General features: G+C 41.1%; 1 protein-coding gene across 2 annotated transcripts; it reads left to right on the forward strand.

Annotated features, from left to right (window-relative positions):
* The first annotated feature begins 8,904 nt into the window (after nucleotides 1-8,904).
* On the forward strand, nucleotides 8,905-53,119 carry LOC132869583 (G1/S-specific cyclin-D2-like). Of its 2 annotated transcripts, XM_060902833.1 has the most exons (5): nucleotides 8,905-9,404; nucleotides 14,013-14,228; nucleotides 33,590-33,749; nucleotides 47,989-48,137; nucleotides 49,702-53,119. In XM_060902833.1, the coding sequence occupies exons 1-5, from the start codon at nucleotides 9,210-9,212 to the stop codon at nucleotides 49,861-49,863; spliced, it is 882 nt and encodes a 293-aa protein (XP_060758816.1). In that variant the 5' UTR covers nucleotides 8,905-9,209; the 3' UTR covers nucleotides 49,864-53,119. The 2 variants fall into 2 exon arrangements, with proteins under 2 accessions (XP_060758816.1, XP_060758817.1); XM_060902834.1 differs by lacking the exons at nucleotides 47,989-48,137; nucleotides 49,702-53,119 and adding an exon at nucleotides 38,430-38,730.
* The last annotated feature ends 12,984 nt before the right edge of the window (nucleotides 53,120-66,103 follow it).

Consider the following 66,103-nt stretch of genomic DNA (forward strand, 5'->3'; position numbering starts at 1 on the left):
AAGGATGTTGTCAAAATTCTCTCAGGAATTTGGATGCCAAGATTTTCAAATTCTCTCAAGAATGAGTGACTTAAGCTGCTTTTGTACTGGCACTTGCGCCGGAACAAGTTTCCCCAGTGCAACTGCCCATCTAAACATGATTTGTTCTGGAATAATTGAACACTTGCTCCTCTTTTCGAGGTAGCACATCTTGTTCCAGGTGCAACTTGTTTCCACTTACCGTCTAAACACGATCAGTGGCAAGTAGGAGGGCTTATGTGTGCGTGGTAGCATTCATCCAGGTAATTTATCATTTGGATAAGATTGCTTTGCTGCAAATTCAATGGTCAGTCCTTTACGAGTGATTTGCTTATCAAACTTCTGCTTTAGACAATGGAGTCAAGCGATTCCCAAGCCAATTGCAGTGATAACTGGACTAAAGAAGAAGTTCTTACCCTTATCCAGTTGTGGGGAAATGCAGATAGACAGCTGGATTTCTCATCTCATCTCATTATCTCTAGCTGCTTTATCCTGTTCTACAGGGTTGCAGGCAAGCTGGAGCCTATCCCAACTGACTATGGGCGAAAGGCAGGGTACACCCTGGACAAGTTGCCAGGTCATCACAGGGCTGACACATAGAAACAGACAACCATTCACACTCACATTCACACCTATGGTCAATTTAGAGTCACCAGTTAACCTAACCTGCATGTCTTTGGACTGTGGGGGAAACCGGAGCACCCGGAGGAAACCCATGCGGACACAGGGAGAACATGCAAACTCCGCACAGAAAGGCCCTCGCCGGCCACAGGGCTTGAACCCGGACCTTCTTGCTGTGAGGCGACAGCGCTAACCACTACACCACCATGCCGCCCCCAGCTGGATTTGGAGAAATCAAATCAGGCCACAATGAGCTGATTTCCTGCCAAATCACTGAGCATTTAAACAGAAACGGGCAGCAAAAGGACAATAAAGCAAGTCAAAATCAAGCTAGGGCGGCATGGTGGTGTAGTGGTTAGCGCTGTCGCCTCACAGCAAGAAGGTCCTGGGTTCGAGCCCCAGGGCCCGCGAGGGCCTTTCTGTGTGGAGTTTGCATGTTCTCCCCGTGTCTGCGTGGGTTTCCTCCGGGTGCTCCGGTTTCCCCCACAGTCCAAAGACATGCAGGTTAGGTTAACTGGTGACTCTAAATTGACCATAGGTGTGAGTGTGAATGGTTGTCTGTGTCTATGTGTCAGCCCTGTGATGACCTGGCGACTTGTCCAGGGTGTACCCCGCCTTTCGCCCGTAGTCAGCTGGGATAGGCTCCAGCTTGCCTGCGACCCTGTAGAAGGATAAAGCGGCTAGAGATAATGAGATGAGATGAGAAAATCAAGCTAAAAGACTTGAGGAGAAATTACAAAATACATAAAGACAATAACAAGTAAATATACCTGCCATTTTGCTTCTGATCACTGATTTGCACGTGTGCACTTTTGTGTTGTTAAAAAAAAAATCAATGCTCACTTCTCAGCCTAGGAAGCCCTAGCTAGATTAGCTTTTAAGTTACTCTAGGGCTTCCTGCACCTCTTTCCAAATTACATTTACATATATTTTTTTTCTCTACAGAATTCATAGTTTTAGTTTTTAACTTAAAGTTTATTGATTATTTTTAGTTATATTATATTTTAGTGTTATTCTTGTGCTTAGAGGTGTAAATAAAAAAAAATGCTTGCTTGTACATGTGACAAAAAATAAAGGCTTCTTCTTCACTTGTCAAACCTCTGGTCTGCCACCAACAGAGATTCAGTGTGTAAACATGAAGGAAAGTGGGCGCAACTTGTTCCGGGCTCAACTTGTTTCTGCTGCCTGTGTAAAAGCAGCTTTATTGAATATTGCTTATGTTTAATATACATGATTCCAACTTCTGAGTCTTTTCGAACTGCTGCTCATGTTGCATCACAGGGCAGCGTAACACTAATGGAAGAAAGTGGTACTGTATCTACCCTCTTCTGCATACATGAGCTCACAGCCACCCGCGATTGGCTCGTGTCACTGCGACTGATGGGGGAGATAGTGTATGCCATCCCTCCTATGCAGAGAACACGGACAAATCTTATTTTTTAAAGTTTTGACCACTCATAACGTTGCCAGCCAGATCATTAGTTGATTGATTTATGCTACAAGCTCTTTTGAGTTGGCTATAAATACTTAATATTAGTTTAGTTTTAAATGTACTCTGAGCATTATAAAGGACATTTTAACTGTGGCATTGATAGCATGATATTAAATTCAACAGGTAACTTTGGATTTGTAAACCAAAATTTTTAATTAAAGAAAACTAAAAGGTCTAAGTAAGATGGATTAGATATCAAATTAAAAATGAGCTATCGTTGTAGGGCAGCACAGTGGTGTAGTGGTTAGCACCGTTACCTCACAGCAAGAAGGTCCTGGGTTCAAGCCCAGTGGCCAACGGGGGCCTTTCTGTGTGGAGTTTGCATGTTCTCCCTATGCCTGTGTGGGTTTCCTCTGGGTGCTCCGCTTTCCCCCACAGTCCAAAGACATGCAGGTTAGGTTAGGTTAGGTTAGGTTAGGTGGGTGTGAATGGTTGTTTGTCTCTATGTGTCAACCCTGCAGTGATCTGGCAACGTGTCCAGGGTGTACCCTGTCTTTCGCCCATAGTCAGCTGGGATAGGCTCCAGCTTGCCTGCGACCCTGCACAGGATGAGTGACAACAGATGATGGACGGATGGTTATTGTTGTAATCAGGAGCGGCTCATGACCATATATTTTAGTGTGGCAGGACAACAGTATGTAAGGACACGACCTCAAGTGAAAAGAGGTTATCACACTACTATTTAGTGAATTTTCTCAGAGTAACACCATAACACGCAGTTCAGAGACTTGAATAAACTTGAACAAAGTACACCAATTTTTAACAAGAGAGCAAAATAGATTACTGGCACAGCTAATTCGTGTAAAAAAAAAGTCAAACTGAACATTTCTGACATAATAACATCACCTCGCTGTTGAATTTGCTTTAGCTGTTATATTTAGCTCCTCAAACTTTCAGATGTGCAATCTTTGAATTTTTTGACCATGGCTTTAAATCAGATTACAATTTTATAATTGGTGTAATTATGATGGCTTCTGGTTGCTTGTAATTGATATTAAAAACCTATTTCGCTAGTGTAGATTAAACTTGCTAATCATATCCTTTTGAATCAGGAAATGGACTGAAAACTCCTAAAAATCTCCTAAATATAGTCGGAGTTCATTTTGATAACTAAAGAAGGGAAAGGAGGGTGGGCTGCTCTGTGCATATAGTAGCTGTAAGCCCACGCAGTCCAAATGGCAGAGTTGAGATTACTGGAAGAGTAAACACATGCTGTGCATAGGAAGGAACATTTAGACAATGGTTTATTTCACTTTATCATATTCAACAGTGGGCGGCACAGTGGTGGTTAGCACTGTCGCCTCACAGCAAGAAGGTTCTGGGTTCGAGCCCAGTGGCCAACGGGGGCCTTTCTGTGTGGAGTTTGCATGTTCTCCCCGTGTCTGCGTGGGTTTCTTCCGGGTGCTCCAGTTTCCCCCACAATCCAAAGACATCCAGGTTAGGTTAATTGGTGGCTCTAAATTGACTGTAGGTGTGAATATGAGTGTGAATGGTTGTGTGTCTCTGTGTGTCAGCCCTGTGATGATCTTGCAACTTGTCTAGGGTAGGCCTATACCCCACCTCTCACCTATAGTCAGCTGGGATAGGCTCCAGCTTGCCCGTGACCCTGTACAGGATAAGCGGTTATGGATGCATGGATATTTAGCAGTGCTTGGCATATTTGCTTTCAACTTGAACCCATGTCTCTTACCGATGCTGCACTGTCCTCCACCTCTGTGGGTACAGCTTCCTCAAGCTTTTTCAAAATAGCATCAGTGAGGACTCTTGGTTTCTGTGATACCGCTAAATTGCTAAATAATATTTTTTATTCTCATGGGTGTGAGTGAAATGTACTTCCACTTTTGCATCTAAAAAAATTCTTCTTCTCTGTCTATTACTAGTTGTTTCATGGGCAGCACAGTGGTGTAGTGGTTAGCAGTGTTGCCTCACAGCAAGAAGGTTCTGGATTTGAATACGAAGTGAATACAAAGAAAATTAGCATTTCCAAATCTTTTGTAAATATGGCAGAAATTTTAAGTTCGCTTTGGCTTATGCAAACATTTACACACAAATTTACTAAATGATTGAGAAATAAGGCCCATTGATAGCGTGAGCGTGGGGCAGAATGAGTCCTGTCCCGGTGTTGTAGTTCCCATTTTTTAACACTATACGCAGTAATAACTGTATGGAGCGAAATGGGTCCCTGAGCACCCTGCTCACAATTTTATCATCTACAAAGGTGATTAAATTGACTTATCTCTAATAGCAATAATTGTTTAAATCATTAGTCTACTCCAAAGAGGTCATTAGTATTTCAGAGGAATTTAAAATATTTGGGGTTGTGAATGAGGACTTTATGAAGCATAACATTTGTTGAATGGCTGATCGATACTTGATGTCCACTTTATTAGGAACACCTCTACACCTGCACTTTTATGCTTTTATCTAATCTGCTAATTATGTAGCTGCAGTGCAATGCAAAACATCATGCAGATACAGATCAAGAGCTGCAGTTAATGTTCACATCAAGCATCAGAATGAAGAAAAAGTCTGATCTCTGTTATGTTGATCATGGCATGGATATTGATACAAAATGGGTTGGGTGACTATTTCAGAAACTGCTGATCTCCTGGGGTTTTCACACACAACAGTCTCTAGAGTTTACACAGAATGGTGCAAAAAACACAAAACAATGAGTGAGCGACAGTTCTGTGGATGGAAACAAACACTTTGTTGAGAAGAGAGGTCAGAGGAAAATGGCCAGATTGGGTCGAGCTGCCAAGAAGGATATAATAATTCGTATAATCACTCTTTACAACTGTGGTGAGCAGAAAAGCATCTCAGCATGCATAAAACATGCACAAAACAAAACTTGAGGTGGATGGGCTACAACAGCAGAAGACCACATCAGGTTTCACTCCTGTCAGGCAAGAATGGGAATCTGAGGCTAACATGGGCACAGACTCACCAAAACTGGACAGATGAAGATTAGGAAAAATAACACCTGGTCTTTTTCCAGTCTTCAAGTGTCCAGAGAAAATCCCAAGAGATCAGCAGTTTCTGAAATACTTAAACCAGCTCATCTGGCATGAATAACCATGCAACCAAAACAATTTCTCTTCATTCTGATGTGTGACGTTAACCATAAATGAAGCTCTTGACCTGTATCTGGTACCACATTTGATCGTGACTGTGTCTGTTCAGCAACATTGTGGACAGCATGCATAGAGAAACTTTTTTTTTCTTTGCAAAGTGGAGAGGAGAAAAGTACAGAGCCCCCTAAGGGTCATGGAAGGGATTTTTTAAACTATTTTTGCATTCCCTCACAATAATTGTGTGTGGCCTCGAAATAAGTGTTAGAGTTTGGGTTAAGGTTAGGGTTAATGCAAAAGTATTATGATGTAATCCAAAGGAATTGTGAGGGAACCTACAAGTATTGAGTGGTAATGCAAAAAAGTATTGCGATGTAATGCAAAAGTATCGAGTGGTAATGCAAAAGTATTACAATGTAATGCAAAAGTATTGAGTGGTAATGCAAAAGTATCGCGATGTAATGCAAAAGTATTGAGTGGTATTGTAAAAGTATTGAGTGGTATTGTAAAAATATTGAGTGGTAATGCAAAAGTATTGAGTGGTAATACAAAAGCATCGTGATGTAATGCAAAAGTATTGAGTGGTAATGCAAAAGTATTATGATATAATGCAAAAGTATCGAAATGTAATGCAAAAGTATCGCAATGTAATGCAAAAGTATTGAGTGGTAATGCAAAAGTATCGCGATGTAATGCAAAAGTATCGCAATGTGATGCAAAAGTATTGTGTAATCCAAAAGTATTGAGTGGTAATGCAAAAGTATCATGATGTAATGCGAAAGTATTGAGTGTTAATGCAAAACTATTGAGTGGTAATGCAAAAGTATCGTGATGTAATGCGAAAGTATTGAGTGGTAATGCAAAAGTATCGCGATGTAATGCAAAAGTATTACAATGTAATGCAAAAGTATTGTGATGTAATCCACAAGTATTGAGTGGTAATGCAAAAGTATCGCGATGTAATGTGAAAGTATTGTGATGTAATGCGAAAATATTGAGTGGTAATGCAAAAGTATTGCGATGTAATGCAAAAGTATTACGATGTAATGTGAAAGTATTGAGTGGTAATGCAAAAGTATAGTGATGTAATGCAAAAGTATTGAGTGGTAATGCAAAAGTATTACAATATAATGCAAAAGTATCACAATGTAATGCAAAAGTATTGAGTGATAATGCAAAAGTATCGCGATGTAATGCGAAAGTATTGCGATGTAATGCAAAAGTATTGAGTGGTAATGCAAAAGTATTGCGATGTAATGCAAAAGTATTACGATGTAATGCGAAGGTATCGCGATGTAATGCAAAAGTATTACGATGTAATGCAAAAGTATTATGATGTAATGCAAAAGTATTGAGTGGTAATGCAAAATTATTACAATATAATGCAAAAGTATCGCAATGTAATGCAAAAGTATTGAGTGGTAATGCAAAAGTATCGCAATGTAATGCAAAAGTATTATGATGTAATGCAAAAGTATTGAGTGGTAATGCAAAAGTATTACAATATAATGCAAAAGTATCGCAATGTAATGCAAAAGTATTGGGTGGTAATGCAAAAGTATCACAATGGAATGCGAAAGTATTGCGATGTAATGCAAAAGTATTACGATGTAATGCAAAAGTATTGTGTAATCCAAAAGTATTGAGTTGTAATGCAAAAGTATTACAATGTAATGCAAAAGTATTGTGTAATGCAAAAGTATTGAGTGGTAATGCAAAAGTATTGTGATGTAATGCAAAAGTATTGCGATATAATGCAAAAGTATTGAGTGGTAATGCAATACTTTTTTTTAAAGTATTTTAAAAAACTATTGTGTGATCCAAGTATAATGCAAAACTATTGTGTGATCCAAAAGTATTGTGATGCAATGCAAAAGTATCACAATGTAATGCAAAATTATTGAGTGGTAATGCAAAAGTATCGCGATGTGATGCAAAAGGATTACAATGTAATGCAAAAGTATTGCGATGTAATGCACAAGTATTGAGTGGTAATGCAAAAGTATCGCGATGTAATGCAGAAGTATTGTGTCATCCAAAAGTATTGAGTGGTAATGCAAAAGTATTGAGTGGTAATGCAAAAGTATTATGATATAATGCAAAAGTATCGCAATGTAATGCAAAAGTATCGCAATGTAATGCAAAAGTATTGAGTGGTAATGCAAAAGTATTGCGATGTAATGCAAAAGTATCGCAATGTGATGCAAAAGTATTGTGTAATCCAAAAGTATTGAGTGGTGATGCAAAAGTATTGAGTGGTAATGCAAAAGTATCGCAATGTGATGCAAAAGTATTGTGTAATCCAAAAGTATTGAGTGGTAATGCACAAGTATTGAGTGGTAATGCAAAAGTATCGTGATGTAATGCAAAAGTATTATGATGTAATGCAAAAGTATTGTGTAATCCAAAAGTATTGAGTGGTAATGCAAAAGTATTGAGTGGTATTGCAAAAGTATCGTGATGTAATGCAAAAGTATCGTGATGTAATGCAAAAGTATTACGATGTAATGCAAAAGTATTGCGATGTAATGCAAAAGTATTGAGTGGTAATGCAAAAGTATCATGATGTAATGCAAAAGTATCGTGATGTAATGCAAAAGTATTGTGTAATCCAAAAGTATTGAGTGGTAATGCAAAAGTATTGTGATGTAATGCAAAAGTATTATGATGTAATGCAAAAGTATTGTGTAATCCAAAAGTATTGAGTGGTAATGCAAAAGTATTGAGTGGTAATGCAAAAGTATCGTGATGTAATGCAAAAGTATCGTGATGTAATGCAAAAGTATTACGCTGTAATGCAAAAGTATTGCGATGCAATGCACAAGTATTGAGTGGTAATGCAAAAGTATCGTGATGTAATTCAAAAGTATTATGATGTAATGCAAAAGTATTGTGTAATCCAAAAGTATTGAGTGGTAATGCAAAAGTATCGTGATGTAATGCAAAAGTATCGTGATGTAATGCAAAAGTATTACGATGTAATGCAAAAGTATTGCGATGTAATGCACAAGTATTGAGTGGTAATGCAAAAGTATCATGATGTAATGCAAAAGTATCGTGATGTAATGCAAAAGTATTGTGATGTAATGCAAAAGTATTGCGGTGTAATGCACAAGTATTGAGTGGTAATGCAAAAGTATCGTGATGTAATGCAAAAGTATTATGATGTAATGCAAAAGTATTGTGTAATCCAAAAGTATTGAGTGGTAATGCAAAAGTATCGTGATGTAATGCAAAAGTATCGTGATGTAATGCAAAAGTATCGTGATGTAATGCAAAAGTATTACGATGTAATGCAAAAGTATTGCGATGTAATGCACAAGTATTGAGTGGTAATGCAAAAGTATCATGATGTAATGCAAAAGTATCGTGATGTAATGCAAAAGTATTATGATGTAATGCAAAAGTATTGTGTAATCCAAAAGTATTGAGTGGTACTGCAAAAGTATTGAGTGGTAATGCGAAAGTATCGCGATGTGATGCAAAAGTATCGCGATGTAATGCAAAAGTATTGAGTGGTAATGCAAAAGTATCGCAATGTAATGCAAAAGTATTGAGTGGTAATGCAAAAGTATCGAGTGGTAATGCAAAAGTATCGCGATGTGATGCAAAAGTATCGAGTGGTAATACAAAAGTTGCTTTTTAAAATTCCCACTATGACCCTTAGGGGGCTCCATCGAAGAGAAGAGGAGGAGGGGCAGGACAGCCTCGCCTACTGGGTGGTCGTGAAGTTGGTTAAGAGTTGCTCCGTGCGCGTGATGGCCCACTGTGGCGGGGACCGTGTGCGCGGCTTTCCGGTGCTGCTCCACTTTGTCGCTTTGGCTTAATGCGCGCGCGGCACCGTGCAGGCGCCGAAGGGACCGGGCCCGGGGGGAGAGGCTGCTGATGCGGTAGAGAGAGACTGGTTGCGCTCGCAGTCCTGCTGTGACCCCGATGCTTGTTTTTAAAGCGCCCTTTTCTCTCACCGTCTCCTGCCGCAGTCACTTTGAAACCTGGGGAAACTAAACATGGAGTTGCTCTGTAACGAAAAGGAAGGAGTGGTCAGGGCTCTGCTGGACCCCACCATCTTCAGCGATGACCGAGTGTTTCACAGTTTACTGACGGTCGAAGACACGTTTCTCCCACAAGCCTCTTACTTTCAGTGTGTCCAGGGAGACCTGCAGCCCTACATGAGGAGGATAGTGGCCACTTGGATGTTAGAGGTTAGTTACTGCTCGTGTGTGTTTCAGACCCGCTCACATCATTTCAACTTTAAGCATGAGGCCATCCTGACACTGCTGTTAGCTCAGTTAGGCCTTAAAGGTGCAGTGGTAGATTTTTTTTTTTAATCACTTGTACAAATTGCCAGGAAAATATGTAAAAACATGTTTTAAAAAAACCATTTGATAAAGTTGTGACTCTTATAAAGTCGTTTGGAAAACCGACTTCCGGTCCGGAATGCTTGTTTTTGTGCTGGGATGCGCCTCCTGGAAGTCATTTCATAGACACCCTACAGACCACTTTAGAGCCTGGGGGCGGAGTTTCATTACGTCAGTCTGCTTAAGTCTGATGTCATGCGTGAGGTCATAGCCATTTCCGGTCTTGTGTCCATTTGTGCTACCTATCATTCCTAACATATCTTACTTAATGTTTGGATCCAGATGTTGGAGTAGGTGTGTGGACTGCTCCACGTGTCCCGTCCCACTGTATGCTGCGCTGTTGTTGCCGCCATCAGTTTGTGTTTCAGTGGATAACATTAACACTGCCGGGAAAACACAATTATTGAAGATGTTCACGTTGCCAACGTTTTCCTTATGAAAGAATTTTTCTATTCCGATTTCTGGAAATGTTCAATTTTCAGTGAAGATCTATGCCGTCAGTCACCCTTGTACACCCAGAAGTGTGCATTTTTATTTTCTTAAAAGCTGCATTTGATGTTTTTGGTGGTGTTATTCTATGTTTGCAGAAAAACACCACCAAAAACATCAAATGCGGCTTTTGACTGATTGATTTATTCTTTTAATTAAGAGCCGACGGACGCAGATTGGATCCACGTTCCCGTCCCTTCTTCTCAGTTGAATTGCTCAGGAAGTGTTCATCACAGCCATTTAGGTTAAATTTTATCCTAGTTACACAATCTGAATCCTGCTACGCTCCGCATCCATCTCCACACCCATTACTCATGAACTCCTCACTGCATAGTTATGAAACACATCTCACAAGAAAGATCTCATCTCATTATCTCTAGCCGCTTTATCCTGTTCTACAGGGTCGCGGGCAAGCTGGAGCCTATCCCAGCTGACTATGGGCGAAAGGCGGGGTACACCCTGGACAAGTCGCCAGGTCATCACAGGGCTGACACACAGACACAGACAACCGGAGCACCCGGAGGAAACCCACGCGGACACGGGGAGAACATGCAAACTCCGCACAGAAAGGCCCTCGCCGGCCACGGGGCTCGAACCCGGACCTTCTTGCTGTGAGGCGACAGCGCTAACCACTACACCACCGTGCCGCCCCACAAGAAAGATGCTAGTCTCATTTGTCTAGTATTTGTACAGTCCAAAGTATTCATGTTATGAAGACATCAACCTTCTGCAAAGTAATGCCTTTAAGTTCTTCACCTTTTTCACAATCCTACTTCTCGGTTGAACAAGTTACGAAGTCCTTATCACTTTACAACATGGTGCATATCGAAATAAACAGACTCATTCTGATAATACGAAGTGTTTCTCTGTTATCTGGTTTTGAAAAAGTTATAAAAACTATATAGAGACATTTAATTTGTCAAACAGTAGACAAATAGTACGTTAATTTGTGCGTTTAAAATTCTGTAACGTCCTTAACAGTCAACATAATTGCACGGTGCCATTTTAAAGGGTTTGACTTTGCTCTTTCTAACTGATTGCTGTTTTTGAATTGATGACGTTTTGAAATTTTCAGTCCACATATCTACTTATGGTTAAGGTTGTGGTTAGGTTTAGGGCTAAGGCTAAGATTGAGTTTGTTCCTAGTTAATCATGTTAATAAAGTAATTCATTAATTTTTGATGATTTAACCAATTAATCATATACCCCCAGAAGCCTCATCTGATTATTTCAGGGTGGTTCGTTAGGGTAAGCAGAATGACGAAAGAGCCACTAAACCCAGCAGGTCAGCACAAATCGGTCGATTCTGTTATCGATTTTGTTCTACGATAGCGTTTTTTGACAACGAAGCACAAATCGTCAGAAGACCAGGTCCAAGTGCCTTTCAGCTCCCAAAAGCAGACGTGAGCAGCTCATTCACAGGGACTTGTACAGTGGACGTTCTGCGTGAACAGATTTAAAAGGACGCTGATGATACAGTGAGGTTTTCAGGTTATCTAGCTAACTTCAGTACCCAGCCATTGGCAACGAAGTTTGTTTTTCATCATTCATTTAAGAATTGTAATTTAACTTATAAACTGCAGCAGTTTTTTTTCTCTTCGCAAGGAAAGCAGTAGAATGACAATTGAATAGTTTTTTTTTTTTGACTGATAGATGAGAGCTTTGGGCCCGGAAGGATTGATACATCACATCTTAACAAGTAGATAGAGGAGAGAGTTCAAGAAGTTGTTAAAAAAAGTGTTTTCAAATGTCATCCTCGCCTAACTGTTACAGTGGTGCTTGAAAGTTTGTGAACCCTTTAGAATTTTCTATACTTCTGCATAAATATGACCTAAAACATCAGATTTTCACACAAGTCCTAAAAGTAGATAAAGAGAACCCAGTTAAACAAATGAGACAAAAATATTATACTTGTTCATTTATTTATTGAGCAAAATTATCCAATATTACATATCTGTGACTGGCAAAAGTATTTGAACCTCTAGGATTAGCAGTTAATTTGAAGGTGAAATTAGAGTCAGGTGTTTTCAATCAATGGGATGACAATCAGGTGTGAGTGGGCACCCTGTTTTATTTAAAGAACAGGGATCGATCAAAGTCTGATCTTCACAACACGCGTTTGTGGAAGTGAATCATGGCACGAACAAAGGAGATTTCCGAGGACCCCAGAAAAAGCATTGTAAATGCTCATCAGGCTGGAAAAGGTTAGAAAACCATCTCTAAAGAGTTTGGACTCCACCAATCCACAGTCAGACAGATTGTGTACAAATGGAGGAAATTCAAGACCATTGTTACCCTCCCCAGGAGTGGTCGATCAACAAAGATCACTCCAAGAGCAAGGCGTGTAATAGTCGGTGAGGTCACAGAGGACCCCAGGGTAACTTCTAAGCAACTGAAGGCCTCTCTCACATTGGCGAATGTTAATGTTCATGAGTCCACCATCAGGAGAACACTGAACAACAATGGTGTGCATGGCAGGGTTGCAAGGAGAAAGCCACTGCTCTCCAAAAAGAACATTGCTGCTCGTCTGCAGTTTGCTAAAGATCACATGGACAAGCCAGAAGGCTATTGGAAAAATGTTTTGTGGACTGATGAGACCAAAATAGAACTTTTTGGTTTAAACGAGAAGCCTTATGTTTGGAGAAAGGAAAACACTGCATTCCAGCATAAGACCCTTATCTCATCTGTGAAACATGGTGGTGGTAGTATCATGGTTTGGGCCTGTTTTGCTGCATCTGGGCCAGGACAACTTTCCATCATTGATGGAACAATGAATTCTGAATTATACCAGCGAATTCTAAAGGAAAATGTCAGGACATCTGTCCATGAACTGAATCTCAAGAGAAGGTGGGTCATGCAGCAAGACAACGACCCTAAGCACACAAGTCGTTCTATCAAAGAATGGTTCAAGAAGAATAAAGTTAATGTTTTGGAATGGCCAAGTCAAAGTCCTGACCTTAATCCAATCGAAATGTTGTGGAAGGACCTGAAGCGAGCAGTTCATGTGAGGAAACCCACCAACATCCCAGAGTTGAAGCTGTTCTGTACGGAGGAATGGGCTAAAATTCCTCCAAGCCGGTGTGCAGGACTGATCAACAGTTACTGGAAACGTCTAGTTGCAGTTATTGCTGCACAAGGGGGTCACACCAGATACTGAAAGCAAAGGTTCACATACTTTTGCCACTCACAGATATGTAATATTGGATCATTTTCCTCAATAAATAAATGACCAAGTATGATATTTTTGTCTCATTTGTTTAACTGGGTTCTCTTTATCTACTTTTAGGACTTGTGTGAAAATCTGATGTTTTAGGTCATATTTATGCAGAAATGTAGAAAATTCTAAAGGGTTCACAAACTTTCAAGCACCACTGTAGAGACCTAATCTTGAAGGGGAAAAAATATTTTTACACAGTGAGTTCTGCCATTGAAGCTCTTTAATACTTGAAAGCTGAACCTGACAACATCCTGTAGATGTGATGAAAGCCCCTAAAGTTACATTTGTATATGTATTAGGTCCATATGAGGTGGCTGGTGCTCTAGTGGTACTCCAGTGTGTAGAGGAGGTTTTTATAGTTTTTGGATTGCTCCTATGTTTAAAAACTAGACCCCTAGTTTTTCTCAACCACTGGTGTAACATTTAGACTACACATTTTTCTTTTCTTTAAAATCCTCTTTGAGTTGACTAATCACCAAAGCAGCTCGACTGTGTGGGTGTTTGTAGCGCTGCGGTCTTTTGCGACTCCATAACTTCCTATGTTGAGTCATAAATAAATGAATTGTCTGCAGTGCGAGCTTGTTTTCTTCCTTCAAGAACAGCATTCAACATGACCACTTGGCAGAATGGCAATGAGCTGTTCATGCTTTCGTTGCAGAGGATTTGTCGATGCGGACATCTAATTAGTAGAAATGAATGAGCTTTTCTGTTTATTTTGACCCACGCTGTGTTCCGTGTTTCCGCAGGTTTGTGAAGAAGAGGAGTGTGAGGAAGAAGTTTTCCTTCTGGCTGTCAATTATCTGGACCGATTTCTTTCTGCAGTGCCAACAAAGAAGTCATGTTTGCAGCTTCTTGGTGCCGTGTGCCTCTTCTTGGCGTCCAAACTGAAATCGTACCAGCCGTTATCCGCGAAAAAACTCTGTCTTTACACCGACAATTCGATCACGTCTCAAGAGCTGCTGGTAAGACATGCTGTTGAATCCATAGACCTGTTCATAGCCTAGTTTGGTTACCTACAGCCTCTTTTATACTACAGGGTAGAACTGGGCGATATCGATATGGACAAAATCTCATCACGATATATTACATTTTCTCTAAAATGGATGAAAAGCTTATCAATACAAAAGGACTGCATGCATTCGTGACTCGTCTGCTGTGTACCTTACAAACGACTGTTTGTTTTCTGGTCAGTGTCTTGATTTTGTTCTAAAATCAAACCTCCAAATGATAGAACTGTCAATCAGGGCTTGATTTTAATGGTAGTCCGACTGTCCAGGAGGACCAAATGTTTGGTCCAGACAAGTCAAATCCTCATCTGCCTGTCTGATGGGACGAGTCGAATATTTGTTAAAAATCACCATTTTTGTAGAAATTATTCAAGAGTTAGATCAATAAAGTTCCAACAAAACCACTTCAATCCCCTCAGTAATCCGGTCATGTTATAGTTTACGAAATTCCAGGGAAGCAGAGTACAGTAGGGGTGTGTGTGTGTGTGTGTGTGTGTGTAAAAATAACCACAGTGTAATATCGAATTATAGATTACTCCTCGAAATCAGAGAAATGGAGATCAAATACTTCAATAAAGTAAATATGTGGTGAATCTTCATTTCATTCAGACATTCATTGTATTTTTCTTTTGCACGTTTCACATTAACCATCACAAATGTTGTACAATATTTCATGGGAGTTTTACGACAGTGCCGAACTCACTCGTGGTTTTTCATTCGCAACGTGATTCTGTGGCCCTTATCATGTCCAACTTGTTTTCTTTTGGTTTCATTTCTTTAAATTAATTTGTACTTCAGGTTTTACTGGATTAATCAGGATTTAACTTTATTTCCTCCAGAAGCTTTGAATCTGGGTGAGTCTAACTCTTAAAACTGCAGATCAGGTCATGGGTTAAGCCTCGGTCACAACCGGCCGTACGTGCTCCTACGGCCGGTCTACGTGCAAAAAACGCAAGAAATGAACGGAGGGCGCGCATGTGATGTGCTGATTTTTGAGCCGTAGACCGGCCGCAGAGGTTCTTTGTCATGTCAAACAAACTCTACGGGCACTTACGTTTTTTTCAGGTTGCAAGACAAACTTACGGCCAACGTGCGTCTTTCTCCACGAACAAAAAAAAACGCAGCGATTTGGGAAACGCCAAAAATCGCACGGCCAAAAAAATCATACGTCCGGTTGTGACCTAGGCTTTAGAACAACATACACACCGTAATGGGGCTTTGGACAGTTTTTGTTTATGGTTACAGTTAAAGTTTGAGTTTTATTGAAATATTATAAATCATTAAAGCAGAATGATTACCATAAATATACCTGCTTTTTAATAAACTTTATTAATCCCTTTCCTTTCATTGAACTAGTAAGTACATCGGAATAAAAAAGTTCTGGTCAGGACAAGAGAAAAATCTCACTGCTTGTCCGAGTGGATTACAGAGTTAATGTTGAGCCCTGACGCACTTTTTAGGGACAAGTTCCTCATCTGTTAGTTGGACTGATGCCTGTTCTGTGTCAGTGTGGAGTGCTGAGTTTGGCTCTGTGTCTTACTCCTCCATGCTTGTTTTTGTGACACCACTAGGAGCTCCCAGGTCTGACCTCGGTGATGTAAATCAACTACCAAAAAGTGGCATTTGCGTCATTTCCGATATCGCCAAAAATCCCAGCAGATGGGTTTTTTTTGTTGTTGTTGTCTTGCAATATATATCGCCATATCACACAGCCTTAATGGAGGGTCAAACGGCTCTGTGCGAGGAGACTCTGAATGAATTTTCACACAAGTGTAGTTAAAGGAGAACTGAAGGCATTTTTTTTTTAATCAAAATTCTATTTATCTCATTTTATTAAATATCTCATCTCATTATCTCTAGCTGCTTCATCCTTCTACAGGGTCGCAGGCAAGCTGGAGCCTATCCCAGCTGACTACGGGCGAAAGGCGGGGTACACCCTGGACAAGTCGCCAGGTCATCACAGGGCTGACACATAGACACAGACAACCATTCACATTCACACCTATGGTCAATTTAGAGTCACCAGTTAACCTAACCTGCATGTCTTTGGACTGTGGGGGAAACCGGAGCACCCGGAGGAAACCCACGCGGACACGGGGAGAACATGCAAACTCCGCACAGAAAGGCCCTCGCCGGCCACGGGGCTCGAACCCAGGACCTTCTTGCTGTGAGGCGACAGCGCTAACCACTACACCACCGTGCTGCTCTTTATTAAATATAGGAATGCATTTTTGATGCTATAGCAGTGACAAAATAGCGAAGTTATGAGTGTTTGGAATACGCTATGTAATATATCAGTCCATATGTCAAAGCAATGATATTTGTTGAGACCTGTGCGAGGCATCGTAGGACGGAAGTAAAACATACAGCGGAAATCAAAGCGACCAACATCTGCCAACGTTGTCAAAAGACGCGCACGCCCTCTTTCGATTGCTGATGTAATCAGGCCGGAAGTTTTGTTTGTTTTGACAGCAATCAGGAAAGTTTGAAAAAAGTAGGCAGTAATCGTCATTTAAACTCGTTTTTGTGCAATATTTCATTTGGAAAACAGTTTTCAAAATGGTGGCGCTGACACTAAACATTTCGAAGTCTCGCACAAGTCTCGTGAAGATCGCGCGGATAAGCGACGCCTGCCGTGGACCAAACGAACTAAATTCAACGTGGCTAAAAACTGAATAGGCAGATAAGTATAATATTTAATTGCAATTAGTTGCCAATACGAGTCATGATATAAGGTTATTAAAACCAAAAACGTAATTGAATAACACTTTTTAATTAAGAAATAAAGCAAGTTTAAAAACGACTTCAGTTCTCCTTTAAGCAAGGAACAACGATACCGTGCAGATAGGATGGCTGGACGTGGTGAAAATGGAGCTGCTTTAGCCAATTAACATGACGGTAAAATACGTCCGAAACATGTTCTGGACAAAAACAAGGCTTGTGCTGGTGTAGTGTGATTTTAAAAAAGATAGTAAAGATGTGCTGCTGCTGCTGCTGCTATGATGCAGCTGGGGATAAAAGATGTAGACCTTTCCATGCATCATCTTTCAGTGCTCTACATCCAGAAATGCCCTTGCACATCAAAGCATCTCACAGCTCCGTGCTTGCCGATACCATTTTATGTGCTCATTTATGTGCAGGACCTCGCTCAGTCTATTAAAAGCTATTATTTGAATACCATGTGCTGTTTTGGTACCGTTGCTATGGTGATGTGAACAACTTATTGAACATTCAGGCGCAGGAATGCGGCCTGACAAATCTAGGTTTGCCTTCTGCTTCTTTGTACTCCCTTCCCTTACTGACCTGATTTAATGTTTACTCTGTAGCTTCAAGTGTTGAACGTCATTTAACATCATCCGCTGTGCTGAAATGTGAAGGTCATATAAAGACGGATACCAAAAGCAATGACGCAATGTTCCTGAATGTTCCTATTGTATTTCAAATATAGAAGTATATCCATCTCACTTTGCATTATTATACCTGTTTTCCTTGCATGTTGTGTCTCTGTAATGAAATTGGTTCCGTCCCATTAGTAACAGAAATTTGTACTTGGGGTGGTGGTGGGGGGGAGATACAGTAAGCAACACCTGGTATTTTGGATGTATTCATTTACTGATTTAAGATGCTCATTGCTAGTGTAAGAGAAATAAGAACTGATGGATGATGTACTTGGCTTAGAGAGAATACAAGAATAGCTCTTTTTGAAGGTTTTCAGTCCAACAGCTCTTTGAAGGTTTAGTCAAAAATCATTGTGAGTGCATTGTTACTGGTGTGTGCGCGCGTGCGTGTTTTAGGCTGTGTGTGGTCTTGCTGTTTCACCACAAGCCCCTTAAGTTGCACAGAGATTGCAGTGAGGGTCACTTTTGAACTGAAACTTGTGATTTTGTTGGAGCTGTACATTCAGAGGAAAACTTAAGCAACGTATTGTATCCGTAAATGAGAGCAGGCCACAAACATGCAGATATAATGGGAAAATGAGAGGCTGCATGTGCTAGAACAATAGACATGCTTGTAAAGCATGTGTGGGTTTTTTTAAATGTTGAAATGCATCTGATTTGGGCATCTCTGGATGTATCCCGGTTTAGTGGACAAGACAAATGGATGGCACCAGGGTGCGATTTGTCAAAAAACCAGAAGGGGGGGATGTTTTTTTTTTTTTTTTAAATCATGAAACGTCACAAAATTAAGGTAACAATAGGCTAACAGCTCAATAACATCCGATGATATCAAATGAATAACACTAAATGAAAACGAACACTAAACCAGAGATAGTAAATTCATCTTCCTATCTCTCTGACTAAATACATGAACACTAACACAACAAAGTTCGCATTGCTTGTCGCGTTGCTGTGATGTTTCTCTCCCTCCGGATTAAATGGACAGTGACTCGATAATCACTCAAAGAATACTAAATGAACAGTTTGCTCTGATGGCGCAGTTCACATTGTGCGCAGCTTTCTGATTTAAACTGTTTTTTTCTCATCCTTATACTTCCTGTTTCATGGACTGTAACGGATTTGCTTATTTAGTAATTTTAATACAGAATTTACTTTGAAATTATAATCAGACACTCCAACGCCCCCCCTAAAAAAAAAAAAAAAATCGGCTGTGAAAAAGGCGGCATCCGCCAAAAGGCGCACTGTTTGCATCCCTGCAGATACATTGATACATTGTAGATAATAACAATATCTTTGCGTTCTATGAGAATGCAAAGATATTGTTATTATCTACAATGTATCTATTTGCTGGGGACGTTCGTGAACATCAAAGCTGCCACTTCAGATCATTTTGAAAGTGAGTGCAATGTAGACCATAGAAACTGTGTCACAACATGCCTGTCATGTCAACTTTTTTTTTTGGTTTGTTTGTTTTATTGACGGGGTTGTCCCCGAGGATTTTTTTTCAGCAGAGATAAAAACCAGAGGGGGGGGATGATTCCCCCCCCCCGGCAAATCGCACCCAGGATGGCACTATGATTAACACCTAACCAATATGGCCATTTGTAATTAAGCACTTTACTTAATGTTTAAATGCTGCCTTAACAGTAGGCGTATCAGGTGCTCGCTGGCCGTGCTGTGAAAATTATCTATGCAGACGTTCATCTACGTTTCCAAATCTGTCATTGCTTAACTCTTGAATATTTTCTATCATTAAAAAGCTTATAATCTCTGCTTTCCAAAGAAATGTATCTGGTTAAGATCTGTTCAGTACTTTGGGAGTAATGGCAGGTTGAAGTCAGTACAACAGAGTTCACTCTCTGCTCGCGGGACGTCGGGAAACTGCCGGTGCTTTTCTTTTTGAGTCACGGGAAAGCGGCCAGGCTCTCTGTCTCTCTCCTGATCGGTTTCTGACTGGATTACTTGTGAATATCAATCAGATAACTTTTATAGGGATGTTCTCTCACTGTTTCTGATTAAGAATTCAGCAAAATTTTCCATCAGCTAGTTTTGATGTTATAATTCATGGGAGACTTTGAAGTGAGTTTTCATGGCTTTACAGACTTATTTTTTTCAAGTCAAACTGATTTCATGTAAATAAATAACTATTTTAGAATATAACTGGAGTTGTTTTGATGAAAAATATTGAGATCTTTGTGGTCGGAATGAGATTTAAAAAAACAAACAAACCAGAAGTCAGAAACGCGAGTATCAGTTTAAGTTCAGTTAATGTGAATTGTTTACTGGATGCGGATCAGCCTTTTTTTTTTTTTTTTTTGAGGTTTGCCTTGAAAGCTATGAATATTAATCAAAATAATCATTTTTATTTTTTTCGAGGTCCAAATCCTGCGCTCTGATTGGCTGGCGAGCGGGTCCGTATCCTACGGTACAGACCCTGGTTATGGACCTCTGGTGACTCGCTCGTTCACAACAGCAACAAACATAGTAGCATTTTTTTTTGTCAACATTTATCTTTTTTTTTAAATAAAATTTATAAGGTTATCAAAAATCTTATACATTTTTGCCAGCATTTCTCAGGAGAATAGCATTAATTTTACATCATGGATGGTGATAACGACAGTGTTCACAGCGAAAGCAAGTTTTACTACCCTGAGGAAGACAAAATTAAAGAAAACATTTCAGGAGAAAGCTAAAAATCTGTAACTTGCTAACAGTTTGATCTCATTAGTTAATGAGGCCCATTTTGGACCATGTTATCCTAATACATATTATATTAGGTAAAAACTTTAAACCAGTACAATCTCTTCAAAGTTTCACCAAATGGCTTTATTTATGCAATATAAAGGTCATAATACTGTATAACTTTGGTTGAGCAAAAACATGGCTGAATCCTGAATGACTCAATTTTGTATAAATAGGGGACTACATAGGCAGCAAAATGTAGGGTTTTTTTTTTCCTGCCATGGAAGTGCACTTGTATACTGAGGAGGAAGCAATCTGCATTACATCTGTGAATGAGGATTCAAAATTATGGCTCGGCTCGGTTTTCCCTTTCGAGTGCTCTTGTTTTCTGTTAGAATTTGGTAAAGGAAAAAAATAAATATATTATTTACCAGCTTAAGGTCAGTCCGTATGGTGAAATACCGTGACCTCAGCCTTGAATACTGACCTCGGTCCAGAGGGCCTCGCTCAGTACTTTCAAGAACTCGGGCACGGTATTTCAGCATACGGACCTCCCAGCTGGTAAATAACATGTTTATATGAAAGAATATATAATATATATAGGCCCTACTTTTGAGAAATACAAACGCCTACAGAGCACAAAGAGGATATTAGAAATGTTTTATGACTTATTTTGATAGAGAATGGTAGTTGTGAATGACATTCAATTCTTATTGATGCATATTTTATCATTAACATTGATTTCTCCTTCTTTGTGACCTTATGAGTTAAGATCAGCTTTATATTGCACAAATAAAGCCATTTGATGAAACTTAGTGTACCAATTTAACATTTTTACATAATTTGCATAATTTGTTTTTACTAATTTTTCAAACTTTGTATTCAGTATACAACCATCTATGTGCTGCCAATTTCCATGTAAATATCTTGGAAAAACAAGTTAAAAAACATTTGATCTCATTGGTTAATGAGGCCCATTTTGGACCATGTGATCCCACACAAAATATTAAGGGGGTTTTCTAAAAGTTGAGGCTTCCTCTCTTGCCCCTTTTCCACCAAAGCAGTTCCAGGGCTGGTTCGGAAACTAAGCATGCCAGTGCTTAGTTTGGAACCGGGTTTTCTGTTTCCACTGACAAAGAACTGGCTCTGGGGCCAGAAAAACCGGTTCCAGGCTAGCACCAACTCTCTGCTGGGCCAGAGGAAAGAACCGCTTACGTCAGCGGGGGGGCGGAGTTGTTAAGACCAACAACAATAACAAGACCGCAAAAGATCGCCATTTTTAAGCGACGAGAGGCAGCAGCTGTACAAACGCGGTCATCCATTATTATTGTTGCTGCTGCTTCTTCCACGTTGTTTTTGCTTCGATATTCGCGCCAAGGTTTATGCAAACCAGGGATGAGAATTTTCCGCCGATCGGCGGATTTCCGACTTTTTCAGACCAAAATGATCGTTTTTGAGCGTGCGCGCGCAACATTAAGGTCTGCATCACGCATCTTAGAATGTGCGCGCGCGAGGGAGACTGTGTGCAGTGTTGCCAGATACTGCTAACATTTTCCATCCCAAAATATGTTCCAAACCCACCAAAATGCACTTAAAACCGCCCAATGTGGCAATACTGCCTGTGTGCTTGTTCATGTAGCGCATGCCAGACAAAGAGCATCCTGATTGGGTTACTCAGCAAAATAAGCCAATCAGCTTTCAGTGTGGGCGGGCTTTATTTCTTTTCTCGAGGACTGGAGTTTTCAGCTGAGTCAGTGCAGCCTACAGGATCGGCATGGCAGAGAGAGCGCGCGTGCGACCCAAAAAACCAAAGTACAAAACCCACTTCAACTCAGATTACACAAAAGAATCTCCCTATCTAATAATAATAATCTCCCTGTCTAATAATAAAGAAAATAAATAAATAAATAGCCAAAAATCATTAGCCCCTGGGCCCCGCCCCCCTGGTTTTTTTTTCAGACTTTTTAAATATTTTTCATTCTCATCTCTGGCAAACGTAGTGACGTATACAGCGACATAACTGACGTATACAGCAACGTAATGACGTGGCTCCGCTTAGCACCGCGAGCTATGGAAAAGCAAACTGGTTCTCAGCTGGCTCGCAAGTTGAACGAGTTGTGAACCAGCACTGGCCCCGAACCAGCCCTGGAACTGATTTGGTGGAAAAGGGGCATCTGTCTCTCCCCGCCCATTTGATTTGTAATATCTCAAGAACAGATAAACATTTTAATTCTGTAAAGCAGTATGTTCAGTTCTGAAGTCAATGAGAGCAGTTTCACGCAATTTGGACTGAATTTGAATTTTTACCCAATATGCCTATTAATAGCATCATCTTGAAGCCTGTACAGGAAACAACTGCACAAGTGTTTTTGCCATGTCATGTCTCCTCACAGCAAGAAGGCTCCAGGATCAAACCTCACAGCCAACCCAGTGTTAGAACTGCGATAGATTGGCAGCCTGCCCAGAGCATTACCCTGCTTCTTGCCCAAAGTCAGCTGGGATTGGCTCCAGCTTTCCCCGTGACCCAAATGCGTAAGCAGTATATACAATGGATGGATGTTGGTGTGGGGTGTTTTTAAATTAATTTTTTTTAAGGTTGAACTGAATCTGTCACCTTGGTAGAATCAGTTCTAGAGTGACGACAGCATTACCATAAAATGAGCTGTTGAACTAGCTCAGTTCACCATAAATTTTTATTTATTTTTTGTTTAGTAGTTCTAGCTTTTTCTTTTAAATTGGCCTGGGTGGAATTACAAGAGGGGAAAAACAGATGTGTCAATGGAAAACGTGTTTTAGTTTTTTTTTTTTTCTTTGCAGAGATGTCAAGATGCATAAGGCCACGCAGTGTCGGTCTGGTGCGTGGGTGAAGCGAAGCGGTGGAAACGTGAGAGGCTGACTCAGTCAGTCCCACCCTTCTGCCAAATCTAAAGTCTTTTCTGTATTGTTTCAATTCCTCTTTTGGTTTGATTATCTGTCTTGCTTTAATAAACTGCATTTTCACTCTTGACTGCTAGAGCGTTTGAATATAACACGACTCCCAGTACCAGCTGAAAGGCTTTTTTTTTTTTTTTTATTTGTTCCCTGAGCTCTGTAGTTTTACTTCTGCTCAAAGGTTGGGTCATAGATATTGTCATGTAAAGCAGTGTGATTAGATTAACTAGAAGGAAACTGATGCAGAAAACGAGGATAGTTCTAGGTTTATTTAGGCCATGTTGGAAAAGCTGTGAGCTGTTGTGCTTTTAATCCAATCTGTGGAATCCAATCTTAATGATTTTGAATAATTAAAATTGATTGGAAGAAGTGTTAAACAGGGGTTAAAGCCTGTTTCAGCAGTGGTCATTACAATACAGAATCTGACACTCAGTAATCTGTTGGTATTTTTATAAAATGTACTTTTTTTTTTAATTTTATTATTATGGCCAGGTATCCTGCCTGAACTGATGATCACATTATCAGTTTTTCTTTGGCTAAGGTACACCACCAGTCTTGCCAGAGCAGTTGGGCATCAGGTGCCTTGCTGAAGGGCACTTCAGCCAGTCCCGCTGGTTCATGGAATTGAACCAGCAACCTTTTGCTCCCCAAGCTGTTTCTGTAACCATTAGGCCATGGCTTCCCCCAAATTTACAGTACCTTGCTTAAATATTCACTCTCCTTGAACTTTTAATTTACCAAAAAAAAGAAAAAAAGTTGTGATTTGCATAAATATTTGCCCCATTACTATGTCCCTCCCATGCCAGGATCTGGTCTTCCCAGGCAGTCTCACATCCCACTACTAACCAGGCCCTTAAGGTGTGTTGGGTAGCACTGACCTCTGTTTCTATAGCCCTCAGCGCCTCTCCTATAGATAGTTTTCACATGACGTCACAGAGTCGGGGATTCCCTAGTGGCGGCCATCTTGCGGGTCAAGCTTACCGTACGGGTGACTGAGCACACATTGTAATGCGCGAGTACAAAGTCTTCAAAAGAACCCAAGCAGGCTATTTAAAGCTAGCAATGGTGCACACCTGTTGTATTCACGGCTGTCGTAATAGGTCAAATGATGAAGTCAAGTGGAGCTTTTATGGAATTCCCACTGTACGGGAGCACGAAGGCGAGCAAACGAACTCAGCATACAAAGGAGAAATCTGTGGCTTGCGAGAATCAACCGCAAGGATTATCAGCCTTCCAAACACAGCAAAGTCTGCTCCGATCATTTTATAAGTGGTAAGTTGTTTAAATAAACAATCAATTGTGTTTAAGTTTGTTTTGGTTTCCAAAAACAATCATGTGAACAATCTCTGGAGAATGCCTAACTTGAACTGCTGAGTGTACGTTTACATTGTAATGTACACTTAATATCGCTCGTTTGTCACGTTTCTATTTGAAACTTGTCACTTCACTCATGCAAGGGTCATTTTTGAAAAACATTTTAGGTCTATTCTGTATGATTTGATTTGTGTTTGGGATGCAAACAGCGCGCCTTTTGGCGGATGCCGCCTGAATCACGCAGATCCGATTGTTTTTTGTAGGGGGGGGCGTTGGAGTGTCTGATTTATAATTTCAAAGTAAATTCTGTATTAAAATTACTAAATAAGCAAATCCGTTACAGTCCATGAAACAGGAAGTATAAGGATGAGGAAAAAAAACAGTTTAAATCGGAAAGCTGCGCACATTTGCGCAGCCCGAGCAGTGTGCAGGACTGCGCAAATGTGCGCAGCTTTCCGATTTAAACTGTTTTTTTCTCATCCTTATACTTCCTGTTTCATGGACTGTAACGGATTTGCTTATTTAGTAATTTTAATACAGAATTTACTTTGAAATTATAATCAGACACTCCAACGCCCCCCCTACAAAAAACAATCGGATCTGCGCGATTCAGGCGGCATTCGCCAAAAGGCGCGCTGTGAATATATAAAGTTGTATATATCAGACAGCCTTTAAAGTTTGATGAAGTCAGTTTCAGGCTTTGGCAGTTTCAGGCTTTGGCAGCCCTGCATAGTCACTTGAAAATGCATCTTTGTCCACTTCGTAGGGGTCAATTCCCCCAATCAAGGCCAGTTTGGCTGCATACCGTTGTCGTGAGATGTCGTCTAATGTATCTATATACTTCTGTTTGCTTGATTTTGCCGACATTGACCTTTATTTTAGAAAACTGACTATATAACTTCATAAATTCGTCCGAGATAACGTAGCCGGTAGTGGCTGGTCCGTTTTCTTTGCCCCGCAAGATGGCGGCTGGGGGGCATTCCCTGGAATGCCGTGACATCAGTGAAAACTATCTATTACATAGTTAGGGTTACAGTGGGGGGCTGGTCCACTGGTAACCATGAGAGTTTGGCTTCCTACTCATATCTGTATTGTGGCCTCGCCAGATGGCATTAGGTACCATTTTTATGATTGTCTTTGGTATGACCCAATCGCAAGTAGAACTCACGATCTCCCAGTCAGGAGGTGGACATGCTAACCACTAGGCCAACTCGCAGTCCCGTTACTGTGAAACCCCTAAATTAGTTCTGGTGCAACCAGTTACCATCAGTAGTTATATATATATTTGTTCCTGGAAGGTCTTAGGGTTTGTTAGAGAGCATAACACAAACAGCATCATGACAAATTATTTATCAAGTCCAGCACGAAGTTCTGGAAAAGTAATACTCAGGGTTTGTTCCTGCAGTGCACCATTTTTAAAAAGAATCAAATGAATATTACAAAAGTGACTCCACTTTGAGGATGCCTTGCATCAAAATCCAAGCTTGCCTCGAAACAGCTTCAGCTCATTCAGAGGATAAGCAAAGCCCAGATACTCCACAAAGCTGGGCTTCATGGATGACTGGCTAGAAGAAAGCCTTTAGTGGGGGAGGGAGCCAGATTAAATCCTGATTGGAGTTTGTCAAAAGGCATGTTGCACAACTAGCTGGTTTGTGGGAAAAGATTCTGTGGTCTCGTGAGACCAAAACTGAACTTTTTGGCCTCAGTGCAAAGTTCTGTGCTTGCCAGAACACCATCCCTAGAGAGAAGCATGGCAGTGGTAGCATAATTTTGTTGCCATGCTCTTTATTGGCAGGTAACAGATTAAGGATGTGGGCAAAATGGATAGAGCCAAATACAGGGCAGACCTAGAAGAAAACCTGCTCCAGTCTGTAAGAGGCTTGAGACTGAGTGATGAAGATTTAACTTCTAACAGGACAAGACCATACTACTAAAGTAATACAGGAGTCGTTCAAAACCAAGCGTGTTCGACTGACCCAGTTAAAACCCAGATCTCGATCTGATTGAAAGACGTGAAAATTGCTGTTGGTGAACTGTCTCCATCTCATCTGACCAAGCCTGAGCAATTTTGCCAAGTTGAATGGGCCAAAATCTCAGGATTCAGATGTGCTGATTGAGACCTATCCTAGAAGACATTTATTTATTTGCAGCCAAAGGTGCTTCTACGAAGTATTGACAGATTACTTATGCAAAACATTTCTGCTTTTTGTGTTCAAATGACCTTTATATCACAATTAAAAATAGGTTGCAACTCCAAGTCTTGGAAATATTGTGGAATTTGCAAGGTAAAAATCCCAGTTTTGACCTCGCCACCCGAGTTTGTAATTCCCGATTGTGTAATTTCTCTGATATATAATAAAATATACTCCAGGTTGTCCCCCTTTCCTCGCCTTCTTCAGCCAGTGGTCTCATGCGTGATGTAGATGTGATGCACTTCCGAGTTGTTACAGGAAGTTGTCGAAAAGAGTATTGAGACCACTGAGCCCTAGCACCAGGCCTTTTCCGGGAAATAAGAGTTTGGGTCATGGCGACAGCGTATGTCAGCCTCGGTTCGGAGGTTTCAATTTCAAAAACTGTAAGAGGTAAGAGTAGAATAATATAAAGTACAGACACTTGGTATATTTTACTTTTGTTATTATTATTATTTTTTTTTTAATTGTTCAATTTTGTGGCTACTGCCTCATGTGTACCCCTTTTCCACCAAATCAGTTCCAGGGCTGGTTCGGAGCCGGTGCTAGTTCACAACTCGTTCAACTTGCGAGCCAGCTGAGAACCAGTTTGCTTTTCCATAGCTCGCGGTGCTAAGCGGAGCCACGTCATTACGTCGCTGTATACGTCATTACATCGCTGTATACGTCATTACGTCGCTGTATACGTCAGTTATGGCGCTACGTTTACATAAACCTTGGCGCGAATATCAAAGCAAAAACAACGCAGAAGAAGCAGCAGCGGCAACAACAACAATAATAATGGATGACTTCGCGTTTGTACAGCTGCTGCTTCTCGTCGCTTAAAAATGGTGATCTTTCGCGGTCTTGTTATTGTTGTTGGTCTTAATCACTCCGCCCCCCCCGCTGACGTAAGCGGTTCTTTCCTCTGGCCCAGCAGAGAGTTGGTGCTAGCCTGGAACTGGCTTTTCTGGCCGCAGAGCCAGTTCTTTGTCAGTGGAAACAGAAAACCCGGTTCCAAACTAAGCACTGGCCCTGAACCAGCCCTGGAACTGCTTTGGTGGAAAAGGGGCAACAGAGTAAAAAAAAAATTATATATGCGCTATATTTACTGTATGTATCAGAAATCAATTTTATTTATAAGCAGTAGCCACACATACCCATAGGGTACCTATTTTTATGAAAAAAGCCAGCCAGTCAAACAACTGAAAGCTTTATACAGGTTACCTTTGGAAACCTGTCCAACACCAGTGTGGCCAATTCTACATCCAGCTTCATCCCCTTCACCAATAATGAACAACTCCATCTTGGAAAAGCACTGCCAGTTTTTATTCTGGTTTTACCATGCATGTTGTTAAATGGGGTTTTAATTTTTTTAATTTTATTTTTTTTCCTCAAAGCACAGAGTGAGTACCTGGCTGCATTGGTTGCTCACTGATTGCTGAAATGTACTGGCTGAAATAAAGGTGCTGATTGTGAAGGGGATGAAGTTGGATATCTCATTTTTTTCATAAACGTTCTGAATTTCTCTTGCATTAACAAATCCGTAAGTTACTCGTAGGGTTGTAAAGATGCACTCCAGTCACGATTTGGTTCGAGCAACAATATTGGCTTCACGATTTGATTCAATCTGATAATCAGAATGTTTTCAACCAAATTTGAATAAAGAGAAATTATGACTCATGAACCATAAACAATTCATGACTGTATGCGGTTTTGAGCACCGTATCAATGCCTGAAGCAATGTTTTTACCTAAAATAGAGCTCCGGGTTCCACGGACTCTTTCTTGGGCACTGCAGTGGTGCAGGGTGGGTGGAGCGTCACAAGTGCTTCCACAAAAGGATGTGATCATGTGACCAGCATGCTGTTTGTATATTTTTAACTCTGTGGGGTGTGCAGATTTGACCTCTAGTGTTCAAAAAGTCTAATCCTTTTAGATGCACAATTAACTGAATGGTAATTTCCATGTAAATCTCACATTTTTGTATCGCGGTGCATTGTGTCATGATGCATGGTTACACCCCCTAGTTACACAGCATGTCTGTGTCTCTTATGCATGTGCATGCGTAACTTTTTGTCATACTTGGTCAAGTGGACTGAGGAAGATAGCTGGGTACCGAACACCCCTCCAGCCAGTGTAGATTCTGGGAGGCAGGGCTACATGTACATGGGAGATGGGGGTCAAGGAATAAACAAAGCATTCCAATTTTCAACGTCATTCATCTTGTAACTGCTGGACCCAAATTAAGCGCGCTCTTAAACAACGTGCGCCGTTTTGCTCCAATTGCTATAGTGATGTGAACAACTTTACTAATCTGAAGGTCGAAGACTGTAATCCAGCCAAGAATAGCATGCCCAATCTTGTTTCAGTAAGTGGAAATCTGGTACCATGAGACCAAAAAAGTTCAGGAACAGTTTCACAAATTCTCCTTAATGCTGATACTGATGCACAAATTATATTTGAAATGACTGACTGACTGACTGACTGAGTGTCTTCCGCAGTGGCAGTTCCTCTGTTAAGTGCTTAACAAAAAGAGGGAGGAAAAAAAAAAGCTGATGTGCCGTTACACTTGGTGTGTTTCCTCCATGTACATCAGCTGTGGATGATTTCTTAGAACACGGCCTGCAAGAAGGAAGTGTGTGTGTGTGTGTATAAGAGGAAGGAGAGCTAGGCTTTATTTGGCCACTTTTAGAATGTGGTGGTTTGCATTGCTTGTGTTGAAGTTGACTGATCAGGGAATGCAAACTTCAGCCCATGGGTTTTCAACCTTGGTGTCCTGATCTGACCTCAGGTGGGCTCACTTTAGATGTAGGCATTTTTACCAGTCATTATTTATGATGCAGTTCTATGCATATAAAATTGATTTACACAATGAATAATATTAAGATGATGATGATAAAACTGAGTCATATAAGGTGCAGTCATCGATTCTGGAAAGAGATTGTTGATATTTGAACTCGGCAATCAAACTAATACACACCTTCCTTCAGTGCACCTTCAGAAACTCTCTGCTTAGAAGCTCCACCCATAATCCCACCCCCAGTTCATGAACGCACATTGCCTAGGCAAACAATGACGCCTCATCTCCCCTCCCCTTCCCCCTGTCCTGTACATGAGCGCAAACGCCCCCCGTTGCTGATTGGTGGAAGTGTTGTCGCTCAGTCCAAATCACTTTGTGTCCCATCTACATAGCCAGGATTGTGTACAAACACCCGGATTTTTTTTTCTTTTTTCCACAGCACGCACACAGAACAGACAACTAGCAGATCGTGAGGAGATCGTTGCTAAATTTTTATAAAATGTGTGTTGGATTAGAATCGTTGACTGCATCTTTAAGTCCATTTTTACACCTGAACACAACAGTGATGTGTTCAGTGTCAAGGTAGTCTTTACACTGGACATTAGCAGCATGCAGAACAGCTATTTGAAATTGAAATAAGCTTATTTTTCCATGACATGGTTGTAGTTTTTAGCTAGCAACACCGCAAAATGCAGTAGTCAAGTTATATTTATTATACCCCGCTGGGGGGGTATACTGGTTTACCTCTGTCCGTCTGTCTGAAACGCCCTTTTTCTCGGCAGCCACAAATCATAGCCACTTGGAACTCAACTTCAGCTTGGGGTTCTATACCGTGTATACCGTTTTCAGATCTGTCACACATCAATTTCCTGTTTACCGACTGAATGTATTTACGAAACATAGTATGGATTTACAAAATTTTCGTAACATTTTTCTCAACAACTACAAATCATAACTGCTTCATATTTGGTACTGAGCTTCAGCTTGGGGTTCTATACCATGTGTACCGTTTTCAGGTCTGTCGCACATCAACTTCCTGTTTACCGACCAAATGCATTTATGAAACATAAGGTGGATTTTGACGCTATTTCAAGAAGCAAAATGCTACTTCAAAATGACAGTTTACCAGAATGTGATTTGAAGTCCCTGGGAAGAACACTGCTCTTTACTTACTTGTTTCAGGGTTAATTATTTGTTGAAGTCAACATTCACAAGTGTCCTATTCCTTTGACTGCTTGCATTCTGATATAAGTGAGAGCGGGGGATACGTCAGTGAGCAGTAGTTCACAGTTGATCTTGTTTTGCAGTGTATGCCCATAACGTAAATGGCACACGGACGTATTTTAAGTCTGGACCCTACTGCAGTATCATGCACTCTGGCATTGGTTATAAATCCATACATAGTGATTGTTCTAACTGCCACAGTGCGAGCAAAAGAAGTGAACAACTCGATGGTTCGGGAAGTATTCAAACCCCTTCAGTTTTTGCAAACTTTATCATGTTATAGATTTAATTTAGAATGAAATTGACTTTCTTGGCCATTAATCCAAAATGACTGAGTGAAAAGAATTGTTAATATTTATTGAAATCTTTCATTTAGATACATATTCAGACCCTATATTCAGTACTTTGTGGAAGCATCTTTGGCAGCGGTTACAGCATGGTACCCTTCTTGCACAAGTTCTTCCAATCTTTGCACACCTTGATTTTTCTCCCCTTCTTCCTGCCAGTGTCTATGATCTGCCATCTTCACATCTCTCCAGATATGTTCTATGGACAGCATTCCCCCGGGTTCTGAAAAATATTCTCCACTTTTTTTTCCTTGAAAAATCAAGTCAAATAAATAATATTCTTTTTCTTCACTTAGTCTGCTTTTTTTTTCTTAGTTGCTGACTTATCAACGTGGACTTAATACAGGTTTATACCAACCAAACTGGCACAATTCAAATATTTGTACAGATACAGCTAGGCCTCTCCATTACATATAAAATTTGGGCTCTACTCCAGCCTCTAATAAGAGAGGCTTGATTTTGGACACGATGTGCACCATCAAACTAAAATAAACCTTTTTTGTTTGAGCTTACAATAAGGTTATTTTAGCATGGAATTGTTCAAAAGAGATATTAGATCTCCCTTTAGCCTTTACTTCAACAGGAAACATGATTTACAATTGAACAGAGTCAAGAAGAATCTCGGATCAACCAACAGTAAAGGAATCCGAATTTGCTGTTGATTTACGAACTGAACACAGAATGACATGGTGTTTTTCATCATACATCCGCTGTAGGGACTCAACATGCCACGCCCTCTGAAACATAGAGCCCTCCAGTCGCTTGCCAGCTGACAGCACTTTGGTGGTGTTTTTTTTTTTTTATTTATTTTTAAATTACACAGACCCCTGTATTACGGACACTGTCCGATGTGCTCAGGGACGGTCAGGGCTCGGAGTGTGCCTCCTCCGTGCCTGTTTTGGCCCTTAAATCATCTTCAGTGTTGAAGAAGCTTGCCCAAAAAACTTCATCAGCTTAGACTGCGCTATTGTTTGGTTCATGCAGAGATAATTACACCACCACACCAGGCCAATTAAGACGTCTTGCGATTGTTCAAAAGTTTGGTGCTCATTTGGTCATTATGTGTAGTTGATTTTTTTTTTTTTTATTGGTCACAAGAACGTGCTCATTGTTTACATGCTGGCTTCCCACTGTCTCTTCACTGGGGTTGGATTTGTGGAGGGATTTCAATAAAACATGACTCATGATTAAATATGACAAATACACTTGTCACTGTGATGACTGCTAATAATTTTCTCTTCTTCGCTAATGGGTTATATTCGTGAATGACGAGTGTGACGAGCACCAGCGGGAACCATGTATGGGGCTCAAGTTTGGGCTTTGGTTGGGCCACTATTAAATCACAATTTAGTGGCTTGTTCGGGGCCACTCCACTCCAGCATCGTCTTGTCTGTATGCTTTGGGTCGTTGTCATGCTGAAAGCTGAACCTCTAGCCCAGTCTGAAGTTGTGTGCACTCTGAAGTAGGTTTTCTTCAGGGACCTCTCTGTATTTGGCTCCATTCATCCTTCTGTTGAGGCTGACCATGATGCTGAGAAGCACCCCCACAGTATGTATGATGATGCCACCACCATGCTTCACCATAGGGATGGTATTGCCAGTTGATGAGCAGCCCCCCCCGGTCGGGCATGGCACTTTTGGGGTTCTGTTTAAAGTTCCTTTTCTGTCTCATTAGACCAGAGAATCATTTTCCTAATGCTTGGGGTTATTTAAGTGCCTGCCATCAGGAGTATCTTCTGTATCTACCATAAAGGCTAGATTGATTTGGAGTGTTTCTGAATTGTTTGTCCTGGAAGGTTCTTGTATCTCTGTGGAGGATTTCTGAAGTTCTGTCAGAGAGCCCTTTAGGTTTTGGTCACTGCCCTGATCAAGGCCCTTCTAGCTTGGTTAATGAGTTCTAGGAAGAGTCCTGGTGGTTCCAAACTTTATCCGTTCCACAATGATGGAGCCCATTGTGCTCCTGGCAACATTCAAAGCTTTAGAATTGGTTTTGCGCCCTTGTCCAGATGTACAGTAAGTATCGTCAATTGAATTTGGCAGAGGTGGACTACAGTTATGTTCTCGAGACATCTCAAGGTAATGAAGGCAAACAGTAAGCATCTGAGCTCAGTTTCAAGTGCCATTAGCCAAGGGTCTTAATACTTTGGCTAAATGAAAGTGCAATTTTTTTTTTTTATTTCCAATGAACATACAAAAAAATCTTAAGCATATATCTAAAAATGCATTTTACTTTGTAATTATGGATTGTGTAGATTAATGCCCAGTCATATCGATTTAAGCCATTTTAAATTAAATCTGTAATGCATGAAAATATGGAAAATCTACAGGAAATGGAGCCAAAAGCCAAAAAAGTTGTCTGTGCCTGCTTTAGCCCTTTGTTGCAACACATGGTTCTTTATTCTCCTTTCTTTTATTTTCTATCTCTCTGTCTTTGTCATTTCTCTTTTATAGGCCTGGGAGCTGATAGTTCTGGGAAAATTGAAGTGGAACCTGGCAGCTGTTACACCTCACGACTTCATAGAGCATATCCTACGCAAGCTACCCTTACCCAAAGACAGAGTGATGCTGATTAGAAAACATGCACAGACTTTCATTGCCCTTTGTGCCACAGGTACTACAAATGTAAATGCACAAACACAGGCATTCATGAACGCTTAGCGTAGCACTTCACTTGGGCATATGGGATGTTTACATAATTTATCTTGTGAGGAGTTTTTTTTTTGTTTTTTTTTTTTTAAATGCAGCCAAAAAGTGTCTTTTGGAATCTTACTAAATCCATCATGGTTGTTTACATGCACACGTATCACTCCAAAGAAGGACAGCTGGGAAGTTGTCCCAGCTACAAAGACTTCCACTGACATTAAAAATGGACTTGATCAACAAGTGCATGTCAACTTTTTGGTGTTTTTTTTTTTTCTTTTTTAAAGGAAAAAGCAGAACCTGTACTTAACACTATCGCAAACCAAGGGCCAAGATCGGGGTAAATTATTTGACACCACCATGGTGCAATTATTGGTGCTGGTTTAAAAGGAGCCAGGAATCAGTCACTAAACTCTGAGTAGAGTTTCGTGGAGCTCCAGAGTTGGCAAGTAAAGTTTAAATGTTATCCAGATTCAGACTTGTGCTATGCACGGACCTAATGTAATTTTCTGAAAGGTCCATTGAGATTATTGACTGTACCAGAGTCTCACTGTTGTGGCAGGAGTTTTTCAGTTCTGTTTGCACCATCAACTTTTTAATCAAGAGCAACAATACACAAATAAGAAACCTGCAAAAGAAAGTCAAATAAACTAAACATAGGCTTAATGACAAAATAAAGCAAGCCTAAATTAGTAAATAGTAAGGGGCTAATGATGCTCACTGGTCACGAGTAGATTCAGTTAGATTCGGGAATTTTAAAGGTAGACTGCCTTTCAGATTTTCCAATTGTAGGTCATAAAAAGAATTTTCCCTAACACCCAATTATTTTTGTTTAGTGGACCGAAAGCTACTGAATTTGAATCACAGACTTCCAATTTTATTAGGGTTTTTAAAAAAATTATTTTCTAATAGAACAATTAATGAATTTATCTCCACGTGGCCTTAAATTCTCTGCCATTTTTTTCCTGCTTCACCATGACCCAATTCAAGATATGTCATGCATCACGTGGTGGGCTTTCTCTGTTCACGCAAGGCATTGTGGGATACATTTGAAACAGGAGAAGAAAATGGAGGCTGTGAGTATGCGAATGAAACGTGAAAGACCGAATACAGTAATGGAAAGTGAGAAGAAAAGACGTTATGTTACAAAGGAAAGGAAACGCAGGACCAAACTAATAAATATCGGCGGTCAGTGAGCACCTCAGTGTGATCAGCTGTTCATTTAGCGACAGAATGATGTAACTGTCAGTGCGTGGTCAAACGTAAACCTGGACATGTGTACACGGTCTTCCTCTGTCTGCTTGAAGCGAGCAATTTCATGCACATTATTTGCTCGGGAATCCCCTCAAATTAAATAACTTCCCAGCCACAGAATGGCCTGATATGTTGTGAGAGGTCACAGAAATTTCACCGATTTTTTTTTTTTTTTTTTTTTTTTTTTTTTATGAAATCGAAAGGCTATCTTGCTTTAATGAAGAAAAATGATAACTGAAAAGGCTTATTTATTTATTTATAATATCTGACTTGAGCAGTATGCCTTTTTTTCTGTATAAAACTGCATAAATCAAAAATGGCTATGAACAGAGGTTTACTATTGTAAACAAATTTACAAGGTTTACCATCTTAAAAATAAATTAATACAATGATGGAAAAAATTGAGACTGCTTTTAATGGTGGCCACCACAAACTTAAGAGAAGTACCTTTGCAAAGGTGTGCCTTTTTTCCCCCCTATAAGTCCTGGACCTGCTAGCATTGTCCAAGTGATCTACGCACAGGAACTGCTCTTATGCCAGCTGCACAGTTACAAGGCTGATACTGAAAGATGGAGCTGTGCCAATTCTGTTGGAGCTGACCACCAGTTCACAAACCAGAAGTAACATGTTCAAAATTTTCCAAAAAGTCAAATGTTCAGCCAGTTAGCAGTTGCTAATTTTATATGTACAGTGCTCAGCGTAAATGAGTCCACCCCCTTTGAAAAGTAACATTTTAAAGGGCTGATGACACGAACATGACTCTATGTAATTTCTTAAATAAACTATACAACATGGCAAACATGTTAGATTTCTGTTATAATTACGTGAAAAGAAGCTGTTGTTGCACGAATATCCAACTTTTAATTGCACAGCGCAAGAAAACTGGGTCCGTGGCTCGCGGCCATGTTGTGACGTCAGCGGAAGAACACGCTGCGGTTCACTGGCTGTCTCCTCAATGGAAATGGCGCATGAAAACGCCGGTGAACTCTCTAGCTCTTCCTCTTCTGGGAGTCTAGAATTGTGTTGTGAGTGGGACAGATCGGAAGAATCAAGTGATGACGAACACGGGTGCATCCAACCGTACAGGTTTGAACCTGTTACTGTGCAATCTGAGAGTGACTCCGACCCGAGATGGACAGCGGACAGGCAGACAGCCCAGCATTGAACACCACAAGGTTGGATAACAAGGATTGGTAGGTCAACCCGTATTTGTTCAAAATGTTATGGAATCAATATTTTAATATTGTGTATTGTTGTCTTGCATGTGTAAACACTGCTTATATCATGTAAGCCGTATGCTACACTGAATACATAGTTCCTAATGGAGCATGCAAACGGCTAACATAATAAGCTTACGACTATGCCTGATCCGTGATACATTTAGGATAATATTGGCAGGCACGTCTTCTAGTTTATGGCTTCTTAGTTTTATCCTTGAATGAAGCAAAATATTTGATAACCTACGTCAGCATAAGCAAATGACAATCTGTAGCCTACTTGTCTGGCTAAGTTAGCTTTCCCTCAGTGTTTGCTTTGAGAAACAAGCTTTCACAAGCAAATACATGACTGATATCACGCCGACTTTATGATTTACATTTATGATTATCATGAATGTGTACTCTATGATGTATACTCTATGAGCACTCTGGAACGAGTCACTTCCAAGATGGCTGCGCAGACCGCATGGTTACTATTTTTAGCATCATGTCGGAGGACTCTATAGCTCTACGTACCTTTATCTTGTGTCGTTTCTCAACACGTTCTGACAGTTGGACTGTGTTTGGAGGAGTCGCCTTGTCCCAGGCGACTGCTGGATCCGGCATAGCTACTAGTAGACCCCCTCCGGAATACTGTAGGCACTGCTGATGGTAGCAGCACACGTTTGTGCTGAACTGAACACCCAAGAGATTCCTTTAAGCTGGGAAGGGTGTCAAAACAATCCAAATCGAAGTGTTCAGAGCACAGGACGGATGTTGGTGAGGGCTCCCACTTGTCACGAGTGCGCCTGACTTGCTTCACCCACTTCGCATGCAGCTCGGGATCTCTGGGAAACTTGAATAAACTTACCCCATCCTTGTGGGTTTTGGAGCAAAAGCCGGCAACACAACGCGAAGGCATAATAACTTTATATATATATATATATATATATATATATATATATATATATATATATATATATATATATATATTAATGTATAATAAAAATACTAATAATCATAAACTGAACACCTGCCGCATCAACAACAAACTGGTAAGTTAGGAGGAAGGTTCTTTCACTGACGTCATATAGCTCCTCCTCCTCTTTCGTCTCCTGGGTGCTGCAGCCCCGTCAAATTTGCCCAAATAGCCGCATTTTTTATCATAACTTGTAAAATAGGCGCCTTCGTGAATTAATATATGGATCATCGGGAATTACTTTTTACGTTATAAAACATCGCCAAAGATGTCAAAAACGTGTCATCAGCACTTGAAACAATATCTCAATTAACACAAACAATTTCCAAAATGTTGAAAAGACAAAGTTTAATATCACATCTGTTTATAACGTGAAAGTAAGGTTAATAATATAACTTAGATTACACATTTTTCAGTTTTACTCAAATTAGGGTGGTGCAAAAATGAGTGCACCCCACAACAAAAACTACTACATCTAGTACTTTGTATGGCCTCCATGATTTTTAATGACAGCACCAAGTCTTCTAGGCATGGAATGAACAAGTTGGCGACATTTTGCAACATCAATCTTTTTCCATTCTTCAACAATGATCTCTTTTAGTGACTGGATGCTGGATGGAGAGTGATGCTCAGCTTGTCTCTTCAGAATTCCCCATAGGTGTTCGATTGGGTTCAGATCAGGAGACATACTTGGCCACTGAATCACTTTCACCCTGTTCTTCAGAAATCCAACAATGGCCTTAGATGTGCGTTTAGTCATGTTGGAAAAGTGCACGACGACCAAGGGCACAGAGTGATGGTAGCATCTTCTCTTTCAGTATAGAGCAATACATCTGTGAATTCATGATACCATCAATGAAATGCAGCTCCCTGACACCAGCAGCACTCATGCAGCCCCACATAAGGACACTGCCACCACCATGTTTCACTGTAGGCACCATGCATTTTTCTTTGTATTCCTCACCTTTGCGACACCATACAGTTTTGAAGCCATCAGTTCCAAAAACATTTATCTTGGTCTCATCACTCCAGAGTATAGAGTCCCAGTAGTCTTCATCTTTGTCAGCATGGGCCCTGGCAAACTCTAGGCGGGCTTTTTTGTGGCTGGGCTTTAGGAGAGGCTTCTTTCGTGGACGGCATCCATGCATGCCATTCCTCTGCAGTGTATGCTGTATTGTGTCACGGGAAATAGTCACCCCAGTTTGGCTTTCTATTTCTTTAGATAACTGCAGTGAACTTGCATGCCGATTTTCTTCAACCCTTCTCATCAGAAGACGCTCCTGTCGAGGTGTTAACTTCCGTGGACGACCTGGACGTTTCTGTGAGATGGTTGCAGTTCCATCTTTCTTAAATTTTTGTACCACTTTTGCTACAGTATTCTGACTGATAAGTAAAGCTTTGCTGATGATCTTGTAGCCTTCACCTTTGTGGTGTAAAGAAATTATTTTCTTTGGGGAATTCTGAAGAGACAAGTTGAGCATCACTCTCCATCCAGCATCCAGTCACTAAAAGAGGTCATTGTTGAAGAATGGAAAAAGATTGATGTTTCAAAATGTCACCAACTTGTTCATTCCATGCCTAGAAGACTTGGTGCTGTCATTAAAAATCATGGAGGCTATACAAAGTACTAGATGTACTAGTTTTTGTCATGGGGTGCACTCATTTTTGCACCACCCTAATTTGAGTAAAACTGAAAAAATGTGTAATCTAAGTTATATTATTAACCTTACTTTCAAGTTACAAGTTAAACAGATGTTATATTAAACTTTGTCTTTTCAACATTTTGGAAATTGTTTGTGTTCATTGAGATATTGTTTAAAATGTTACTTTTCGAAGGTGGTGTACTCATTTACGCTGAGCACTGTATGTAGCACTTCAAGAATGTTGGGATACTGAAGGATGGGGACAGGCAGGGTACTTTGATAGGCGTTTCAGCGAGACACATGAATTTGAACACACACAAACTGCTCTGTGCTTTAAGCCTTGGTCGTCACTGAAATGGAGAGAACACACCACTGATTAATCAACTTTGATCACTTTGCCACTCACCTCCCTTGTCCTTGCTCTCCATTCACAAACCCTGCCCCTACAGCCGACTCCTAATCCTTCCCCTCCCCTCCAGTGAGAGGAAATCTGCCTCAATCGAACTTAAAGGGTTGACGCACCAGATAACAATGAGTCATCTGCGCAGTGGAACCACTGGAACAGGACATGATCGGAGCAGAGAGTAAAAGGGCATCCCAGCTGGTAGTACCAGAGGGTGAGGACAGTCCACTTAATGGTTAGACACTCTTCCTCAATGGTGCTGCACTTATTCTTTCCCACTGAGACCTTCCGGCTGATGTACAGCACCAGGCGCTCCTCGCCCTCCACCACCTGGGACAAAATGGCCCCCAGCCCTATGTCTGACATGATAAAAGGGAGAGAAAAATCAGGGGAGTGTAACAGTGGCCTGCCACACAGTGCAGCCTTTACTTGAGTGAAAGCCTGTGGGGACAGCTGCATTCACTGGACTGGATCTGGTGCTCTCTTTTGAGTGAGATTAGTTCAAATAGTTGGGCACAAACCTGCTATAATCGCCAGGCAGCCCCAGGAACTTTTTAAGTCTTTTTGGTCTCAGGCAGGTCGCAACCACTGCAGTCTTATCAATTTGAGGACACGCCTGCCTATGGCCCAAGTGGAAGTCCAGATACCATACCCACCCACCCAGTTGCACACTTATTTGTGTTCACCGTGAGCCCCACGCATCTCAACAACTTCAGAACAGCCCTCAGATGTTGCATGTGCCGCTGCCAAGCATTGCTATACATGATAATGTCCTCTATATGGGCCACGAAGTAGGTGGTATGCAGGCAAAGGATTCAGTCCATTAGTAGGCTCATGGAGTTTTGCCTGCAGGTCAAGAAAGTACTGGGTGTTTTTTTTTTTTTAATTTATTTATTTATTTATTTATTTATTTATTTTTTAAACTGTTGGAAGGTCCCTGCTCCCCATTTTCCCAGATTACATCCAGGATCCCACGAGGTTTGCGACCATACAGAAATTCGAATGGGCAGAACCTGGTGGAGGCTTGTGGGACCACTTGTACTGTGACCTAATGGTTGGAGAAGCCATAGCCTAATAGGTGGAGAAGCAGCTTTGGAACCAAAAGGTTGCCAGTTCGATTCCCTGGACCAGCAGGAATAGCTAAAGTGCTGCATTCTGGGTATGTTGCTCTGGATAAGAGTATCTGCTAAATGCCTGTAATGTGTCGAGTGTCTTCTCGCACAAATGTTCTTAAATGTTTGGTTTAACCATTCAACGGAGCTGTCTGACTGTGCGTAGTGAACACTGGTACAAATAGATGTAATCCCCAGTAATTTGTAGAGTTTGTGAAGTGTGCCCTCATCAGTCAGGATTTCTTTCGGAATCCTGATTCAGATTATCTTAAACAGTGCCTCTGCAACATTGCATTCCAGTGGTGCGGCTTCCAGATATCGTGTTACATAATCTACTAGAACTAAAATGCCCCCATGCAGTCTGATCTAATGGCTCAAAGATGCATGCCTGTTTTTTCAAAGGGGATCTCTATTAGTGGTAGAAGGACACAATGGCGCTTTTGGGGTGACTGGCGAGCATCGCTGCAAATACCTGGCCAATGAGGCCAAGTATTTGCAAGCCATGAGGCGGTTCGGTGTTTTAGCCTGCCCCAAATGTCCAGCCATGGGATTATGGTGAGCCACATGGAACAGGAGTTCCCTACAGCTCTTCGGAACCAAAACCTGGGTCATTTCTTCCTGTGTCTGAGCATCCAGTGTCAATTGATACAGCCTGTCCTTTAATAATTGCAAAGTACGGATTGGTGAGCACAGTGTTAGGCTTGAGGTTTTGAACATTGATTACTCTCACTTGGTCAAAAGTGTGTTTTGAGTCTCATGAGACTGCTCCGCTGGAAAATCCCTGAGGGGAATTCCAAGTGTGTGTGTGTGTGTGTGTGTGTGTGTGTGTAAAACACTACCCCACCCCGACGCAAAGTTGATATTGAACCACCTCCCCAGCTAAAGCTGCACACAGTGTCTGACTACTGCTGGTGCCATCCACAAACAGGCGCTTTGAGTATTTTAAACTCTGGCCAATTTGTTCTCAATACTGGCGGTTGAGTGAGATGGGGACTAACCATTGCCTCTACACTATGATTTTCTCCCTGAAATTGGATTTTGGTAAACACCAGAGAGGGTATTTGTGAATATGCCCTTGCACAAAGTGCACCTTCACCACACGGCCTGCCCCCAGTGCCTTGCCTTGAACCAGGCTCTGGTGGATGGAGTTCTAGTTACAGCCTGAATTTACAAACATGTATGTACCCCCTTGGATACTCACCGGTATGTGGTATGTCCCAACTTGATCGGGGGTAGTCTGCGGTGCGTCTGGTATCCGGACCAAAGCTCCCACCTCCATCAAGTGGACTTGATCCTGGAAGTGCCCCTGGCTCCCTGTGGTGTCAGCATACCATGTTGGGCTTCCCATCTGCACTTGCAGCCTGCTGATTGTTCACCTGGAAGGGAGAAGAAACGGAGGCATAGGGGGAGGGAAACCATGGGTTCAGAGAACTGGCTGCGGGAGAGACAACCCTTCCACTTCCATGTTGGAGGGACAGGAGGGGTATGGGGAGAGGGATGGGAAGGAGCAGGATGCCCGCCTGCCACTGGAAGTGCTGCCACATGATCCTCTGTCAAGCCGATTGTGTACTTCAGCGATGCCGGGCGGTGGCACTGGACCCAGTCTGTTGTTCCCCTGGCAACCGGGTGATAAATTGTTCCAGCACCACCATGTTGATGCCGAGAGGATCATCGAACTCAACCACCACGAGCAGGTGTCGTGGAGCTGTTGGATGAATGTGGCCGGCCAACCCCCTCCATGGTTGGTGTGCAGAACCACTGACGGTGTTGCTCTGGAGTGCAGCCAACATGCTGCAAGATGGCTTGTTTCAGGTCCAGGTACTCCCACATGTTTTCAGTGGACTGCTTCTGGGCTTCTCCAGGCAGGAGTGAGATAAGTAGTAACATATAAATAAAATATACACACGCGCATATGCACAAATGCTCACACTTGGATGTAATCATAAAAACAGCAATGTGAAGACTGTAGCAAAACAGTTCCATGTTGTGGTGGGCAATTCATTTCGTTTTCGTGAACCGACTCTTTAGAACAGTTCAAGAAACTGAACTGGGGTGTGGTGTTTTTTTTTTTTTTAATAAATGAGTCCACACTTTCTTTCTTTTTGTTCTTAGCCCATTGTTGTGCATACTGCATAGTGATACTGAAGTTTTCCAGCTGATTGCATGCAGTTCACTGGAATCAGCCACATTTAAAAAACAAACAAGCAAAAAAAAAAAAAAAAACGATTCAGTTGTGCTGGTGAACTGATCCAAACAACTCACTAAAGAGTCATTCAAGAAGAACGACTTGTTTGTGAACTGTACACTGCTAATTCCATGTGTGTGGTTGATGGTTTTCGTTGAAGCATGTTGGCCAATCAGAATGAAGCTTTTTACAGATTTCATATTTAAAGGCATAGCTGCAAAATCAGCATAGAGTTTTCATACAATACCAAAATAAAAAGCAGACTTTTTACAAAAGCATTTCAGGGAATATCAGTAATTGAAAAGTGTATGGCATGTCCCCTTTAATTTTTTTTCCATAGCTGTACATTTATAAATCCTGGGGAACATGATCAGTTGAAACAATGTTCTGTTTAAATGTGTAAGGCATCATTTTAACTGGATCTAGAGCTCCAAAGGCAGCTAAAATGTCCGTCTTCCGCTTTTTAATATCCCAACTTTCATGTCATTTGAAAGCTGCCAAAGAGCTCTTTTGAAAGGTTATAAAATGGTTGTGTAACCATGTAACCTATAATGTGTCGGTTGTTGTAATCCAGAGTTGTTATTCACGTCATGAGCAGCTGATTAACAGCGCAGGCTCTCCAAAAAAAAGAACAGTCATGTGACCAGTGTACTTTCTATATTTTTGAGTTTCACGTGACGTCACATCCACCTCATTAGTTATTCAAAACTTTAGCTGGTGATCTACTAAAGCTCAGTTGACAGAGCATTTGTACGGAGAAGGTGCATTGCTCGCATGAAAAATGCCTTACACTTGTGGTGTTTTAGGTTGTTTGAATCGATCAAACCATGAAAGTGATAAGTTTCGTCAGGGTTCCCTGGGAACTAATAAAAAAAGGGTGAATGAACACAGGATTTCACACAAAAAAAAAGTCAAGAAAGGTGGCTTTTGAACCTCTCACTGAAATCGAAGGGAGCCGAGTTGAAGCATGCTCGAGTTTGCAGTGATCACTTGGTGAAAGGTTTGTATATTCCTCTCAGCTATGGTGTTAGTGTTTTCCAAGTACATTTCTTGCTATGTGTCATTATTTTATGGTACTTTTTTAAAGTCACGAAGTGCTAAAGTCCCCAGCTGTTTCTTTGTTTACTCCTCACAAAGTCCATATGCATGAAGGTCACAACAAAATTCTTACTCAGTCATACAGTTGCAATGCGCCGTGATCACTTCTCTGTCTTGTTTAACTAAGATCCAGGTCTTTAAAGGGGTTTCTGATGATCTTTGTGAATGATTTACCTGAGAGATACAGTCAAGCCGGAAAGTCTGCACACCCCTTTCACCTTCTCCACGTTTTATGTTACAGACTTATTCTACAATAGATTGAGTTAATTTTTTGGTCACAAAATTCTACACAAGATGGCCCATAATGACACAGTGAAAGCAAGTTTTTAGAAAATATGCAATTTTATTTTACTGACATAGGTTATTTAGGGGTTACATATCTGTACACACCCTTAGCCTAATACTTGGTTGACGCACCTTTGGCAGCAATTACAGCTTCAAGGCGTCTTAGGAAAGAAACTACGAGCTTGGCACGCTTGTTTCTGGACATTTTTTGCCCATTCCTCTTGGCATATCCTTGCAAGCTCCATCAGATTGGATGGGGAGCATTGGTACACAGTTATTTTCAGCTCCTTCCATAGATGTTCAATTGGATTCAGGTCTAGGCTCTGGCTGGGCCACTCAAGGACATTCACAGACTTTCTCTGAAGCCACTCCTTTGTTCTCTTGGCTCTTGGTTTTGGGTCGTTGTCCTGTTGGAAGGTAAACCTTCGCCCCAGTCTGAGGTCCAGAGCAATCTGGAGCAGGTTTTCTTCAAGGATCTTGGTGTACTTAGCTGCATTCATCTGTCCCTCTGTCAGGACTAATCGCCCTGTTCCCGCTGCTGAAAAACATCCCCACATCATGATGCTGCCACCGCCATGCTTCACTGTAGGGATGGCGTTAGCCAGGTGATGAGCATTGCCTGGTTTCCTCCAGACATGACGCTTGGTATTCAGGTCAAAAAGTTCAATTTTGGTTTCATCAGACCCTAGAATTTTGTTTCTCATGGTTTGAGAGTCCTCTAGGTGCCTTTTGGCAAACTCCAAGAGGGCTGTCATGTCCCTTTTACTGGCCACTCTACCATAAAGGTCTGATTTGTGGAGTGTTGTCTGGATGGTTGATCTTCTGAAAGGTTCTCCCATCTCCACAAGAATACGCTGGAGCTCTGTCAGAGTGACCCTCGGGTTCCTGCTCACCTCCCTGGCCAAGGCCTGTCTTCCCCGATTGCTCAGTTTGGCTGGGTGGCCAGGTCTAGGAAGATTCTTGTTGGTTCCAAACTTCTTCCATTTACGAATGATGGTGGCCACTGTGCTCTTTGGGACCTGTAAAGCTGCAGCAATTTTTCTGTACCCTTCTCCAGATCTATGCCATGACACAATCCTGTTTCTGAGGTCTGCAGATAATTCCTTTGACCCCATGGCTTGGAGTTTGCTCTGACATGCACTGTCAACTGTGGGACCTTATATAGGCAGGTGTTGGCAATCCTCAGTTATGTCCAATCAATTGAATTTACCACAGGTGGACTCCAATTAAGTTGTAGAAACATCTCAAGCAGTATCAGTGGAAACAAAATGCACCTCAGCTCACTTTTGGGTGTCATATCGAAGGGTGTGCACACTTGTGTACATGTATTTTACATTTTGATTTTTAATAAATTAGCACAAATGTCTAAAAACCTGCTTTCACTTTATCATTATGGGCTATTTTGTGTAGAATTTTGTGACAAAAAACGAGCTCAATCTATTGTAGAAGTCTGTAACATAATAAAACGTGGAGAAGATGAAAGGGGTGTGCAGACTTTCCGGCTTGACTGTAAGAGCAAACACAAGTGAGAATCAAGTGAACTGTTTGTTTACATTTCAACTTGCAGCGCTTTGTTGTAAAGACACGAACGAAAAGCTTAAAAAAATCATACGTACACAGCCAAAAACAATACAGGATTCATTCGGCAGCGACTTGATACCGAGGTCCTTTACCTAGCCACATACAGAAAAGTTGTAAGCCTCCATACTTTCATCTGTTTTGTGGTGTAGACGGATGTCTGTAACACCAGATAGTTCGAGATGTCGGGGAACTCGACTGAAGGGTAGTTTTCGAGATCATATGACAAATCCTTCTTTCCCAGTCTGTAGGGGTCGATTCTATTGCACATAGCAATCTTCTGAATATTTCTAAAGCAAGCAGTGGCTTCTAGATTACGAGCGTACTCTAAGTTATCGCTAGTTGTTTGCACTACGGCAGCCATTTTGCTTTGCTTGACCACCAGCTGTTTTACCGAAAGTGAAATCGCTGAAACCCAAGAATATTTTAACTTTATGGGATGCACAGATTGGGACCTCTGGTGGTCAAACAGTGCAGTTGCATTAGATGCATCATGAATTGAATGATGATTTCCACAATTCGCATCACATTTTTGTTACAGTGCCTCATTTTACCCCGAACAATTAGTCTATATATACACTTTGTATATTTTTAGCCATGACTATTCAATTGATTTCATCTTTGCAGACGTTGCAGAAGTAGGCCAGCAATGAAACATTAATTATTCAAAGTGGAATTTTTCACTACTGCTGTGTCAACAAAGCATTTTTAGAATTTTGTTTTGTGTTTAGTTAACAGACCAGAAGCTTAGGGGGCAGTGAACAACTGTGGCTGCAGCAGAACAGAAAAAGGAATTTGTCCGAATAAAAGGATTTGTTTGGAGGGAGGAAACAGTGCATCGCTTGCATGTCTTATTTCCCACTTTACTGCTGTGTTTGCCATGTAAACAGCTTCCAGTCAGTGGACTGCTTGAGAGATCTAGAACTGCTTGGTCTGTAAATTTAAGTTAATTTTTTTTTAAATATGAATTGATGGGGGCGGCACGGTGGTGTAGTGGTTAGCGCTGTCGCCTCACAGCAAGAAGGTCCTGGGTTTGAGCCCCGGGGCCGGCGAGGGCCTTTCTGTGCGGAGTTTGCATGTTCTCCCCGTGTCCGCGTGGGTTTCCTCCGGGTGCTCCAGTTTCCCCCACAGTCCAAAGACATGCAGGTTAGGTTAACTGGTGACTCTAAATTGACCGTAGGTGTGAATGTGAGTGTGAATGGTTGTCTGTGTCTATGTGTCGGCCCTGTGATGACCTGGCGACTTGTCCAGGGTGTACCCCGCCTTTCGCCCGTAGTCAGCTGGGATAGGCTCCAGCTTGCCTACGACCCAGTAGAAGGATAAAGCGGCTAGAGATAGTGAGATGAGATGAGATGAATTGATGGGGACTTTTGTTCGAAATAATGGATAGCATAAATTACATTCCTTGGTTGTGAGCGAAGCAGTGTATCAGAATCCGGTACCTCGTCCCGTCCTGTCCGTTTCCGTCATGATATTACAGAACGATGGGCTTTTACTTCATATATACTGTAAGGGCTGTAAATACAGTGCAAGATGGAACCAAAAAGATTGCACAGCTTGGCTTGTGTTGCATCAGTGCAGTAATTTTAGTAACTCTAAAGACTCAAATTTTTTTCCCCTAATATGGGAGCAGAAAACTGAGGGTCTCTCGTCTTCATACAGCATGTCTAAGATGAGTAGGAAAGCCTGTCTTTTTCTGGAGGTCTTATTTTTATGTAAGTGGGAATAGTTTCCTGTTTTGGGTGTGTTCCTACAAGCCTGTGTCTATTCATAAAGCCCGTGAAGAGAAAGACGGCCACAGCAAAGACTGCGCCGCTGCTTTTGGGAGTAAATGTAAATGTTTGGGGTTTTCTTTTCGTGTTTGGATATGGAGTTCTCATGGCATGAGAGGCAGCCCACGGCGCAGCTGGCTTGCTCCATGTGAGTTTATCCGAGCCTGTCGGTCACATCCTCCACGGCCTCTTAAAAAAAGAAACACTGATTTTATAACTCCTGATTCAATTAAACATGCCAAATTCAAACTGCATTAAGGTTAATGATGTAATGTGTGTTTTTGAGTTCAGCTTGAGTTATCTGTCGGTCTATAAAGTTGAACAGATGACAGCCTGAAGAGAGAGGTTTCTAAAAAACTGCAAATCCCTTCAAAAATGTGAGAGGGCGGAGGAGGAAGGACGACGGCTGTACTCTGTTTTTCTAATCACAGCTGCATCTTTTGAGGAAAAGCAGCAAGGCAAAGATGTTCGAGTCAGGTTGGGGCTCTTGGCTGAATTCCGAGCAGATGTGAGAAGCACTGGAAACCGTTCAAATCTCCTCAAGTTGTCTCCCTCGCTTACTCTCTCATATAGACTGGAGGTTATTAACCTCATTGTCTGCAGGGAGCTTTGTTGATTCACAGGTGAAAGATTTCCTTGCGTGCGCTCGCGTGTGCGCTCTCTCTCTCTCTCTCTCTCACATGTTCTTGATGTCTCTCTTTTTAGATCACAGCTTTGTGATGTACCCTCCCTCGATGATAGCCACAGGGAGCGTGGGCGCAGCGGTGTGCGGACTCCAGATCAACAGCACGGAGAGCAGTGTCTGGGGCGAGAGTGTGACTGAACTGCTGGCCAAAATCACCCATATTGAAGTCGTGAGTGTGCCACGCTGTCCCTGCCAATATACGCATTTGTACTGCCAGACACAGCCTTTGATTGGAAATTAAATGCATATTAAATTAACTTTCCTTTCAGACACAGTAACATAGTCTGGAGTTGGTCTACATTCATGTCTTAAATACTTGTGCAGAATCTTGCCTTCATTTATAATGGAGAATTATTTTGACACAGTTGCATGGCTTAACTTTTTCATTTTTTAATTTGTAATGGTCTAAATTCATGTATTAATCTTTTTTTTTTTTTTTTTTAAAGATATTTTTTTGGGCTTTTTTTCACCTTTATTATTGGATAGGACAGTGTAGAGACAGGAAATGAGCGGGAGAGAGAGACGGGGAGGGATTGGGAAATGACCTCGGGGCGGAATCAAACCTGGGTCCCCGGATTTATGGTATGGCGCCTTATCCACCTGAGCCACGACGCCCCCATGTATTAATCATTTAATTTCATTCAGCCAACATCAAGAATCGCTAATAAGCATGCTGGATCAGAAACATGAAACAATGTCTGGGGGGGGGAACAAAACCCAGCTCCATATCAGACAATATGCAAGGATTCAGTATGAATATCATAATAGAAAATGATTGTGTCTAATAGCTTATTGCAATTAGCCTTAATTTGTGCCTTAAATTGTAAGGTTTTTTTTTTTTTTGCAAGATTATTTTAAGTTCAAGCGCAGCTTTGTCTGATCTATTCATTTGATCTCTGACTCCTAACCAAATAAGCATCAGATCGAGTCTTTGCCGTGGTTACGTGCTGTCATTCCAGAAAACTCCTAACGTTTGGGTGTTTTATGAAATACAGCCCTGATGTTTGTGCATTTGGTGACTGTTGGTGTTTCCACTAGTTGCATATTGAAGCTATTTACATTTCATGATGAGAGCCTGTAGGGTTTGGCTGTGGCTGTAGTTGGCAGCTATAAAGCGATGTGTGCATGTGTCTGTGCGTGTGGGCTTGGAGGTAAATTGCTCCTCGGTGTGTGTCTGCGTCTGTCGTCGTCCATTTGTATGGGTGTGTGTGCAGTGATGGAGGAATGTGTGCTCCGAGTTGCATTCTTGTGGCCAGACATAGGCCTCCACTTCTCATGGCTATGGCTTATGGCTCACCGCTCCTCAACCGAAACACACACACTAGAATGTTAAGCTGCATAGCCAGCTAGGGAGAACAGTATGTACACTTAGACACACACAGATCTTTCCATGCCTAATTTTTTCCCATGTTGTGTTTCTTTATGAAGAAATGGGACATTTTTTTTTCTACCTTTAGCTCTCAAAAGAACCACAGCATTTCAGCTTGGAACCAATAACCTGCTGAAATCTGACATCAGGGTTTCAAGATTGTGGCCATGACACAGGATTACAGAGCAGGCCCAGGTAGAATGCAGGAATGTGACAGAGAGGGAGAGGACCAAGAGATCTATAACACACAGCTGAAAAAGCCAGGCTTTTATAAACTCATGGAGTGAGAGATTTTTCAAGTGTGTGCGCGCTTTATTTGAATGTATCTGGACTAGCGTATCGTTTTCATCTTTCTTTGTTTTAGGAATGTCTGAAGTCCTGTCAGGAGAAGATTGAGCAGCTGCTGGCTAGCAGCCTCCGAGAAAGCCAGCAGCACAAGCATCAGGAGGGCGGGGCCACCAACAAAGAGGCGGAGCCTCAGAGCCAGTCATGCACCCCGACGGATGTGCGCGACATCAATTTATGATGTCATTTCTTCCCCATACCCAGCAGAATTCCTTGATCTTTACATATATAATTTAATTACAATTATAGTCAAATTATATATAAAATTTATTCCACGAAATCGAGTCATACATGAGCTGGTAGCACAGAGTTGGCTATAAGCCATGTATGATCAGACTGAGTAGAATAATTGTTTTATTATATCCACATTCACTGGATTTTGAGAAACGGAGCAATTTTTTTTGCAAATCATTTCCACCTGGAATGTAAACAAACTGGGGAAATGACAGTAGCAATTTGTGAAAAATGCTATAATAATTTTTGAAAAATAAAAATATATACATTCTTGGAATCAAATACTTTTTTTGTGTGTTGGATTTTTTTTTTTTTTTGGGGGGGGGTTGTTTTCGAGTAGAGTTTTTATTTCATCCTCAGTTGGTTCTGCAACACATGCCGCCATTTTATTCTTCTTCTTTAGGTTTTTTTTTTTGGCGGTTGGCAAACCAACTTAAAAGTGCATTACTGCCGCTGACTGGGCTGAAGTGTGGAACAGGAGATATGGGGGGGGGACAACAACTATGTTCTTTTAGCTATTTCTGTTTCTTTTAAATACTTGATAAAGTGATATCTGACTTGATGCGCTCCGCCATTTTGTTTTTCTCTACTCACAGTATATGAGCTGATAGCCTAGTAGTAGAGTAACCAATCAGAACATGCGATTGCTCATATCCAGTGACTGTGGATAGAATAAATTTTATATATATATAATATATACTTAAAAATATATAATATATTCACAGCTAAACACAGAATTTAATGTAGTATCTATCAGAAGTATATAAAGTACACAGCAAAACAATATTTGACATTGATGTTAAAATGGAGAAAAAAGTATGATTTACTTGAAAAAATAAAATTGCTATTATTATTATTAATGTGTTACACCACACTAATTAGTGTCACAGTGGTTAAATTTGTGACTATTTCTATTTATCAGATGGAGATGTGCATTGTTCATGCTAGTTGTGTTTAAATAAACAGGAAAGCTGCACTCCTGTGAGTGTTGATCCAGGAAGACTGTTTTCCAGCTTTACTCGCGTATTACAGGCCAAAGACCAAAGCTGCCTCCAGAACAGCAGTATCTCTGTGACTCGAGGACTGAGCACTGCGGAGCAGGATGTTGTGTGATAAATCAATTCAGAAACTGTTTGTAGTGTGCAGGTACCTTTTTTTTTTTTTTTAAATAGTGGAAGTAAAACTGAATGTTCTGCATGACCGCTTGTCTTTGCCTTGTTGCAGTTTGGACGTTTGACCTTTACAAAGCTGATTTCCATTGAATGGCTGTTGGTAGTGTTGACACTTGTATTTGTGCAGATTGACAAGAATGCAGGTGATTAAACGGGGATTGGATTGAGTTTCTGTTGGACTCCTGTAAGTCAAGAATGTAGAGAGGAAGTGAGTGATGATGGGAAAGGAAAGGCAAGTCGGTGAACGTGAGGTTTGTGGAACGTACAGATCACAGTAGTGGTATTGCAAGCAAGTACCGTTATGTAATCTCTTAACTGTAGAAATAAATTTATTTGGGGGGGATTGAACAAGTCCATCCAACTCCACTCAGTTGATTGGTTATTGATCCCTTTTTTTTGTTTGGGGAGTGCAAGGAAGGGAAGGAGTGGCAGGAAGCATCGCTACCCTTGATTGAACCTTGCAGTGTGCCATGGACTCCTTACCTTCTGTCTTGTGTGACATTTTAAATAATTCCTCAAAGCAAAAACCAAACTCCAGTGCACTTTTCCATTATACCAGAATTATTATGGTGTACAAGCAAATTAAGAGTCTATTTTTTTCTAATTAGTTTTTTTTTTCTTTTCTTTTTAAGTTATTGTCTATTCTGGGGCTGGTTTCCCATCATCGTATTAGGTATACTTGCAGGGTTTACTGGTAAACATTAACCAAAGGTAGCTGGAAGAGGTTGGGGAGCTGCCTACCGGACTCCGTTGTAGCGATCGGAAAGTCGTGCTAAAATTTCTTTCTCTTTTTGTCAAGGATTTGCACCGTGCAAGTTTAGATAGCATATTGTTAAATTTATCTATTAGACTTTGTAATGGTTTTATTGTTGTTGCTGTTTTAATGGCTCATTAGTGTAAAAAAAAAAAAAGTATATACTTGAATTTCACTCTTGCTGATTCACCTCAAAGTGCACATGCATCGATTTGCTTAAAAATCCAAACATTTCTTAAGAAAGATGCTAAATTAATGATACTGCCATATGACAATGCAATGTACTAATATGCTGTTATACATCAATTTACCAAGTTCAATACATTCCAATATATTGCATTATGTATGGGCTACTGTATTCTTGTGAGACTATCAAATTTTATATTGGCTTTTTTTTATTTTCAACCTTTTATAATTTTGTTTTCCTTTTATTACATTCTTTCTGAACATCTACCAATGTGCTGCTAAAAGGAAAAAAAAAGCGTTTATTTGTCTTACACCAATGGCATTGTCTGCCTACATTCCACTTTGTGTGCTGCTACATTTACTTCATGATTGTGTATGCTAGTACGTGTCTTCACTTTCTTTTTAAGAAACTATTGGGCCTAATGAAGCAGGGCGGCTTGCACTTGTGTAACTGGTGCGAGTGCGAGTGCTCGGCGTCCTATTGCATGTTTTTGTTATCTTTCAAGCTGTTGCTGTTGTGTCACTGCTATGAATTGCTCTTTTGCTTCTTGGCAATAATAAAAACATGAATGCTTGCTGCTTCAGTACTTCATTGTGTAAGTTTATCAGGGAGCTTATGCTGCCAGTTTAGTAATTTGAAGATTTGAGAGTGGATCTTGTAATGTTGCTTTGTTTTAGATGATTGGCTGACTCACGTTTCTTGGTCATCAGTTTACTTTTCATTATCAGGTTAGGCCTTTTAATAAAGTTGGTTGTTCCTGATCAGAAGCAGTCTAGATCTGGTGTTTCATGCCTGACAGGAGAAATACATTACACATGTGTATGCAACATGTAGATTATTATAATTTTTTTTTTTTTACCTAAATTGCCTTCACATGCAAATTTGTAGTAAACACAAGTGGATTATTATTATTATTATTATTATTACCCATGTTTTAAACTTGACTCAATGCCTGTACCAAACCTTCTCTCCCAGCATGTTTGTCTGTCTCAGTGATGTTTCTGTGATCTAAAATCTCTGTTGGTGCCAAAGTACTTCTTTCACTTAAAAATATAATTTCACTTAAAATAAAAAATATTTTTCTCCATCATGTGTTTGTCCAAATTACAGTCTATATCTAGTGATAAATGTGTGACATGAGCAATGCATAATAACTTTTTTATTTAAAAAAATATATTTCTTACATGCTAAAATTGATTGGTGTAATGTTGTATGCTACAATCTGCAATTTACATCAATGACCAAAGGTTTCGGAAAGAACTAGATTGTATATTTTTTAGGGTTGTACCCTTGTTATAAACTTGAGTATGAGAATAGTGAATGTTCCACATTCTCTCTGTTCAATAAAATTAAATCGGACACTTGTTTGGTGGATGTGGGTGGATGTGTGGGGGGGGGGGGGGGTCATTTGTTATGAGGAAAACACACAAACTGTTTTTTTTTTTAAGTCAAAAGGAAACCTTACTGAGACTTAAGGTATGGTTAGATTTAAATATAGGCATAGTGAATTATGAAAATGGAAGGTCCTCCCAAGGACAGTAAGAGAAAAAATATGTTACGCTAATATTGGCGGACTTTCACTGCAGTGCTGCCATCTAGTGGTGAGCATGAGTTTTCACACTATAAATACACACTGGGGACTGCATGGGTTAATTAATTCCCTGCTAAAATTACATTTAATTGATTGTGCTGGAAGCCTGCCCATGCATTATCTAATGTCAGTAAGTATCTACTTATTTGGGGCATGGCTCTGAGGATTTGTGATCATTCAGCTATAAGAGCATTAGCGAGATCAGATCCTGATGTTGGGTGAGGAGGCCTGGGATGCAGTCAGTATTCCAGTTCATCTCAGAGCTGTTCAGTGGGGTTGACTTCTGTGCAGGAAACTCGAGTTCTTCCACTCCAACCTTATCACACTATGTCAATTCTTCCCTTAGAACTGGCTATGTACTCAAATCCTTTAAATGAACAGTTACCAAAACCCTGATTAAAAAACCTGACCTTGATCCCTGTCAACTGTGCAGTTATAGGCCAATATCAAACCTCCCCTTTATCTCCAGGATCCTAGAAAAAGCTGTAGCACAGCAGTTATGCTCATATCTATATAGAAATAACGTCCATGAAATGGATCAGTCAGGATTTCAACCTCATCGTAGCACAGAGACAGCACTGGTTAAAGTAGTAAATGACCTACTGTTGGCATCTGATCAGGGCTGTGTCTCCCTGCTTGTATTGCTTGACTTTAGTGCAGCCTTTGACACCAGTGATCATTCCATTCTCCTTGATAGACTAGAAAATGTTGAGAGTTAAGGGAATGGCCCTCTCCTGGCTCAGGTCTTATTTAACTGATTGCCATCAGGTTGAAGATGTAAATGGTGATTTTTCTAGACATATGGAGGTAAAGTTTGGCATTCCAGCCCACTGGTTTTTTCTTTATATATATGTTACCTTGGCGGCACGGTGGTGTAGTGGTTAGCGCTGTCGCCTCACAGCAAGAAGGTCCTGGGTTCGAGCCCCGGGGCCGGCGAGGGCCTTTCTGTGTGGAGTTTGCATGTTCTCCCCGTGTCCGCGTGGGTTTCCTCCGGGTGCTCCGGTTTCCCCCACAGTCCAAAGACATGCAGGTTAGGTTAACTGGTGACTCTAAATTGACCGTAGGTGTGAATGTGAGTGTGAATGGTTGTCTGTGTCTATGTGTCAGCCCTGTGATGACCTGGCGACTTGTCCAGGGTGTACCCCGCCTTTCGCCCGTAGTCAGCTGGGATAGGCTCCAGCTTGCCTGCGACCCTGTAGAAGGATAAAGCGGCTTGAGATAATGAGATGAGATGAGATATGTTACCTCTGGGTAATATTATTCGTAAGCACGGTATTAGCTTCCACTGTTATGATGATGCACAGTTGTACGTATGTTTCTGCAAAGCCAGATGAGAGACACCAGCTTAATAAAACCGAGGAATGTGGAAAGGACATTAGATACTGGATGCTTATTAACTTCCTTCTGCTTAACTCTGACAAGATAGAAGTACTTGTACTAGGACCACATGCATCTACTGTAGAAGTAGGTTTTCTGATTGCATAGTAACTCTGGATGGTCTTTCTGTTTCTTCATGTGAAGCAGTAAAAGACCTCGGGGTGATCATTGACTCCAGTCTTTCGTTTGAAACTCGTATCAATAACAGTACAAATCGATAACAGAAATATTCCCAAGATCTCATCTCATTTATCTCTAGCCGATTTTTAATGTCACTGCATGATGCAGAAAAACTAGTTCATGACTTTGTTACCTCTAGGTTGGAATATTGTAATGCCTTACTGTTTGGCTGTTCCAATAGCTGCATAAACAAGGTCCAATTAGTTCAACATGCAGCAGCAAGAATCCTTACTAGAACTAGAAGGTGTGACCACATCAGCCCTGTTTTATCCACACTGCATTGGCTCCCAATCAAATTTCACATTGACTACAAAATACTACTCTTGACGTATGAAGCACTGAATGGTCTCGCACCACGGTACCTGAGTAAATTTTTGGTCCTTTATGACCTGCCATGCCTACTTAAATCAAAAGGTGCAGGCTATCTGTTGGTACCTCATATAGTGAAGGCTACATCAGGGGGCAGAACCTTTTCTTACAAAGCCCCACAGTTATGGAATAACCTTCCAAGTAGTGTTTGGGACTCAGACACAGTCTGTGTTTACGTCTCAGCTGAAAGCACATCTTTTTAGTTAAGTCTTTTGTTAATAGTTTTTTATCAGGTAAAGGAGTAGATCTGGAGGGTCCTCGGGCATAGCGTGTTTTGGTAAACTGGGATGTATGGATGCTGTCACCCCCCCACTCTCACATGTTCACTTGGGTTTGTTGACAGTGGCGTGGCTGGCTGCTTTATGTCCTAGGGCTCCCTCATGTCTGTGTTACCTTCTGGCTCTCTCTTTTAGTTATACTGTCATACAGTGGCGATCCTAGAGTGATTTACTCCCCAGGCGAAACCCCCTGCTGGCGCCCCCCCCCCCCGCCTGTCTTTTTTTTCGGGGTTTTTTTTTGGGGGACCTTTTTTTTTGGGACCGTTTTTTTTTTCGCGCCCGCGCTTGTGCCGCCGCCCCCCCCGGGTTGGGCTCTGTATTAGCCAACAGAATGTTAACAGCTTTACATGGTCGTTTAAACATTTCTCGTCGTGTGTTGTATGTCGCGGACACGGCCCGTTATAAATTTGCTGTTACCAGAATGGCAATGATCAAGTCGTAATGTATTACTTAAGACTCTGTGTAATGTCATAGTAGTGTAGTACTATGGTAGTAAAGTCTTTTTGATGACTAGTACAATGTTCCGCTGGCGGGATTGTGCATATTATGGGGCTACGACAAGTTAGGCACACACACACACTGATGACGTCACCTGCGCAACTTTGGTATCGAGGGCTACCGTATGACATCACCGCGCCGCGAGATTTTGTTAAGCGCCATATTGGAAGACCAAGTACACATCTATGCAAGTACATACATTCATAAAACAAACTACACCTGAAATGTAGCCAGGGCCGGTTCTGCTCTAATCTGGACCCGGGTGCAACATCGCGCAACCCCCCCCCCCCCCCCCCCCCCCCCCAAAAAAAAACAAAAAAAACAGTCTAAATCAGGACAACCATCACATAACTATAAACATTTTATATCAACTATTTTAACTAAATGGGCTATAATAAATAAGCCTGCAGGCAGCCACGGCGGGCTGCCTCAGAAAAGTAACCATTCAATGACAACTGAAATTTCTGCCTCCTTTTTTGTATTTTCGACCGTCCGTTTATTTTCTTTCCTTTTCTGAAAACCCGATTTGTGTCCAGACATTTTGTTCTGATACCAACGAACTAACTCGTCAGGTCTCGTCTCTCGAGCCCGCGATGATTCCCGTGGGAAGGGCAACAATTGATACATTTTTACAAACAGCCGATAAACAGCCAATAGGGAGGTTGCAACCTTCAGACTCTCCTTTGCTCAGAGACACACAGTAATGCACTTATTCTCTGTCTCCTGGCAGAAAGCTCCTTGGTTTGCTTGTGTCTCAATCACAGCTGGTATTCTGTAGAAAGACTTCTTTTCACCTTTCCCATCAGCTTTGTTGGAACACCCTAACACAGCACAAAAGTTTACCATTGTAGGTTTATGATGAATCAAGTGCCTCGTGGGTTTAAATTCCGTGTGCTGCCGTTATTTCCCCCTAATCACGAATTTGTTGGTCTTCCAATATGGCGCAGGGTTTGTTTACTTCCGGTTTCTGGTGACGTCAGTGGGAAGGGTCTATTGGGCTTCCCCATCCAAAATGTTCACACACACACACACACGCCCGTCTTGTTTTTTTTTTTTCGGGGTTTTTTTTGGGGGGGGGCCTTTTTTTGGGGGGGGGGGGAACCGTTTTTTTTTTTCTTGCGCCCGCGCTCGTGCCGCCCCCCGCAATGCTGCCCCGGGCGGCTGCCCAGTCGGCCCGCCCCCAGGACCGCCCCTGCTGTCATAGTTAGTCTTGTCAGAGTCCCTGCTTGCATTCAGCCAAAATGTATACTGTTCTTAACTATTAGGAGACATCAGGCATAGCTAACACCTGTGTTTCTCTCTCTTTCTCTGTCGAGTTACATGTCATTCCTGAGACACCAGTGATGCTGACCTCTCCTGCTCTTGGGATCTGCCTGATCCTTCCTGATGCCCTACTTCTGGCTGGAGTCTCATCACATCACTTTTGTGGAGGACGGCCCCATATGCATGGACAGTCGAAAAATACACTTAGAAGATGGCTCCTGACACTTACAGTTTTGCTGTGATGGCTGAGGACTACAATCACCATGATAACTTTAGAACTGAATCAATGAACAGTTGATAACTTCAAGAAAATAAACTTCATGCTAAAACAATAATGAAATTCCTGGTTACATGGTTGTACTTTGTGACTCTATAGAACACAGTTACTGAAGCAAATTATTTACAACCCCCAGGGGTGATAGCGTTCGTGCCGTGACGGCACTTTTTTCCCACTAGTTCCATATCATGCGAATTCCCTTTACTGTCTATCTGCGCATCTCAGAATGACACAGGACAATGGGCGAACTAGATTTTTTTTTTTCCCCAGCCACGGTACGCCGGAAATCCGGCGCGGCGCCGGAACGCTATCACCCCTGAACCCCAATTCCAAAAAAGTTGGGACACTGTGTAAAAAAACAGAATGCAAAGATTTGCAAATCACAGAAACCCTATATTTCATTGAAAATAGTACAAAGACAACATATCAAATGTGGAAACAGAAATTTTTGAAAAATATATGCTCATTTTGAATTTGATGTCAGCAACATGTTTCAGAAAAGTTGGGACAGGGACAACACAAGACTGAAAAAGTTGTGTAATCCTAAAAAAAACTTAATTTGGTTAATTGGCAACAGGTCAGTAACATGATTGGGTATAAAAAGAGCATCCCAGAGAGGCGGAGTCTCTCAGAAGTAAAGATGTGGAGGGGTTCACCGTTCTATGAAAGAATGCATGGGCAAATAATGCAACAATTTAATAATCATGTTCTTCAATGTGAAATTGCAAAGAATTTGGGAATCCCATCATCTATGGTACATAATATCATGAAAAGATTCAAAGAATCTGGAGAAATCTCTGCATGCAAGAGACAAGGCTGAAAACTGACATTGGATGCCTGTGATCTTCAGGCCCTCAGAAGACACTGCATTAAAAGCAGACATGTGTCTGTAGTGGAAATCACTGTATGGGCTCAGGAACACTTCAGAAAACCATCATCTGTGAAAACAGTTCATTACTACATGCACAAATGCAAGTTAAAACCAGATATAAAAAATATCCAGAAAAACCACCACCTTCTCTGGGCCTGAGCTCTTTTATGATGGACTGAGGCGAAGTGGAAAACTGTCCCGAGGTCTGACAAATCAAAAGTAAAAATTCTTTTTAGAAATCATGGACACCATGTTCTCCAGGTTAAAGAGGAGAGGGACCATCCGGCTTGTTATCAGTGCACAGTTCAAAATCCAGCAGCTGTGATGGTATGAGAGTGCATTAGTGCACATGACATGGGTAGCTTGTACATCTGGGAAGGCATCATTAATGCTGAATGATACAGTGTCTTGCAAAAGTATTCATCCCCCATGGTGTTTGTCCTGTTTTGTTGCAAGCTGGAATTAAAATGGATTTTTGGAGTGTTAGCATCATTTGATTTACACAACTTTAAAGGTGAAAATTGTTGTTTTATTGTGACACAAACAAGAATTAAGATGAAAAAACAGAAATCTGGAATGTGCATAGGTATTCACCCCCGTTTGTTTGAAACCCCTAAATAAGAGCTGGTCCAGCCAATTCACTTCATAAGTCACATAATTAGTTGATTAAGATCCACCTATGTGCAAAGTGTCACATGATCTGTCACATGATGTCTGTATAATCAACCTGTTCTGGAAGGACCCTGACTCTGCAACACTACTAAGCAAGCAACATAAAAACCAAGGAACACTCCAAACAGGTCAGAGACAAAGTTGTGAAGAATTATGAATCAGGGTTGGGTTATAAAAAAAATCCAAACTCTGAATATCCCAGGGAGCACCATTATAGCAAAATGGAAAGAATATTGCACCATTACAAACCTGACAAGAGAAGGCCGCCCACCAAAACTCACAGACCGGGAAAGGAGGGCATTAATCAGAGATGCAACAAAGACACCAAAGATAACATTTGGTGTCATTTGGTCAAATGAGACTAAAATTAAATTTTTTGGCCATCGTGGGAAACACCATGTGTGGCACAAACCCAACATCCTGAGAACACAATTCCTACAGTGAAGCATGGTGGTGGCAGCATCATGCTGTGGGGATATTTTTCATCTGCAGGGACAGGAAAGCTCGTCAGGACTGAAGGAAAGATGGATGGCACTAAATACAGGGCAATTCTGGAGGAAAACCTGTTTGAGTCGGCCAGAGGTTTGAAACTAGGACAAAGGTTCACATTCCAGCAGGACAATTACCCTGAAGATACTGCTAAAGCTCCACTGGAATGGTTTAAAGAGAAACATTTAAAAGTCTTGGAATGGCTTAGTCAAAGCCCAGACCTCAATCCAGCTGAGAATATGGAGCATAGCTTGAAGATTGCTGTACACCAACGCAACCCATCTAACTTGAAGGAGTTGGAGCAGTTTTGCCTTGAGGAATGGGCAAAAATCCCAGTGGCTAGATGTGCTAAGCTAATAGAGCAGGGATGCAAACAGCGCGCCTTTTGGCGGATGGCGCCTTTTTCACGGCTGAATCGCGCAGATCCGAATTTTTTTTTTTTGGGGGGGGGGGCGTTGGAGTGTCTGATTATAATTTCAAAGTAAATTCTGTATTAAAATTACTAAATAAGCAAATCCGTTACAGTCCATGAAACAGGAAGTATAAGGATGAGGAAAAAACAGTTTAAATCGGGAAGCTGCGCACATTTGCGCAGTCCTGACGCTCAGGCTGCACAAATGTGCGCAGCTTCCCGATTTAAACTGTTTTTTCCTCATCCTTATACTTCCTGTTTCATGGACTGTAACGGATTTGCTTATTTAGTAATTTTAATACAGAATTTACTTTGAAATTATAATCAGACACTCCAACGCCCCCCCCCCAAAAAAAAAAAAAAAAAAAATTCGGATCTGCGCGATTCAGCCGTGAAAAAGGCGCCATCCGCCAAAAGGCGCGCTGTTTGCATCCCTGATAGAGACATACCCCAAAAGACTTGCAGCTGTAATTGCAGTAAAACGTGGCTCTACAAAGTATTGACTTTGGGGGGTGAAAACCTCTGCACACTCCAGATTTCTGTTTTTTCATCTTAATTATTGTTTAGGTCACAGTTTAAAAAAAACAATTTGCACCTTTAAAGTTGTGGGCGTGTTGTGTAAATCAAACGGTAATAACCCCCCAAAAATCCATTTTAATTACAGCTTGACAAAACAGGACAAACACGACGGGGGATGAATACTTTTGCAAGACACTGTATATACATGTTTCAGAGCAATATGCTGCCACCTAGACAAAATCTTTTTCAGGGAAGGCCTTCCTTCGTTCAGCAAGACAATGCCAAACTGTTTTCTGCATATATTAAAACTGCATGGCTCTGTAGTAAGAGAGTCTGGGTGCTAAACTGGCCTGCCTGCAATCCAGACCATGGGCGATTGCTCTAAGACAACGAGGGAGGCTCAGCCTCCTCTAAAAATGACGAACATCGTGTAGGATGAATTGCGCTAGGCTTATGTTATAGCCGACCTTATAACATTGCTATTTCAGATCCAGAATCATAGAAATATATGTGCTCAACCCAACTACAGTGCAAAATCATTCCGTTATAACTTTCCCCAGTTCGCCTAATGTGTGCGTGAGTTTTTCCCCCTCGTGACAGCGTGATGCAGCCCAGCCTCAGTGGACTTCAATGGCATTTGGGAGCTATGTGCTTTTCAATCTCAAAATGCAAGACGATTATTGGACAAATACTGCGAAAACGCCCGCCCACGGAGTCCCACGGACTCCCAGCCTCAGTGGACTTCAATGGCATTTGGGAGCTACGCACTTTTCAACCTCAAAATGCAAGACGGTTATTGGACAAATACTGCGAAAATGCCCACCCACGGACTCCGAGCCTCACAGTGGGAGGGACATGGCAAAGCTTTCCACGAGGAGACTGGTGATTGGTGAAAGCGGCCGGATATTTTCTTTGATTGACAGCTCATTTCAAATATAGACAGGCAGCAGTGAATTTCAGTTCAGTCCCATGTGGATTCGCAAGTGGTGTGGTGTATTGTAAGAGATCAGCTTACATTTTGATTTCATTCATTACATATGGTTTCTACCAGCTTTTTTAGTTTGTATATATTTTCATTGTAAATAAAGTGTAAATATAGTGTTGTCAAGTTTGCTATCTTAGTTCCAGAAATTTCGTTTATTTGAGTGACTGAACTTGAACTTGAGGGGGCTAGTCAGCTAGCAAGAAAGCTGCGCACGGATGCCAAGCATTGCTGATTTAATTTTGGCAAAGCCATTTGCCAGTCTTCCTGTCGAGGAAAAAATTAAAATTAAAGAGCAGGGTAGACCAACGCCTCAAATTGACTTGGTGAAAAAGGTAGGGAATAATACTCGTTCCTTTCAGCTCTCCTGGTACGAGAAAGTGAATTGGCTAACAGCAAGTGACCCACATCAACAACAGTAAATAGGCTACTTTAGTAATATGTCATGGATGGACCAAAAATATAGAATCTATTTAAAATGTTTATGCTGAGTATTTTATATTGGAATATATATTTTCTGGATATGAATTAAACACAGCTACAATTTGGAAAACATTTTTAAACAAAAACACAGCCGAGAACATTTCACACTACAGACCTGGATTAAAAGTGAAGGGTTATCAAAATTGTCAATAAAACATTTCTCAGTCAAAATAAGTAAAATATGGGGAAAGTGTCATTGAATGAAATGTGTGGCACCCAGCTCTGTGTTTGGCTCCCCAAGGTCAGTGCTTGTGCCTATTCCAGAACACTCTGCTGTTACTGCTGAGGTTCCTGACAAAGAGCTGCTTTCAATAATGATCAATTTTTAAACAACATGCCACAATTTTAAAATATAAAATGTTAAAATATACCCCCCCCCAACACCACCATCATGTATATTGGACAGTAGGCTAATGGGCCAAAAGAACCTGTTATTTCACAGTTCGTGACCCTGCCAACAATCAGACAGATCAGAGGCAAGAGTATGGGCAAAATTGATGTGTTTTTTCTTTTTTCTTTTAAAATCTGGAAATATCGTAACCGACCAGCCTCCCCTGTTTGAAAGACTACCAGCCGCCACTGATCCAGACCTGTCTCCCATTTAAAACAGTTGGTGCATTATGAAGCGCAAAATACGATAAAGGAGACCCTGACTGCTGAGCAACTGAAATTGTACATGCTGGAACAGGTTTGGGCCTCTTAGTTCCAGTGAAGGGAAATGGTATTATTACAGTATTACAGCACACAGAGACATCATGTAGACAAGTTTGTGCTTCTACTTTGTGGCAACAATCTGGGGAAGAAGCACAGAACCAGAAATGTGATTGTGATGATGATGATGATGAGTGTCCACATACTTTTGGCTAAAGTGCAGATTTAATACATTTTATAAATCGATCAAATAATACTAAAAAAAAAAAACTATATACTGGCCATCATTTAGTAACATAACCATCTTTTTCATCAGAGCCTGTTCCAGGAACACTGACTCTCTTTCACACACCTAAGGCCAGGTGAATGGCATGTTTTTGGGAGGTCATACAGTGGTGCTTGAAAGTTTGTGAACCCTTTATAATTTTCTATATTTCTGCATAAATATGACCTAAAACATCATCAGATTTTCACACAAGTCCTAAAAGTAGATAAAGAGAACCCAGTTAAACAAATGAGACAAAAATATTATCCTTGGTCATTTATTTATTGAGGGAAATGATCCAATATTACATATCTGTGAGTGGCAAAAGTATGTGAACCTCTAGGATTAGCAGTTAATTTGAAGGTGAAATTAGAGTCAGGTGTTTCCAGTCAATCAATGGGATGACAATCAGGTGTGAGTGGGCACCCTGTTTTATTTAAAGAACAGGGATCTATCAAAGTCTGATCTTCAGAACACATGTTTGTGGAAGTGTATCATAGCACGAACAAAGGAGATTTCTGAGGACCTCAGAAAAAGCACTGTTGATGCTGATCAGACTGGAAAAGGTTATAAAGCCATCTCTAAAGAGTTTGGACTCCACCAATCCACGGTCAGACAGATTGTGTACAAATGGAGGAAATTCAAGACCGTTGTTACCCTCCACAGGAGTGGTCGACCAACAAAGATCACTCCAAGAGCAAGGCTTGGAATAGTCAGTGAGGTCACAAAGGACCCCAGGGTAACTTCTAAGCAACTGAAGGCCTCTCTCACATTGGCTAATTTTAATGTTCATGAGTCCACCATCAGGAGAACACTGAACAACAATGGTGTGCATGGCAGGGTTGCAAGGAGAAAGCCACTGCTCTCTAAAAAGAACATTGCTGCTCGTCTGCAGTTTGCTAAAGATCACATGGACAAGCCAGAAGGCTATTGGAAAAATGTTTTGTGGACGGATGAGACCAAACTAGAAATTTTTTATTTAAATGAGAAGCGTTATGTTTGGAGAAAGGAAAGCACTGCATTCCAGCATAAGAACCTTATCCCATCTATGAAACATGGTGGTGGTAGTATCATGGTTTGGGCCTGTTTTGCTGCATCTAGGCCAGGACGGCTTGCCATCATTGATGGAACAATGAATTCTGAATTATACCAGCGAATTCTAAAGGAAAATGTCAGGACATCTGTCCATGAACTGAATCTCAAGAGAAAGTGGGTCATGCAGCAAGACAATGACCCTAAGCACACAAGTCATTCTACCAAAGAATGGTTAAAGAAGAATAAAGTTAATGTTTTGGAATGGCCAAGTCAAAGTCCTGACCTTAATCCAATGGAAATGTTGTGGAAGGACCTGAAGCGAGCAGTTAATGTGAGGAAACCCACCAACATCCCAGAGTTGAAGCTGTTCTGTACAGAGGAACGGGCTAAAATTCCTCCAAGCCGGTGTGCAGGACTGATCAACAGTTACTGGAAACATTTAGTTGCAGTTATTGCTGCACAAGTGGGTCACACCAGATACTGAAAGCAAAGGTTCACATACTTTTGCCACTCACAGATATGTAATATTGGATCATTTTCTTCAATAAATAAATGACCAAGTATAATATTTTTGTCTCATTTGTTTAACTGGGTTCTCTTTATCTACTTTTAGGACTTGTGTGAAAATCTGATGTTTTAGGTCATATTTATGCAGAAATATAGAAAATTCTAAAGGGTTCACAAACTTTCAAGCACCACTGTAGTACACAGAAGAAAGGTGAAGTGTGAGCTCTGTGAACAGAGATCATGTGTAACAGTTTATCCTGGGCAGGGCAAGCTGAAGCCTATCCCAGCTGACACATAGAGGCAAACAACCATTAAAGGACATGGGACATGAAACATAAATGCACGCTATATCAGTTTCTTTCCATTAAAAATATGAATTAATTGCATCAACAAATACAAAATCATCTATTAAATTCAGCAAAATCGTTATATTCGTGATGATTATATGGCATTTCTGCTCGAGCTCCGATATGCATATTTTACAACCGGAAGAGCCGCTGTCATGTGATCATACGTCACAAAAACTTTCGGGCACAGCACAAGCAGGTAGATGAATGGAGAAGTGAATGACAAGAAAATTGTTTTTATAGTCTTTAACGTACATTGAACATCATGGTGTATTGTGCTGCTTATGGTTGCAATAATTCCAATGGGAAATGCCCTGGAGTAAGTTTTTTTGCATTCCCCAAGGACCTGAAGCTGAGGAAAGTGTGGGCTCATTACTGCCGTAGAAAAAACTTTGCACCTACTGTTTCCCACAAGCTGTGTTCGGACCATTTCACTGAGGATTCTTTCAACATTAATACTCAGGTACTGAGCGATATTAATTGCCAAGCCAAATTTAAGAGGCCGTATAGCCGGGTTCATGGAGGCAGTGATAGCGCCATAATATACAGGGCCTAACATTCCTACAACTGTAGAGACAGTCAAGAAATCCTGTAACATTAATGGACATTTAAATAGGAACAGTCCACCGTACTTCCATAATGAAATATGCTCTTATCTGAATTGAGACGAGCTGCTCCGTACCTCTCCGAGCTTTGCGCGACCTCCCAGTCAGTCAGACGCGCTGTTACTCCTGTTAGCAATGTAGCTAGGCTCAGCATGGCCAATGGTATTTTTTGGGGCTGTAGTTAGATGCGACCAAACTCTTCCGCGTTTTTCCTGTTTACATAGGTTTATATGACCAGTGACATGAAACAAGTTCAGTTACACAAGCTGAAACGTAGCGATTTTCTATGCTATGGAAAGTCCGCACTATAATGACAGGCGTACTAACACACCTTCTGCGCGCTTCGGCAGCGCATTGATACCTTCACTCGGAGTTGTACCATTATTTTTTAGACAGGGCGGAC

This window comes from Neoarius graeffei, chromosome 21 (assembly GCF_027579695.1).
Source record: "Neoarius graeffei isolate fNeoGra1 chromosome 21, fNeoGra1.pri, whole genome shotgun sequence".
Lineage (NCBI taxonomy): Eukaryota > Metazoa > Chordata > Actinopteri > Siluriformes > Ariidae > Neoarius > Neoarius graeffei.

Coding starts and splice junctions, on each gene's coding strand:
- LOC132869583 (XM_060902833.1), top strand. CDS start 9,210: ATGGAGTTGCTCTGTAACGAAAAGGAAGGAGTGGTCAGGGCTCTGCTG. Junction 14,229..33,589: donor TCACGTCTCAAGAGCTGCTG/GTAAGACATGCT, acceptor TCTCTTTTATAG/GCCTGGGAGCTGATAGTTCT. Junction 33,750..47,988: donor CATTGCCCTTTGTGCCACAG/GTACTACAAATG, acceptor CTCTCTTTTTAG/ATCACAGCTTTGTGATGTAC.